The following is a 72,089-nucleotide window of genomic DNA, read 5'->3' as shown; positions in this document are numbered from 1 at the left end:
AATTAAATAAGAAGAAAAAATAATTTAAGTATTGATTATTTATTGAGGAAGACCAAAAATTTTTAGCAACATTATGTTTCTGAATACAGGTATCTTGCTAATATTTGGAAAAGTCTGTTTGATAGACTATATAAACCTTCAAATGGCACCAAATCAGTGTAAAATACCAAGTCATGAACATGCAATTTCACAACTTCAGAGTTGAAAACACTCATAAAATGATGGAAATCTAAATGGTTGAGGTAATTTCAAACAGAATAATGTACTTCCTCTTTTATCTACTTATAACATATGGTTTGGAGAACATAAAAACTACTAGCCTAGTATGTTTTCTTTCTCAGCATTTGGACTTGATACTAATATACACATATTCTATCTTTTAACTTTTTCTCTTTCATTGGAATGAACTGAATGTACATCATAAACTCATTTGTCTTTTTTATTTCAATAATGTTCTATCAGCACCTATTTCTCTTCCTCTCCTGACATATTTCCGCTGCCTTGCACCTTCCCAGAGAATATCAAGTCAATGCTCTGAAGATATCTCCTATTGTCCGCCTCAGAGCTGAGTCTCTCCTTTCATCTTAGAATTCCTTCATCTACCATAAAAAAGAACTGAAAAGACTGCACTCTCATTTTTAATACAAAACTATTACTATTCTTGAGGAACTCCTGCCTCCCTTATTTCTTGATCCTTTCAGGTATACTTAGGATAGTTTCCTTTACTTTTTTATTTCTTTTCTTTTATCAGCTTCCTTTATGATGGAAGATGGTGGTGAGCACTTTTGTATATTCCCTGTCTGCAGAACCCTTCTTATCTGATGGTAAAAATCGGTCTTTTTATTATGCTGCAGAAATTGCCTCTGCCACATTTAAAAGACCAGTGATGATAATTTTGGTTGGAGAGTACTGACAGTTTTATAATTTTACTGAAATTTTATAATATTCTCTTATTCTGCTTCTATTTCTGTAGGGGGGAAAAAAGTCTCCCATACTTTCATACCATTCTCAATTCTTTACTGTTTTAACATCCTCAGTTCATTTTCTCCCATTTCTTAAATTTTAGGAATCCAAAACCAAACATAATTAAGTGTACTTTTTGTATAGAATATTGAAAATAACATCACATTGACTATTCACTGTGTCACTACAGTGAAACTAAACAAAACAACATCACTGATTAAAAATATATTTGTATCTAGGTCTTTACCTCATTAAATATGTTTAAGTAGATATTTATGCATTTAATTTACACGGAAATGGAAAAAGTTAATTTTAAAACATTTAACAAAATTATTTTAATTATATATAATATGTGTATATATATTAAACAAAATTCTTACTTTTTACCCAAATAGCTGCACTATGGTTTTCAATTGATTCTGTAGTATCACTTTTTCTTTGGCTTGTATTTGAGATTATTGTTTAATTTGTATATAAGTGAGTTTAAATTAATTTACTATTTTATGTTATTTTAATTAATTATCCCTATATATATGTGTGCGTATTTCTACAAACCAAATTCTAAAACTTATAAATTACTTCCTTTTATCATACAATCTTTTACAGAATGTTTCCAACAAATTCCCCAAAAACTTCCAAACCAGAAATGGTTGATTCATTAATTTATTGAGCACTGTCTAACAATTATCATTGTGTAACCTTGGACAGTTACTTAAACACACTACTTTAATTCATAATCTTTGAAATGGGAAAAACAATGATAACTGCACATTCAGTTAAAATGCAGATTAACTCAGTTAATTACATTGTAGAAACTTAAAAAGTGACAATTATTATATTTTATTATTACTATAGTCAGAATAAATATTTAAAACTTAGAAAAGTTAATTATCTAAAATGCTTAGAGAAATGTCTGACTCATAATAAGCAGCCAATTTAATTTAGTTACCTATTAGAAGTAGTAATAGTATTTATTTCACAGCATTGGAGCTATTTTATGTTAAGTTTCCTGGATCATGTGTAAGTGATCTATCTTTCTTCTTCTTCCTTCTTCCTTCTTCCTTCTTCCTTCTTCCTTCTTCCTTCTTCCTTCTTCCTTCTTCCTTCTTCCTTCTTCCTTCTTCCTTCTTCCTTCTTCCTTCTTCCTTCTTCCTTCTTCCTTCTTCTCCTCCTCCTCCTCCTTCTTCTTCTTCTTCTTCTTCTTCTTCTTCTCTCTCTCTCTCTCTCTCTCTCTCTCTCTCTCTCTCTCTCTCCATTTTAGAAAGTCACAGAGGTGGAAGGAGTGAGCTGTGGTAGAAGTGAGCCAACTGGTCTATGTGGGCTCAGCAAACAAGATAAGGAGGCAAAAGAAGGACCCTTGGAACTTAGGAGAAATAAAGCAAGGATATATGAGCTTGGGGTAAGGAGAGGGGGAAAGACTCAGGTATGCTTGAGGGAGAAAAAGAAAGAGAGCCTCTGCAAGTGACTTATTGAAGAAATGCCTGCAGGAGAGAAACCTGTATGGGAGTAAGACCAGTAAGAAAGAGAAGGGTAAGAAGTTTAGGGATGGTGGGTTAAGGTAAGTTTTGGGCTCAACCTCACCCCCTGCCCACTGGCGGTCTGCTGACTTCTCGGCTGCCCATGGAGAGGCGGTCTGAGGCAATGTTCCTCTGACCCCTGTCAGGACCACAGGGCAGGCCCCACTCCTGCTGCTCATGTCTAACTTCCTATTAAACACTAAATATATTCTCAATATGTTAAGTGACCAGAGTAACAGCAAGACATATAAATAAATGCCATCACTAATTAATGAGGTAAGTAAAGGAAGATACGATATTTGTTCAAAGGCTTAGGGCAGAAATTCTTGATTTGTCATTCAAAAAGACATGGATGTCTTCAGAAAAACATATGTGACATCTGGAAATTATATAAGTGGGTGCTTCTAAACATGCATACATATTTTTCTAGAAATATAATTATATTATAACAGGGTTTTATGACATAAAAAGTTGAATAATCCCTGATGCAGAGTTTGAAAATGATTATGGTTATATTAATATGGCACCATCCAATATGAAGTTCTGGCCCCTCCACGTGGCCTAATTTTTATTAATATTTAGCTACAAAGTAAGGGAACATAATAGAAGTAATTGCAAAATAACTTGATTGGAAAATTTCCGGTGCCTCATTTTGACCCCTTATCCCTAATGTTATAATTAAGCAGTGCGACAATAGTTCAGTATGTAATGTATAATCTGTCCTGATTTACTATCACATCCTCATGAGTTCAGTTTATTATTTGTGCTGAGATTTTCTCTTTGACTATTCATAGAACTGTGATGCTCTGTATCTAGATAGTACAAATACTATCATGGAGGAAAACCATGAGCATTTAAATTTTCCCCTTTCTAATTGTAATTAAGTTATTTATAATATTAAAGATGTTTTTCCAGTTTAATGGACAGTGTAGTATAGAGGTGAAGAGTAAGTTATTTAACTTCTCTCTGTTTCTTCATCTCTAAAATGGTAATAACAATAGTAATTTTTCTCATAGGCCTTATAAAATTTCTAGGAGTTAATATCTTTAAAGTGCTTTAAGTAGAGCCTAGCACACAGGAGTACTCAATAATGATCAGCTATTATCCTATATAATAAAAAGCTAATAAAATCGACCAACGGCGGAATGACCGGTCACTATGACACGTACTGACCACCAGGGAAAAGATGCTCAATGCAGGAGCTGCCCCTTGGTGATCAATGTGCTCCCACAGGGGGAGCGCCGCTCACCCAGAAGCTGGGATCACGGCTGATGAGTGAAGTGGCAGTGGCAGGAACCTCTCCTGCTTCTGCGGCTGCACTAAGAACATCCCCTGAGTGCTCCTGGACTGCGAGAGGTTGCAGGCCGGCTGAGGGACCCCTGAGTGCATGAATTTCATGCACCAGGCCTCTAGTATATCATAAAATATTCTCAATAAAAGCTACTATGCTGATAATAAAGAAAAGTAATTTCATGAAAATAACAGGTTGAAGATGGATGATTATCTAAAACACAACCTTTAATTTGTGGAATGGATTACAAAAACCATAGAGCATGAGGAGGCCATTATCAGTGTGGTATTCTTCACTTACCTAGTAAGAGTAAAGCATGCCTTCCTGAAAGATGTTCATTAGCATTATTATCCCCAGTTTATTACCAGCAAAAGGAACTAACAATAGCCTAAAAAGGGGCATGAAACACTGGAGCTGTCCATCATTGCTAATGGTGATATACTTGTATTGTAAATAATGATCTTAGATTTGAATACTAATTATAGAGGTGTTTGGTCATCTTCCAATCTTAGAGTTAAATATTCTGAAAACTAAACAATTGTACTCATCAAATAATATCTGAATTATTTGATTATAATTCCATTTATTATTTATTAAAATAATCAACTGCTTTTCTGGTTTAATTTAGACATAACCTATGTCAGTTTAGAATAATTAGAATATTGCCAAAAATAAAATAGGAAAGAAAGAAAACATAAAACTCAGCAAGAAAAATGATTTAATAATTTAAAAAACTATATGTTTTAAGCTTAATAAGAATTAAAAAGAATATAAGCCTTTTCTTTTCACGGAAGATATATTTTCTAAGATGGTGCATACAAATTTATTCTAGCAATGCATTTATTTAACGGGAGTAAATAATAAAGACTTTAGGAATATAGACATTAAATATGACCTGAGAGTTGCTTTTGGAGAAGATTGTACTCTGTGACCTCTGACCTGAACTCTGTAGGATGTCTTGGAGTTAATTAGCATGGTTTGATGGGAGAAAGATCTACTCTTTGCTCTCTCACCCTAGTAGAAAATTCAGAAAATCCAAGAGAGTGGAAAAGTTTCCAAATTTCTTGTTTATACCTGTTGTGTATTAAAACTCTCTGCTTTGCTCCTTTAATATCTCTTTCTTGAGAAATACATGTTTATAAACTAGTTTAAATTAGGGAAATAAAGGGTGAAAAAATATTAAAACTTTCACCCTTTAAAATACATGCTTAAGAAAAAAAAAGGTGCCCAGCTGGGTGTGGCTCAGTGGCTGAGAATTGACCTATGAGCCAGGAGGTCACTGGTTTGACTCCAGGTGAGGGCACACGCCTGGGTTGCAGGCTCCATCCCTAGTAGGGGGTATGTGGGAAGCAGCTCATCAAGGATTCTCTCTCATCATTGATGTTTCTATCTCTTTCTCCCTCTCCTTTCCTCTCTTCCTCTCAAAAAGTTTCCAAATTTCTTGTTTATACCTGTTGTGTATTAAAACTCTCTGCTTTGCTCCTTTAATATCTCTTTCTTGAGAAATACATGTTTATAAACTAGTTTAAATTAGGGAAATAAAGGGTGAAAAAATATTAAAACTTTCACCCTTTAAAATACATGCTTAAGAAAATAAAAGGTGCCCAGCCGGGTGTGGCTCAGTGGCTGAGAGTTGACTTATGAGCCAGGAGGTCACTGGTTTGACTCCAGGTGAGGACACATGCCTGGGTTGCAGGCTCCATCCCTAGTAGGGTATATGTGGGAAGCAGCTCATCAATGATTCTCTCTCATCATTGATGTTTCTATCTCTTTCTCCCTCTCCTTTCCTCTCTTCCTCTCAAAAATCAATAAAAATATATTTGAAAAAAATAAAAGGTTAAGAAACAAACTAGGAAAAAATATTGGGTATAAATCTCATAAAAGGCTTGCATGCAAAATCAATTTTTTTTTACAATTTAATTCAAAAGGACTCAATTTAAAAATTGGTAAAATTTTAGAATACAGTATTCACCAAAACATTTACTAATACCAATAACTATTTTTAAAAATACTCAAAATTATTAGTTATTAAGGAAATGAAAATTAAAATCACAATCAGATACCATGACACACCTATTAGAATGGCCAAAGTTGAAGACTGATGGTGCCAAATGAGAATATGGAGCAACTTAAAATTTCATATATTGCTATTAGTTATATAAAATAGTACAGGCACTTTTGAAATGTTTCAATTCTTTTAATCTTTTACAAAGATAAACATTTACTTACCATACAACCCAGAAATTCAACATCCCACTCATGAAAATTTATGTGAATGTAAATAAATAAATTTATAAGATTTTGCAATAATATATTGCAAAATAAGTTGCCCTTTGCCTCAGAGAGCAAAGAGAGGTCTTGCCACCAAGGAAATGGCATATGGTCCAGGGTACAGTGACAATTATTGATATGAATCCATGTTGTGTTTGCTTGTCTTCAAGTGATCTCCCTAAGGTTCCACTAGCCTATCCTGCTCTGATATGTTCTAGACAAGCCCAAAGCACATTTGCTTCTTAGGCATATTTTCCTTCACGCCGATGCTCTATCCACTGAGCCAAACCGGTTTCGGCAGCACATTTGCTTCTTAGGCATATTTTCCTTCACTTCTGTTATCTTTTTGCTACCCACATGGAAAATTGTGCTACCCTCCATGTGCCTCCCACCTGTGGGAGAAGGGCTCTCTCTGACTTAGAATGTTCTACAGTGATTTATCCAAGACAAAGAACATTTAATCTTCTAACTAATAATATGCTTTTCCATGATTAAAAAAGGGTATTTTTAGATATCTTTGTTCTTTTTAATAGATGCAGATGTGTCAGAAACTGGAAGGGAGTTTTAAACATCTGACAGCTTAGCTTGAGCTCGTAGAGAAACCTGTGCTGTAATATGTAGAGACCCCTCATAAGATGGCACATGGCTTGCAGGATACATGGCTAGGCAGTAAAGAAGACACGGGCCATGTGAAGAATCACAGAGTCAGTCTCCATGGGAGCCTGGACAGAAAACCCTGCAGAGCCACTTTTTGCCTGTATATTTCAAAGGATGTGAACTGTGCTAAGGGACATAGTCCGGAGCATGTCAGGAGGCCCCGGGAGACGCAATAACCAAATACTACACTGAATCCATTCTGCTTTCTCAACTCTGCTGCTCCACAGCTACCAAGCAGGTCTGTACAAAAGACTGCAGCAATTTTCCTATCAAAGGCATCTCCCGTGGAAGCCATCACTCGGAGAAACAGAAGCTGCTGGGTGCATGGAGTTGGTAGAGTTCAGAGACCCTCTCATACAGGTAAATGTCATTTAAAACCCAGCGAGAGTGAAGTTCATTCTTCAGAAATGCATTCTGAGTGGCCCCCATGAAAATACAAAAGAGATAACAGCTGTCCATTGCTCTCCTAAGTTCAATATTTTTATTTGCTCCATTCTGCACATTATGTCAAAATCTTCAAACGTTTTTTATATTTTTATGAAATCTCCTTTCAATTGGATTTTCTTCTTAGTCTGCAGAGTGTGTTTACTTTATATAACGTTTTGTTGTAAATTAATATTTTTATGAACAATGCAGTTATGATTTATAATTTTGACCCAGTGATGAAGACTCCTGAGGACAAACAAAACCAACGCTACAACCATTTGGTTACTGGATGAAGGTCAGATATGAGATGTTGAAATATCATTGCAGGAAGAAGCACCTAGTTAAATCCAAATATATTTTCCATCATATCCCTCATGGAGATTAAGTGAATTTTACCTTCAGTAAGACTCAAGTATATTGAAAGCTGAGTGTTTTGTTTTTAGGAAAGTCTTCATATAAAACACGGAATTGTAATAGCACAAGAAATGAAAAATAAGATTTCTTTGTAAAGTACTTTTTAAAATACTAAATGATTACAAATGGTTTTAAAAAGTAACTGACTTAAGTACTAATACATCTGGAAAAAGTGAACAAGAAAAATTTCACTGTTTGTATCACATTCATAACAAATGATAAGAGAATAACAAGAATGAGGTGAAGAATTGGAAGAATATTTATGGCAATTTTAAGTGCCTTGAAAAGTCAATCCGAATTGCTTGCATCAAAGAGAAAATAGACTCTTTAATGATCACTTCCCTGACAACTAACAGTAACATCACTTTTAGCTGTGACTGCTAAAATTAGATACCTTTGTCTTGGAATACTCAGTTCCTGAGAACACCACGGGATGACAGCCTTCATCTCCCGATAAGAGGGAAAGGAATGATTCATCTTCAAATGAGCAATTTCTGTGATGAAGGGGGAAAAATGCTCCTTAAGAAAGATGGCAGAATAACAAAAAATAGTGCCACACTAATTACTTTAGCTATACTTAGTGAAATGACTGCTTTGATTTTAACCCAAGTAGTACAGTTTCTAAGGTAGTCACTTATTAGGACTGTTTATCCCAGGAAAAGAGACTTTTATTGGTGACAAAAGAGCTTTTAACAACTTGTTATAAAATTATGCTTACTTGAATGAATGACACAATAGAATGTACTTGTTGGAAGTGCAAACAAATGCCTTTGAAACTGCTGCCTTGCGGCTGTTAGCTGTTGATAACTAACCGGGCAGGCCATGCCATCATCATTTCCCGGGCAGTGCAGAGCTAGACGATGGGACCTTGTCAGGCCCTCCATCACAGCTCGTCACCTGAAGACATAAATAACAATTCAGCATATCCCAAGATCTATTAGAAGGCTGGTAAGTCTATTTAGAATCCCCACTGAAAAAGTATGGCTTAAATTCGGCCTTTAAAAAATGTATACATTAGTTCCAGTGCAGACATAGAGTCAACATTCATTTGACACACTTAAAACAGAATGTGCCGGGAAAGCCAAAGTGCAAGAAATAGCTACAAAAATATTAAGTTAAAAGCCTCTAATTGTATAAATCACTGTAATATGGCAGATCAGTGTGTTAATGGGAAGGGATTGTGTCTATTTCGGCTATGTAAAATCGCCAAAATGTCACAGGAGAAGGTAGAAAATCTCTTTCCTGTTCTCTTGAAATATTTTGGTAAAACATACTCCAAGTACAAGTGTGGGTTACAGAATTACTTTGGAACCGGGTCTACACATTTTTTCTCTACAGGGCAACATAGAAATATTTTAGCCTCGCCTAGCTGGTGTGGCTCTGTTTGCCCTATGAACCAGGAGGTCACTGGTTCAATTCCTGGTCAGGGGACATGCCTGGGCGTGCAGGAGGCAGCCGATCAATGATTCTCCTTCATCATTGATGATTCTATTTCTCTTTCCTTTCCTCTCTGAAATCAATAAAAAAATATATTTTAAAAAATATTTTAGGCCTTGAAGATCACATATTGTCTCTGTCACAAAATCTTCTTTGGTTTTATTTCACAATTCTGAAATACATGAAAACCTTCCTTAGTTCAGCAACAGTACACACACACACACACAAAAGTAGAGTCTACTGGCCAGATTAGACCCATGGGTCATAATTTGCAGACCGCTGCTCAAAAAATAACAAATATGTGCATACTTAATGGAAAGAGACAATTTTATAATTCAAAGGACTTCATTCTTCTTTTTGCAGTAGTTATTTTTCAAGTAATAAAGAATTCCATAAAATATGCCATATTTCATGACATGAGAAAGTAATTATTAGATATAATTCTTGGCATGTGAGTGCATTTTAAACCATATCAGCATTTCTGGCTCTGCTTATGCATTTTGAAAAGGAGATTTTAATGCAAGTTGAGTGGTACTCCAGGTGTATATTGTCACTTAAAATGCTGTGGAGAATAGTCTGGAGACAAACAATTAAATTTAGCTCGAAGCCAAAAGCAGCTGTCTGAGATGGTCCTGGTGGCACTTCAGACAGGTATGTTTTATGGTGTGATACCACAAGTCACCTCTTTTCAACATGTGTCCATTTTACAGACAACATAAAAGCAACACAGAAATAAAATGAATTTTTAATTCCTCTTGAAAAAGTATGTGTGTGAGTGTATGTGTATGTTTGTATTCATCATAGTTGCCTGAGAAGTAAAGAATGACCAGCTTTGTTAGATATTTAGGGGGGCGAGGCCAAGAGTAGTTTTTAGGGCAGTGGTTCTCAACCTTCCTGATGCCGCGACCCTTTAATACAGTTCCTCATGTTGTGGTGACCCCCAATTTCATTGTTACAAATTGAACATAATTAAAGCATAGTGATTAATCACAAAAACAATATGTAATTATATATGTGTTTTCCGATGGTCTTAGGCGACCCCTGTGAAAGGGTCGTTCGACCCCCAAAGGGTCGAGACCCACAGGTTGAGAACTGCTGTTTTAGGGAAACTTAAATGAATAAAACTAAAAGAATGCATCTTACTTTTATAGTTGATTTATTGAATTTTAGAGAGAGGAAGGGAGAAAGGGAGAGAGAGAAAAAGAGAGAGGGAGAGAGTCCTAAATAACATTACAGAAGGGAGGAGGACAGAGGAAGAAGAGTGAGAAAGAGAGATTATATCATTGGCCACACCTTCACCAACCAGTGAAACACATACAGACAAAGGAGAAATGAGGAGAAATATCATGGGCAGGTAATGCTGCTTAATTAGGAGGAAAATCTTTTATACGCAGCACAGTCCATCTCATCTTGACAATATGCCCTCATTGGGCACATCTTCACCTTGGAATGTTATTCCCAGAGGCTTTACTCTCTTTAGTGCTCCCTGGAAGAACTGCTTCCACAAGGGGCTTCAGTTTCTGCAGGCGCAACAATGATCTCTGACTACTTCTAAGAGGCCTCATGAAGTTATTCTCATGAAGTTTCATGCTACTCAACAGGACTTAAGGAGGTGGCACCACTTTCATAGAGGGCCCACAAATATTTTAACTTTATTTCTATTCCCTGCAGATTGTCTAACAAATTGGGATTCTACCTGAGGCAGATCTAAATTACTTTTGTTAAATCTTTTGATGCTTGTCGTGTAAAGTATACCAAACTCCCCTGAGATTCCACTTAGTGAGCCAGGTTACTTCCGGCCACACCACATGGTTTCTAGCCTTTTGTAAGACACCAGTATCATTCAATCATTAATGTATTTGCTTATTAACTTATCTATTCAAAAACATTTGTGGAGCAATGTTTTGATATCAGGAGTTTAGGGACACAGCGACAAGCAAGACAAACTCTCTGTCCTAATGGTGCTAACATCCTAGCAGAAAATAAACAATGCGATTTCAAATGGGGTGAACTCTATAGTAGGCCAGGGTGTGGGACAGCAAGGGATACAATTTTAAACAGTTCTGTTATGAAACCTCCTCTGGAGAAGGGACTTTGAGGAAGCACGAGATGGCGGTAAGTAAATAGGATGTGGCTTAATTACAGAAAATGATTACCCAGGAGAATATCTCAGAATAAGAGCTTGGCATATGGAAGAACAACTATAAGGTCAGTGTGGCTAGAGTCCAGAGTGTGGAGGAGAGAGGCGGGAGCTGAGTAAGGAGGGGTTTCGTTAAGTAGCCTTTGGGGCTTTGGGTGTATTTGGGTTTTAATTTAAGTTTGATAAAAGCTATCAAAAATTGGGGCAGGTGACGGGGACATATTCTTATTTATGTATTAAATTAAGTTGAACATTTATGTTGACATTTTTTATAAGACAATTGTATGACCCAGCTCTGGACAGCTGTGCTGGCACAGGGCGATGATATGTTCCACTGAAACAACGTGAGAAAAACTGGTGGCTTGAATTGGGGAAGGGGGAGACAGTGTGAAGTGATGAAGAATGGCCAGATTGGAGAAGTTGAAGATAAATTTGATGTGGCATAGGAGGGAAGAAGATGAATGAATGATGTGTGTTCCCTTGAGCAACAGAGAGGATGTTGGCAATATTACTGAGAAGGTAAATGTTGTGGGTTGGTAAATACAGTTTGGAAATGGAAGTCATGCATTTTGGGTTTTTATATTTTCTGGAAATACTAATTTTGAGATACCTATCACTTATCCACACATATCTGTTGAATAGATAGTTGTATGTTAGAATTAAGAACTTAGTGACAGTATCTGGAAGGGAGATTCCCAAGTTATCAATAGTATAATAATGACTTTCAAAAGGACATGAGAGAATAAGGATGTATGTATATAGAGGATAGATGCCCTCATATTGAGTCCTAGATTATCCCAACTTCAAGTCTTAAGAAATAAGAAGAGGAGTCAGCAACAACAAATACAATAGGAAGAAAATCAAAGTGTATGGTGTCTCTATCACCAATTGAATAAATATTTAAAGAAGGAATGGTCTTCTGATTCTAGGAGATGGCACAGTAGATGTACATAGAACATCCTCCCAGCATAGCTTCTTATAAATGATGAGCATACAATTTTTTTTTGGAAAGCTGTTTTCAAGGCAAAACAGAGCAGGTGGTAATGTTAGGAAACAACCAGAAGCCAGACATGACAAGAAAGCTGCATTCCACAAACATAAGCTAACACTGGAGCTGCTGTTTTCCTCCCAAATAGACTGCTGATCCTCAGTGGCCTGGAGCCTGGTCCTGAGGAGCCAGCTGCCTATAACTAGAGAAGGCAAACAAGACCAGAAGTGTCTACATACAGTCAGGGCTCCAATGTTTAAACTCAGGGGGAAAAACCCTCAGAAGGTGACTTTCCTGTCTCAATCTTGTCCTACACAAAGCAGGGGTAAAAAAAAAAAGCCTCTTTTGAGAAATGCTAACCCATCCCAGTCCATTGAATGGGTATCTGAGTTCTTAACTTTGTGACCTGCAAAGTCTCCAGTTGACAATTGTTGTTAACTTTTTTCCATGGGCTGTTATGTTGTCAGGCTCTGGGAAAGACTTTGGTAGGAAAAACAACAACAACACTCCTTCTTTCTCAAAGAACAAGTTTAGAAACAGACCTAAACTATTTTTACACAGAATAAAGAGTCCCAGAACATGAGATGACAATCAGAAAATAGGAAATATCCGGAAACCAATCCTGATGCCAAAGACTACTGAAAGGTTGGCCGCAGTGATGCCAATTACCTGGAGATGAGGAGACCTGGACAGACTAGATTCAAAATAGAATGGAGGCCTGTTTTGTAACCAATTACTACAGACTTATAAACACATACTTATTCAAACAGCATGAACTTATTATCTTACAGTTCTGAGGTCAGTAATCCAAAATGGGTTTCAAAGAATTAAAATCAAGGCACGACAGGGCTGCATTCCTTCTGGAGGTTCCAGGGGAGAATCTGTTTCCTTGCTGTTTCCAGGTGCTGTAGGCTGCCCGCCTTCCTCCTCTCCTAGCCTCCCCCCGCTCCTCCTCCTAACGTCTTCAGTGTCTGCTTCCATACCTACACCTTCTTCTCTGACCCTTCTGCCTCCCTCCTGCATCCTTTAAGGACTCCCTTGACTACACTGGGTTCACCCAGATGTCACAGAATAACCTCCCAATCTTAAAACCCTTAACTTCATCATATCTACAAAATCCCCCTTTGCCATGTCAGGTCATATGTCCACAGCTTCCAGGGATTAGGACATGGACATGTTTGGGGGCCATTATTCTGTCTTCCATAGAGGGGACAGGCAGAAGCTGGAGGATCAAAGGAATGTTTTGTTGGATATTTTAAAGAAGAGTAGTCTTCTATTTTCTTTCTTAATGTATTTTTAATGTATAATTTTAATGGCTGATCATTTTAAGTCAGGTTTGTATACAGGCTGGGATTACTAGTATAGAGAAGGGAAATGAAGATTCTGGGGAGGGGACGGGTATCTGACAAAACAAAACAAAACCCTTAGTAGATGAAAAGAGATGGACCAAAGAGTGCAGGAGTTGGAGATGACATGAATCGGACAGGGATAGTTTATCAAATGTAACTCTCAAAGGGAAAGTTTGATTGGCTTGGCCTATTCGGGTGGTGGGAAGATAAAGATATGATCTGTTTGCTTCTGCTGCTTCAATGAAATAAGAAGGAAGGTTATTAATAGAATTTGATATATTATTAGAGTTAGAATAAAATGGAAAGAGCTAACAGCACTGCTCCATCTAAAGTTACTGTCACGAAGCCAAGTACAAGGGGAAAATTAAGACATTCTAAATTCCAGGTACTCTATTACAAATGAAATATGGAGCCAGTAGTCAGGGACTAGAGGGGATTATATTGAGAGAGAGAGAGAGAGAGAGAGAGAGAGAGAGAGAGAGAGAGAATGGAAGCCAGTTAAGGAATTCTGGCATGACTGGCAGTGTATTGCCTGAACTAAAAGTAAAAGGTAGAAGACACCACAAGAAATAGGCTGCAACCACAGAACAAGAGAGCAAGAAAAGCAGTTGGCCTATTAAAGACCACAATCTGCAGTCCCATTTACCTTACTTCTGTCTTCCATAGGGACCTCAAGTCCTGCTGTTCACACCTTCTAAAATATTTTGGCTAAACTTTTTATGTTCTATCTCATTCTTATTGCAATATATTTTAGCAAGTAAGAATTGTATTTTTGGTGAAATATATTTAGAATTAATATCCTAGCTCATTTGTTTGCTAATATTGATATTAGGCACTTTGAATGTACAAGGTGGGGCAAAAGTAGGTTTACAGTTGTTAGTACACAAAACATGGTTTACATTGTTTACACTTGTATAATTATTTATTTATTGTTGTATTATTTTCCACACAAACAACTGTAAACCTATTTGTGCCCCACCCTGTATAAGTTATCATTATAAAGTGAAGTAGTAGTAATCAATAATGCAACAGTCTTCATAGTAGTAATAATTAGACCCTTTCTTTTATTGTCTGCAATAGAGCAATTACTTCCCAACTGGTTTTCTAGAGTTTTCTTCCTATGCTGAACAGTGGAGCCTGAAAATTTTTTTCTAACAACAAAAGAGTAATAATTATAAAAATATTAAGCCCTAAATATTACTAAGACCTTTCTATTACAGACATTTATCTAAATACTTTAGCTATAGTAATTCACTTAATCACCTACAAAACATTAATAGTGTTGGGTTAATATTATTACTATGTCAATTTTCTGAGGTGCCTGTGGCTTCAAGATATTAAGGAACTCTGCAAGGTTCTATAGCTAATAAGTGGCACAACCCTCATAGTCGCACTTAATCCTTCATGAAGTGTTTGAAGAAATAGTCACTAAGAAGACAAGCCAAGGTTGGGATAGAGGTAATGCTTTTGCCCTGACTCTCAGAAAGGGGTATAACTTGGGCTTTATTTATTTTATTGGCCTGCAAGGTAAGAACGACTAATACCAAAAACTTGCATGGAATTTCTGTTTCTGAATCACATGCAGAAAGAAAAGACATTTCCTTGTCCCAGTCCCCAGCCCTCGCCCCCTACCCCCCCCCCCCAAAAAAAAAATCAGCAGCCTTGAGGAAATAGAGCAAGGATTTTTCCTATATTTAGAAGTGTATAGAAAATTGAGTGGCACCTTGATTCCTGGATTCCATTGCTTGGTGAATTGTATTTCAGGTAATCAGCTTCAGTGTTACCTTAAAAGTAGTATTCACAAAACAGGGCAGGATAGTGATCTCCAGGCTAATTTTACTTGTAACAATTTGTATCAGTGAATGTTCCCACAGTCCTTAGAATTATGCCAATCATATGCATAAGGCTTTCTAATGTCTTTTAGATATGATTATTTATTTCCATCTGTACTGCCAACATTCCTATCCAAGCCACAATCTTCTTTTATTTGGAGTATAACAATTCCTTCTATCCAAGAACACGATATATGCCTTTACTTATTTTAAGCCTTTATTTTATTTAACAAACACTTATCTAGCACTTTCTATGCACCAGGCTCTATTCCAAGGATTTAAAAGATATCAATTTAATCTTTAGAATGACTCTCTAAGATGTTTACAATGATTGTCCGTACTATCTATTAGATGATGAAAATGAGGCACACAGAGGCTACGTAACTTGCCAAAGGCCACCAAGCTAGTTAGGGTAAGCAATACATAAACCATACATAACTAACTCTATATATTGTCTCTTGTACTATTTATTAAGGCAAAAATTTTAGTAACATTTTTAAAGTTCACAATTAAAAGGTTTTTATTTAAAAAGTTATTTTTTAAATTTCCAAATATGTAATTCCCTCATCATGCTGGCCCACCTAGGGGGTTTATGGGCTCCCACTAGAAATAATAATTGTAATTGATTCTTCAAGTTTGTACGATAGAAATGAACTCTAACAGAGTCTACGTATCTTTATTTTAGCCATTTCATTTAGTGGCTAACAAAACAATGGTGCTGAGTCATGTCTAGAATACCTTTTGTAAAAAATAGACTGTATAATATCTATAAGAGCTTTTGAATATGTTAGTATCATATTGAGGTGAAATAATTTCATAAATAACCGAAAATAATTGCAAACCTTTTTTCTTGGTTTCTGCCCATGTCCTTAAAATTAGTCAGCTAAAGTAAGGTATATAAACACTTGAACTATTAACTTATTGTAGCTTTCATCTTTGGGAAAAATAGAATTGTTGGTTCCCATTAGGAATATTCCAATAGAATAGAACTTTTGCTTCCCATTTTATCACAACTTCTAAATAATTACTTAATTTCTCTATGTCCTTCATTCTCCAGGATGCAATATTATGATTGAAACATTGATCTCAGACACAAGAAACTCGAAACCCTGATCAAACCATTACAAAATCTAATCTTCCTTTTAATTAAAATGTTTCCTTAAGTAAGAAGACAGTACCAGCATGTTTAAAACCAGATAAATATTTTTCTGAGTCCAGAATCATGCAAAACAATGTGTTTCAGAAATGCTGTATTAAATATTGTTTGGGATAATGAGTTGACACACACACACAGCTCAGTGCAGGGTAATCAGAGATGAGTAGCTCTGAGAGTATTACAAAGACTTGGAAACATCCATGGGAAAATAATAAAAGACTTGAAACAGGAATAGATTCAACAGGCTCTTTGCAGTTAACCTTTAAAAATGCCATTTGAAGTTATTGGGGAAAAAACAATACAGTAGTTTAACAAAAACGTGTCATTATGAAATGTTATTCTAAAAAATAGTCCTGATTGAACTAGTTTTTCTATCTGGTATGCATACACATTCATATCTTGAACAAGGTGGAAAAGTATTACTTTTCTCAAAATGAAAACTATGAGAAAAAAGATTGTTTCTTCTAATATGTTTTACAAAAACATATAGCAGCAATTACCTCCATCACTATTTCTTTATATGAATTTTATTTCAAAGCTTTTCTCAGTGCTGTGTTGACTTACTTGAAGTGTCCAAAATGTCCACACAATCAAGAATGCTATAAAAGAATAACGCCATATTGACCTGCTATCTTAACTGGTCTTTGAGGAATTGGATCTGTTAGTCCTGCTATTTTTGAAATTATCTATTTAAAAAATAACATAAACCTACTAAATAAAGAAAACAATTTTGCACCAAAGAAATATAGTAAATACATCTCATATACAAAGTATGTGAATGACAGGTATTTTCAACAGGAAGATTAATTTAGAAGTTCTCAGTTACCTTTATCTTGATGTCATTTGCCTCACACCATGGGAAAGATCTAAGAAAAAAAAACAAAATATAAAGAATAAGAACAGACGTAGTTTTGAAGGCTTAAAACTGTTTGTATTTGTTAAATATTTGTATTTAAAGAAAGCATGTGCTGTTTTTTCTCTCTGTATTATACCTTATTATCTATATGAAGAACAAGCTTCAAGGGGCTGGCTATCCATGATATAGCCCTGCTGTCACTGTTTGATTCTGTGTAAATCCTCCTGTACCCACAGGTACAGCCTTATCATTGGAAACACTAACACTAGTACTATAGAAAACGTGAAAAGAACAGAGAGATTCCTTATCAACTCCTGAGGTCCTTCTACAGCAAGTCAGTTAAAACCATATAGTACGTGCAATGAGTGTAAATTAGAGCACCAAGCTCAGTGGCGGGTTTTTGGATACCCTGGAAAACACAGGGACCTATAATAGGAGCCAAATTGCTCAAGAAAAACATCACATCAGAGCCTTGACAGCTTAACCATCATTTAAGGCATCCTGCTTAATTTCCACTGAAAATGTGTCAGTCCAAGTACCAGAACCAAAGTGAGAGAATAAAAAATCAGAGTTAATAATGTTTATGTTCTTTATCTGAGTGTAGACTTTGGAAAGTATTTCTCTTTGCTTACTTCTACCTTCTACACACACACACACACACACACACACACACACACACAGTATCCTCACCTGAACAATTACAAGTGGAATATAAGCATGTTCATATCTGATTATTACATTTCTGCTTTAACAGTATATAAGTTGCTTCATGAAATCAAAATAAAGTTAAAAGCATGTGAAGTGAAACATTACATTGCTGGAGAAACTCTTCGTTTCCTTAACCCGTTAAAGTTTAATATTTATAAGTAGCATGTGTATGGCAGTGGCATTTGAAATAGTAGTTTTGCTTAAGTTTTCATCTTATAGTTACACAGCCCCTCTAAAATAGAGGTTATTTCACAACCCCATTTCACAGACAAGAGAGCCAAGTTTAAGAGAGAGATTAAATGGTTTACTAAAGGCCAAGTAGCTAATAAATGGTTGAAACAGAATCTCAGATGAGATGTTCTCACTATAAAGACCTTCTGCTTGTCTTCACATCACTATCTCACCAATTATCATGGAAATAGTTTAAATGAGGCTTTTAAAAAGGCATATCTGTCTTTCTGACTCATGATCAATGAGTATTGAAAGTCGCAAGAGGAATTTTAATTAAATAAGGGCTGTGAAAAAAATTTGCTCTCAAGGCATTAAAGAGAGATTCTTAACAAGTAACTACAGGTACATATCTTCTTGTGTATTTATTAATTTATCCTCATCTATTTAAAAAAAACAAAAAAACATTAAGAAGTCTTACTAAAGGCAGTAGGGCCAAGGTAGAGGTAATAGTGCACAATTAGGTTAAGGAAAATTGCTGAAAATAAGTGGAGTGCTACTTAACTTTAATTTTCATTAGCAACCCAAGCAAAAAAGAGTGAAAAAAGTAAAAATTCATTTTGCATCTGACAATTGGATGCAATGTATGGCATACTCTTACTTTCTAATACAAAAAACCTATTAATCAGAAGAATCTGATACTAACTTGAAATATCAATTTAGGTTTACTAATCTTTTCTTCCTTTCTCTACCTTATCCCTACTGCCAGCAATGATGAGAGAGAATCATTGATTGACTGCCTCCTGCACGCCCCACACTGGGATCAAGCCCTGAACCGGGCATATGCCCTGCTCGGGAATCGAACCGTGACCTCCTGGTTCATAGGTTGATGCTGAACCACTCATCCATGCCAGCCAGGCAAAATGAGCATTTTAAATAGTTCATTCTTCCATTTTTATAAGTGTTTTACATCCCAAGGTCAAGGTGTTAATGCTAAATGAAGGTATGTGAGTAAAGATATAGATAAAGCAAAAAGTGTTGGAGAGGGCTAGTAGTTATAGTGACTCATGCTAGCTTTGGGGTTAGTTTTGTACAATAAATGTTAGAAATGACCAAATTCTGTTGTCTGTCTACCTACCTACCTACCTATCTCTTTATCCATTCATTCATTTTAAAATAATAAATAATAAGTTTTAATAATGTCATATTTCTTCTGAACTATGTCAATAAAAGAAAAACAAATTAGATTTTAGGTCGAGCCTTTATCTGAAAGGGTTGTTGCAAGAAAAGTAAAAGGGTCTATTGTAATAGGAAGAACACAACAACCATGATGTCTGCAAGAGTCTCAGAAGTTAAGCAGGAAGCAGCTTCTCTTCCACAGGGAAGAGCAAACAAGAACAGAACAAATCAAATTTCAAAGAGAAAACAACCCTGAAGCAACCCGGTGTGGAGAGGTGGGGTGAGAGAATGACTGGGTGAAGGTGGCAGTAATGAATCAGTAGGTCGGAGACTGTTTACTGAGGCCAGCCAACCCTTGGAGGGGCTGTTGAAGAGGCCTTGTATGGTACATGGCTCAGGTAAGGGTGGGTGAGAAGTCAGGGGCTCGGGGGAACAGAGAAGCATAACCAAAGCTTGGTTAAAATGCATTCTTTTCCCATTAATAAGTGGGCACCAAAGGTTAAGCTAATTCTTTCTGAGACAAAGAATGAGAACCTGGAGGGGCTGCATCTGCTCTTGTCATAGGGAGTGTCCCTAGGTCTTAACTAATTCACATGGGAAAGGATGTTTCTTTACAGTAAACAGTTTCCTGGAACTTAACAGAGTGGGACGAGTTTCCTGTTTACAGGCTCCCTGGGGTCAAGCAAAGTTCAAAAGTACCAATTACTTTCTCTGAAGTAGCTTAACCCTTGTTTTTTGTTTTGTTTTGTTTTGTTTTTTTACCAGTCACTCTTTATGTGTCCTTTGACATTAAATACATATTATGAATAGCCAGCTTTAATATTCATAATCCTTTGAAACACTCTTTATTTTAATAGGACTTTAAAAAATAATTCCCTAGGTGCTATGACTTGTGGCTTAATAGGAGTATTTATTTATTTATTTATTTATTTATTTATTTATTTATTTATTTATTTATTTATTTATTTATTTATTTATTTATTTATTTATTTATTTATTTATTTATTGCTGGGGGGAAGTAAAGCAAATGTGTTTGATAAAATTCAATAATTCAAATAAAATACCACAAACACTCTGGACTTTTTAAAATTGAGATAATGATAATATTTTGGTCTTAAAACCCTATTCCCTAGAAATTTTTATACCTTTAAAGTTATGCATTAACATCTCTAATTTCAGCTACTTTTTCTCTATCTGATGAGTTAATGGTAATTTGCTCTGTTTACATTCTCTGCATTTGTCTACCACCTTCAGCTCAGAACACTTTCTCTGGCTCATAATTTCTTTCTACCTGTTAAGTAGCCCAATGAAAAATAGACCAACCAGAATAAAACCAGTTATTTTATGAGTTTGGTTTCTTCATTTCTTTCTCTAGAGTGACAGCCTAAATCATAATGTGCTTCATGAAAACTAATGTAAATAATTCAGTGGAGCTTTGGGTACCTAGTAAGGTCAATAAATGGAGATGCTGATATTTATATCACCACAAACCTGTGATGTAATACTTTTGTCTGAATTTTACATATGGAGAAATCGTAGCAGGTGATATGGCTCAGGTACCACTGGTGGTTAATGGCAGGAACAAGACCTGCATCAGTGCCTGTCTGTTCTCGCAGACTAACATCAAATCCACTCTAACACACTGTGGGAACACTGACCAGATGGCTCTTCCTAGCCCAGAGGGATTAGCGGCCAAAATATGTCTGTTACAGGTAGCAGACATCTGTTTATCTGAGTTACTGTCATTGTTTAGTAATGATGTATATAATTCACATAATGGGAATTTGATTAGCAAAAATAAGTCATTTGTTTTAAAAACTGCAATAAAGGAAGCATACCCAGAATAGAAACACTGGTGCCAATGAATCACGGATTATCTTCATTCATTTTCCAGTGCTTTTCCAACCAGACATTATGTTACAAAAGGGAATCACAAGTGTAAGGTAGAGATAGCTATCTTCATAAGAGCTATCTCTGTTGGAACAACAGAAGATTAAAAATATTAAATGGTCTCTATACTTCACAATCAAACAGGGACTCTAAGAAAATGTATTACTTTCTCAACTTTCTCCAATTGACACAGCAGATTTTCTTTCAAGAATTCTCAGAAACAATCTCTCACACCAGCATCTCCATAATCTCCCTGTAACATCCACCAATCAAGATCACTCCCGCCCTTTATGTTTCTGTATTGCTCGCCCAGGTTAACTCTGAACTCCTTTGCAGATATTCTAACAAGTTGACTGTAATATCCCTGTTCTATGAGCAGACATGTTGAAAATGTTTTTAATTGTGATGATTATAAAGGGTTATTTGCCTAATAATAATATACAAACTCTACATTTGTCTTACTCATTTTTTCTATTTGGGTTATATTTGACAATAAAAAGTTATATTAAACCATTGTCAAAAGGACATTACTGTATAAGTAATCATTTCAATAAATTCAACATTTTAGATGAAACAGAAAAATCTTCTAGAAAATGCAATTTATCAAAATTATGCCAGAAAGAAATAGAACACTATGCTAATTCTATATCTTTAAAAAAAATAGAATCTTTGAAAACCTCATTGAAAACAAACAGGCAGACAAATATTTCAAGACAACTTTATTTTCTGGTAAATTTAAAGATTGTGCCACTTTTTCACAAACTTCACCAGAGTATAGAAAAAGGAGGAAACTTCCTCTACTGGCTGTTTCAGAGACTGAAATGTATGAATTACATTTGACAAAAGACAGATTAATAGGAGAAAAGATTATTTTGCATGCTTTACAGAAAAGAAGTGAAACCCCCAAATTGGTCAGGACTAGGGGCTTACATGCCATTTTAACAAAGGGTAATAAATTGTGGAGAATGACTAGACATAGCAAAAGGGTTTGGCTCTGTAGGGGCAGTAAGTTGTGGGAAGATAAATATATGGGGGAAACTAATGGAGGATAAGAATTATTTAGGAAGGTTTCTGTGCAGACTTAAGTCAGTGACATTTCCAATGATGAATCATTTCTATTGATTATTCATTTCCATTAGGAGTTACTCTCTTTCTGGTGTAGGAGAGAATGACATGTTTACAAATATAAATTTAGTCAGGAAGGGAGAGAACAGAGAGTTCCTCTTCAGTCTGCTGTTTCTTAATTGCCTTAAGCTCAAAATTATCGTCGTGCCAAAGTGGCATATTGTGTGGTGGCATATGCTGACCCCCTTCACCTGTTTTTAGTTTGCTGCAACAAAGTACTACAAATTCAGTGGCTTACACAACATATATTTATCTCACCATTCTGTAGCAAGAAATCCAAGATCATGGTGTGGGTGGGATTGGTTCCTTCCTAGAACTATGACAGATAATCAGTTCTATGCCCCTCAGCTAGCCTCTGGTGGTGCGTGGGCAGTCTTTGGTGTCCCTTGGCTCATAAAAGCATCACCCCAATTACGGTCTTCTTCGCATTGTATTCTTCGTGTGTGTGTGACTCCATGTCCAATTTTCCCCTTGTTATAAGGATACAGTCGTATCAGAATAGGGTCCGCCCTCATGGCCTCAGCCAATTAAATCTGAAATGATTCTATTTCCAAATAGTATCACATTCTAAAGTACTGGATGTTAGGACTTCAACATATGTATTTTTGGAGGACACAATTCAACTTCTAACACTGACCTCAGTTTTTTTATTTTTTATTTTCTTTTTTACACCCAGTGCATTGTGCTATGCTGGATTGAAATGTTGGGATTTAATAAAACAGCAAAGATTATGGGGTAGGTTTTAGTTAGACAATAACAAAATGAAAGTGATGATTTGAAAAGATGGATTGAAGGGAAACGTAAAAGACAAGAAAGGCTACTGTCAGTGTGTTAATGAGAACGAACCAATATACACTGCGTGTAAGTTTACCACTCTGACAGAAAATTGAAACAGAAGAGAATTTCATTCGTAACGAACAGAGCTGTTTACAAAGAACACGCACACCAGGATAAAATGAACGTGACTTCTCATTTAACAAGCAGGCAGGAATTGCTTGATTCATTCTTCTCCCTGTGAGACTCTAAACAGGAGGGAGAGTAGAAAGACGGTCTGGGCCCTGTAGACTGGCACAAGCTTTGGAGACTTAATGGGCGAATCTTAGAGAGGTTGCATCCTCACAGCCAGTTATGACAGGATACCCAGAATGCTTTTCTCTCTGCCATCATCACTGTTTATTCCCTCAAATTTTCTGACCTCTGCCCAAATGCCACCTTTTATCGGCATGCCTTTTCATATCTATTAGAAATTATAGGCCCTTTAGAATGGAAAAGAAATTACATTAGACTATTTAGTCCACTCTTATATCTCAAACACCAGGGAGAGTCTCTAGAAACCAGAACATGCTCCAGTATTTGTTGAAGGGGTGGCCTCTGAGACACAGTGCTGACTGGGTTGTAAGGGAATGGGCAGAGGTTAAGTTTTACTAGCTTTTCTCATCATTAGCTACATGCTCTCATTTCATATATTCTCAACTTGCATTCTATTTTTATTTTATCCATTACTTATGTCCTTAACTGTCCCCTTTTCCTATCATTCTGCATTTTTATTCTCTCTGTGATACTTTATTCCTCTTTCTGTCTCTCTCTCTCCTCTCTCATTGTCACTTTATGTAGGTTTACATTTTTTTCTTTGTGCATCTCATAATTGTTTTAATATAGATCCCAGATTTGTAAGTAAACTTGACTTTGGAGGGTCAGTCCATGAAGTATAAACAAGCCAGTTTGGCCCTGCAAGAGCCAGGGTACATAGCAGTTAAAAGCAGAATATCTCATTTTGTATTCTGGCTTGTGGAAGCTGTGGAGCCTTAAGTAATGACTACTACATCGAGTATCAATTACTCAAATGCAGAGTGAAGAGAACATTACCATCGGGTAGAGCTGTCCTGCACATTGTGAGCTAATGAAGTTATTCTAGGTTGGTGTAACATTTCCTGGTACCATAGCAAGCTTTCAAATGATGTGACATTGTTATTTTATTAAGACCTAGAGAATAGACTGAAGCTCTAACCAAATTCATAGCCCCTAATTAATTTGGTGATCAAGGGGCCATTCTTTCAATAAACAAAGAGAGAGCAGGTGACCCTGGATCATATTGGTGTCATGAGAGCAATACCTATAAAACAACAGTGTTCAGTTCTGACCTTTTCAATATTTCCTGGTTTATTGCTGGATGTAAATTATCAAGTGGCTACACTTTCTTTTGCCCATTACTTGTTAATTCCAGGAGTATTTCCAAATCAGTCACTAAACTACTTAAGCAATACCAATTTGATCAAATGTTGCATGCTTAATAGGCATTTATTTTTTGTTAAATATATGAAATGTACCCTGAAATATTTTATACAAAAGAGCAATATATATAAATAAAATATAGTTTATGAATATAATTTTTTAATTATTAAACTAAAACACATGAAATAAATACTCCAATATGAAATGTTAATAGAATAAAACTATATAGATGAAAGGGAAGATATTACAGTATTGTCCAACAAAAATTTTTGCAATGATGGAAAGGTTTTACATCTGCTCTATCCAGTTTGGTAGTCATTGATCATGTGTGACTATTGAGAACTTCAAATGTGAGTAGTTTGACTGGGAATCAAATCTTTAATTTAATTTCATTAACTTACATTTGAAATTTTTTTTCAATCATAAAGTACTTTTATTTTGACTTTTAAGAGGTTCTAGCTTATTTTCCTAGAGCTATTTTTTAAAAAATTCTTCATTGTTGAAAGTATTACATGTCTCCTTTTTCCCTCATTAACCTCTCCCTGCCCCCTCTCACTCCCCAACACAAGCCCTCATCCTCCCACTGTCTGTGTCCTTTGGTTAAGCTTATATGCATGCATTTGAGTCCTTTGATTGATCTCTTACCTCCCCCTCCCATCCTCAATGCCATCCCTCTGAGGTTTGACGGTCTGTTCTACGCTTCTATGTCTCTGGATCTATTTTTCCATCATTTTATGTTGTTCATTATATTCCACAAATGAGTGAGAGCAGTCTGAGAAAGATAAGTATTACATTTGAATTTTTAAAGTCACAGATGGCTAGTGCCTTCTGTATTAAGCAGTGCAAGTTTATAATATCAAATTTGTGTGAGATTTTTTTAGTACTATTAGTACTTACAATTTGTCGACAAAATTGCTTTACAATATGCAGATTTTTGAATAATTACAATATTGTTTTATAGTGATCAATATAGGTCTTAATATATGTAGATAACCTTAGAAATATTTAGTTTGAGAGTCAGTTTAACTAAGTAAGCTACATAACTTATTGTCTTCATCATAGTGAATCCAAATTTGCTTTATAAGTAATAATTGTGATATTGTTTTTACCAAAAATATAGTAAAATATCTTATGAAAATCTTATGTTGTTTCTGCACAACCAACTATAATTTTTTAAGTTCTAACAATCAGTGTTGTCCATGTTTCATACTGAAAGTCCATGGGATCAAGGAAAATTGATAGTGGGAAAAATATTTTCTTCAAATCTATTCTTGATCAATTCATTATTGAAGGAAGAAATGACTACATCTTAATCATTAATATCTTTTTTTTCAACAGCATCTGTATCACCAGGGAACTTTTAGATAGATAATTTTTTAAATATATTTTTATTTATTTCAGAGAGGAAGGGAAAAGGAAAGAGAGATAGAAACATCAATGATGACAGAGAATCATTGACCAGCATGCCTCACACTGGAGATCAACCTGGCATATGCCCTGAATGAAATCCAACCCAGAATCCTTCAGTCCATAGGTAGACGCTCTATCCGCTGAACCAAACCAACTCGGGCTAGATAGATAAATTTTAAAACCCAACAAAATCTACTGAATCAGACGTATAGGATTGGGCTCAATTATCCATATTTAACACATTCCCTGCTAATTCCAATGAATGCTAATATCTGAACATAACCACAATAACCCATTCTCTTAAGCACAGTACTACACTACATTGAATATTTGCTATTTTTTAGCAAACAGATATTTATGATAGATGTCTGTACTTGAGTTAAGTGAAATTATTAGATTACTCTCTTAGTTTGGGCTGCAGTAAAAACACAAACAAACAAATAAAAAAACACTGTCAGGTTGGCTGAAACAGCAGACATTTATTTCTCACAGTTATAAAGGTTGATAAGTTCAAGACCAAGGTGCTAGCTAATTCAGTTCCTGGTGAGGCCCTTATTCTGGCATGCAGAGGGTCACCATCTGGCTGTGTTCTCACATGACCTCTTTCTGTGCATGTCAAGAGAGTGCACTCATGCCTCTTCCTTTTCTTATACAGGAATCAAATCCATCATGAAGATGACTTCATTTAAACCCAATTTCTTCTCAAAGCCCAACTTCCAAATACTCACTTTGGGGGGCATGGTGTCAACATATAAATTTTGGGGAAACACAAACATTCATTCTGTAAGAAGAACCTAATATTATAATGGATTCCAACAATGTGATCCTCAATTATGAGGCTTAAACACATCCTACTTCAAGACTTAAGTAGCTCTTCCTTTAATGAGATATCAAAAAAGTATCTGTGACCCTTGAAATTATTGTACAGATGCCACATTTAAATAGGTTGAGATTTAAAAAAAACACACCATGAAATAATAAAGAAATAAATCTGATTTTACTATAGCTGAACGAACAAAAATTTTAGTTGTATCTGAAATTTATCTAATTTTCTGGGTATGGAAATAGAATATGGTTGTTTGAAATCTGTATATTCTTTTCTCATGACGCTATTTATTTAGTGAAGGTAAACATTAAAGTTGCCCATTGTTTTAAAAACATAGTTGATCATTGTATTGGAAAATGATAGAATCATTTGAACCCTGAAACCTTCAAAAGCATAGAATGCTTTTCAATAAAAAGAATCAAAATTATGGGAAAATGAAGGTAGACAAAAACATATCCTCAGAGGATTATGTGTTAAATATGTGTATGAGTGTCCTAGGGCTGATGAAACAAATTACCACTTTCTAGTTGGTTGCAAGGGACAGAAATTTATTCTCTTATAGTTCTGGAAGCCAGAAGTACAAAATCAAGGTGTTAGCAGTCACACCCCTTCCAAAAATTTAGGGGAGAATTTCCTTGACTCTTCTAGCTCCTGGTAGCTCCTAGAATTCCTTAGCTTTATGAATCTCTGCCCCCACCTTCCCATGGCTTTTTTTCCTCTGTCTCTCTGTGTCTGTCTTCTTAGTGTAAGGACATCACTCATTGGACTTAGGGTCCTCCTTAAATTTAGGACAACTTTGTCTTGAAATCCTTAAAACATTACATCTTTAAAGATGCTGTTTCCAAATAAAGACACATTCTAAGATATCAGGTGGACATGAGTTTTTGCAGAACACTATTCAATCCGATAGAGTGGACAAAAAGCTGGAGGTTATATTTTTAAAGGTTATACTTATTAATCACATATATTTTGTAAGAAACTGCTTAAAGCATATAAAATGCATTGTTCATGCTATTTTAGTTTAATTTATGTAAATCATTGAAATTCCAACCTTTAATAGAGAATACTCTTCTGAAAAGTAAACATCATTTTTAATTTAAGCTAATTTGATCCAGTGTCATTGCAGCTCATTTTTATAACCAGAAATATGGTTGGCCACAAACTATATTTTAAGAAATATTATTTATTTTTTTAGTATAAAGAATATGGAAATTGGTAAGCCAATTTCAGGGGGAAAATGTTTTTATTACTCTATATTTTCAAACTCCACACAAGCATATTTATAAACTTTGAGATTCCCATTAATATTTTACCCATAATAACATAAAGCCTGTCATTGTTGTGGACAGTAATGTAACTTCTAATTAATGGTTAAGAAATTCACTTTATATTCCCAATAAAAATTTAAACAGTTCTACATAGGTTTATTTAGGTGGCAATAAACTACAGATAATACTAATAAGTTATGTATAATTTACACTGATGATAGAATTCATTTACTTAGTAAATGTTTCTGAGCCACACTCAGGCATAATGCATATTATAGGTAAACAGCTCTAAAGAGTGGAAGGTATCATAGAATCAATATGAGAAGATAGGAGTCACAAAATTAACTTTTCAAGAAGAGATGCAAGATTTCTTAGAAGCAGGTACAGAAGAATGGCATTGATGAAAACTTGAAAATGGAGGATTACATGCCCCCATCTAATGACATTGAAATGCAGAGTATTTTAAACAGATTAGGGATTGTACAAGATAAGTCGTTTCAAGGTCTTCTGAGACACCAGAGTGCCTACACATAAAAATAGGTTTGTAAAACCATCAATCCCAGTACAGAATAGTGAATGTTACCTTAGGGACATATATAGGAACAGATTCAGGAGGGTGAGGAAAAACTTTCCTGAAGCAATGGCATCTGAGTTGAGGGTTAAAAAGAGCAGATGAGGCTTAATAGAGAGAAAGCAGAGAGCATTCCATTCGGAGGGAACAACAGCATGTAACTACCTGGAGACCAGTTCAGTTCACAGTATCATTGGCTTTGGAAAGAGTAGAGCTGGGAAGGTAAATAGGGCCCACATCAGGAAAAGCTTAGTAAGCCTGTAGAATTTCATTCTGGGAACACTGGGGAGCTAATAATATAGTTTACCAGAAATGTGACATGATCAGATTTATACTTGAAAAAGGACATTTTGGCTACAGTGTGGAAAATGGATTCAATTTGCAAATACCACTGGAGGCAGAGACACTAGATGGAGACTATTAGTACGGTTCCAGCCAGAACGGCTGGTGCCACAGACTAAAGGATACCAGTGGAAATGCAACAGAAATGGAGCGACGTGAATCATATCTAGGAGACAGACCTGACACAATCTGGTGATGGATTCGATGTGGGAGATAAGAAATAGGAGGGAGCAGAAGTTTGATGATACCTCGTTTCCTGGCTTGAATAGATGGGTAGATAGCAGCGCCACTTTCCCTGAAGGAGCGAGAAGAGTTGAATATGCTAATCAAGATTACAATTTACCTCTTATTCTTCCTCATTCAATTTTTTTATGGCATAATTCCACAGCTTGAAATTCATTTTGAGGATATAATGTGCAAGTTGTGACTATATAATATGTTGCCAATATCTCAGTAGCATATTTCTCACTTTTTATTTTTTTGAAACCAGGATATCTTATAATTGGTGCCAAATAAATTTGCCCAGCACTTGGCAGAGGAGCACTGTGAGAAAATTACCAGAGGGAATATTCTGGCAGAGATTACACTTGTGTGTGTTAGCACTTCCTTTTCCTTAACGAGGGTAGTTAATAAGGATGGGTACATAAACTGAAAGTCAGCTTGGAATGATCAAGAATGCCTTCACCAGACAAGCCAGTAGCAGAGGTTCTATTCAAGTTACTGAATGAAGGTTACCATACATAGGAGCCCAAGTTCACGGCCACAGAAATAACTACATGTTTTCCCCTGCAGGAGATGAGTCTTTGGAGAAAGGAAGTAAAATATACAGCTCTTAATGGGAGAATTGAAAAAGACAAGCAGATTGACTCCTTGTTGGGAGAAATTGGGAGAGTGCTCCTGGGTCTCTCAGATAGAAGTTGCTAACATTAACCCTAATTGCTAGCAGCCATAAAAGACAAAGATATGTGAATCTTATGGCAAAATATAATGGCTACAAAGTTAAATTCCTATGTCAGACATTAGCTCTGAGAGAAGCAGCCTTTCATGTCCTTCCTAAGAACACATGCGCACACAGCCTTCCCCACTTAAGCCACACCCTCACATATTACCTTAATTTATCCAGCTTTATAAGAATTACTAGTGGCCCGGTGCATGGGGGGGGGGGGGGGGGGGGGGTTGTCCCCCAGCCCTGCCTACACTCTCTCCAATCTGGGACATCCCTATCACAATCCAGGACCGCTGGCTCCTAACCGCTCACCTGCCTGCCTGTTTAATCACCCCTAACCACTTTGCCTGCTGGCCTGCTCACCCCCAACTGCCCCCCACCCCCAATTGCACCCCCTGCCGGCCTGATCGCCCCTAACCCCCTCTGCCTTGGTCCCACCACCATGGCTTTGTCCAGAAGGACATCCCAGAAGGTCTCCTGGTCTAATTAGCATATTACCCTTTTATTAGTATAGCTTACTACATAAGGTCATTTTAAAAGCTATGCATTAACTTGTTTATTTTCTGTCCATTACATTAGGATATTAACAAATGAAGGACAGCAGTGACTTAACAATGTATGCACAGTGTGTAGAATAGCACCAGACACAGATTAGGTGTTCAATGCAAATATTGTTGCATATGTGTTTTTCCAGCATGTTCTATCAAAAATGTCCTCCAAGATAATTAGTGATTAATATGCTCCAAAATAAAAAAGGAGTCATTGCTAAGAAATATGCTCCTAAAAAAATACTTATCTCTTTGGACAAGTAAATATTGGAAAATGTTGGCCAATTTTGCAAAGAATCAGCAATAACTATATGTATTCTCCTAATGATAATATTAATCTCTGTTATTTTTGAGAAGGCATTTTAATATTTAGTTTATCCATTTTGGTGCTAGCTTTGCAATTGTCTCTTCATCCCACTGATGCTCTAACTTATTTATTAGTTTTTATATCTTTTCTTAGCAGGAAACTAAAACTTTTCCTAATGCTTAAAAATTCCATTGGCTAATTTAGAGGATGGATTATACAGAAAACTATCATTTCTATTTTATAAGTTCCTCAGATTTAAAGATTTCTTTAACTTTGGTTTCTTAGAAAGATTCCTCTTATCCTTTCACTTGAAAATGAGTGATTGTAAGGTTGAGTGCAGCATTCATATACAAGTCAATGTTATGATTATAAACTTAGAAAAGAACAAGTGTGATAGATAATAAAAAAATGAAACAATGGGAAGAAATAGAGAATTCTAAAATAATATCTGGTTTTATAAATTAGTCTGAGTTAGAAAGGCTCCATAAATTCATTTGTTGAAGATGGATATGGAGGTAATACTGACTAAATTACTAGTATTGTGTAATTAGATTTAACTGTAAAAATATTGTACATTTTGTCAATTTGGCCAAAGATTAAACATAACTCTATTATTCTTGACTTATGCCACATGAACCCATGATAAATATTAACTAAATATGGTCAGTGTAATGTTAGGTACTGAGAGGATTTTAAAAGCGCTAAGATGTGTATCCAGCTTTTGATAATCTTAAATTTGAGAATAAGATAAAGAATGGTGGGTAAAAGAGGAAACCCTCAACTGTCAGGAGTTCAAAGAAAAAAAGAGATTACGTTTAAATAAAAAGATTAGGAGAGGTTTTATCAGTAAACATTTGTTCTTGTCTGGAAAGGATGAGGATGAATTAGACATTTGGCTGTGGGCAATCAAATATCTTTGATGGGGGGGACAATATAAAAAGGGTACATTAATAAGAAAACATGGTGTATACAAAGAAATTTTATTTTCTTAAATTTGAAAACTGGGAAAGAGAATGTAGGCAGGTAAGACAGTACTACAAATTCTGTATACAACCTTGAATGGGATTAGAATTTTATTTGGTTTTTAATGAAAAAGCAGTGATTATTTTTCCATGATGGTTTGGTATGATTATTATTATATTTTAGGAATATATGTCTGATATCAGTTGGTATGTAACATATAAACAGGAAATTAGTTGGGAAATAATTTTCAAGGTCCAAACAAAAAGTAATAGAATCTTTTAAAACAGAAATTTAGTAGCTTATGATAATATGCTTAGAACTAAAGCATAGATGTCAGAATACTTCATAATGGATAATGAAACTTGGCAAAAAAAGGGAATTAAAGCAAATTATAAGTAATTTGAGTTATGACAGTGCTAAAAACTTTTCATAAAATTACTACATATGTATTAGATTACCTCTCTTGGGATTTGTCAGATTTCTTTTTTATGATTGGAATGGGATTATGTACAGTAAGTACAACTAGGAAAATCTAAATGAAATATAGACTTTAGTTAAGATAATGTATCAATACTAGTTCATTAATTATAACAAATGTACCATAATTAATATAAGATATTAATAGTCTGATTAACTGAGTGCTAGACAAATGAGAATTCTCTAGTTTTGAATTTGTTTTCTGTAAATCCAAAATCGTTCTTTTATAAAAAGTTTATTTTGAAATCTATTTGCTATTCTGATTAAAAAATGAGACAAATGTAAAATGTTTTGCACATGCATTGCATCTAACAGATGCTACATAGTAGCTATTGTTTATGTGAGCTTTATTATATTTACAAATATTAAAATAAATATTGAATAATGATTATTAACAACAAGGGAAATAATCCGCCACATTTGCAGCATCAGCCTCCGCCTCCCTGTTTTTAATACCACATGCCAAATGTGAATCTCCTGCTGGGATCTGCAATGAGCGAACATGCTTTAGCAAATTTACAATTTGTACTAGCTTTTAGATTGTTATTGTCAAAGTTAATAGTTTTAATAAAAGTCCTATCTCGACTCTAGTAAATGAAAATGAGTTGTAATTGTATAAATACATTACATTGGATAATGCTTAATATGTCTAGATTGTGAGACAAGCCCAATTTCTATATGCTGATGAGTGGTTTGGCTCAAGAGACTTAGAGTAATTATCGATACTGATAATCTTCGGGGATGTCCATGATGATATGATCATGGTTGCTTGGTTCAGGCAGTTCAGTGGAGAGACCTGAGTCTTCCTGAAGAATATTCTGCCTCACTGACAGAGACTTCACGCCCCTATGTCGGAAATGCAGAGGACGATCTTGTGGCTTTAAGGACTGCTGCTAAAGTACTAACGGAGGGTCCAGTTCAGGCCATGCCTTGCAGTGGTCTACAGAATCCTATACAATCTGTCATTCTTTCTTCAAAGTCCTCCCCCTCTCCCTAGATGACTGCTCCAAAGTCACACACTGCATTGTGGTCCTCAGACACCAGATCATTACATGCCCCACCTCAAGGCTTTCAACTCTCTTCCCTTTGAAACATTCTTCCCCATCACTCGCTCCTCCCCTCTGCTAGGGTTTTCCTCAATATTCACTCTCAATGAAGGATACCTTCCCCATTCTATTTAAAACTGTGGCCCAAGTTCATATCCTATATAATAAAAGCCTAATATGCAAATTGTCTGACCAGGAGTTCAACCAAGAGTTAGACCACCCGCTATGATGTGCACTGACCATCAGCGGGCAGTGTAAAACATGGTGAGCATTGGCGACGTGGTGCTGGCGGCAGCGGGTGGCAGTAGAGGTGCTGCCAGCCCTGATAGGCCCCAATTGACCGTCCTGCGGGTGGGATGGTGGAGCAGGTGAGGGGGCAGTGCCATACCAAGGCAGGGTTACTATGGTAATTATAGATAATTACCTGCAGGGCTGCAAGGTTGGGGGCAGAGGCTGGGGCCTGATCCCCGCAGGCCACCTTAAAGGACCCACCCATGCACGAATTCGTGTACTGGGCCTCTAGTAATGTCATAAAAATTCCAAATATTCATGGAATCATTATGGATTTTACAAAGGTGCCATTGTGGTTTTAAATATATAATAAACTAAATCTCAAAAATACACTCAATACTAAGATTTTATGAATACACATAATATCAGAATATTCCTGTTAGTGACTGAAAAAGATGGGTAAATATCTTTCTGTGGTCTATTATTAGTTTAAGCTGGGCTATAGTTCATTATTTTATATCCTTGAGCTATTAACATAATAGACTATAAAGATTTATCTGGCAACATGTAGGTTAGAGATTACCCATTTAAATAATAAACTAGAATATGATGATTTTTATTAACATATCATCATTCAAGTAATGCACTAAAACCCTCATAAAAACATGAATGTTGATGTACGGCATAGATGAGAACTAAATAATAAACATGGAGAGAAACAGTGTAAATGATTTAGATCCATGGATGGATTCTAAATTAGTCAACAACTAAGGGCGGGGGGTGGGAGTATAAAGACATCAGAGTGATTAAATGGACAGGCAGCAGATGTCTGTCGAATGAACTAAAGCACATAAAAGTCTTTAAGCATGAATGTCTCATGAAAAGGAAGACAGTCTTACTATCTACTTTTATAAATGTGTGCCATTTACTTTCAAGTAATGTATTTCATTTTGACTCCTACACATTACATAAACAATTGTGTAAATAAAAATAAGTAGAAATGTTAAGAAGATGCTATTCCTTTAGTTTTCTTTTTCTTCTTTTTTTTTTTTTGTACATTGCTTGCTATATTTATTCTTTTCACTACAGCTTTGGAACTAGTTAAAACCCAATTATTTGTGCATTTTGCCTGCAGGTAAGGAAAAGGATACATGGACTTTATCCCTGTATTCTATGCTTTGTTGATAGTATTTATCTCTATAATTAACATTTATTGTATTTCTATGTTAATAAAAATAGCATAAATTACTTTAAATTGTCTTAATAAGAGAAGATCGTATAATAAAACCCAGCCATACATACACCGCAGATTTAGCTTTTATGGGCATTTTATATTTTCTTCAAGTATATTTTAGTAACTACATACTTAATAATGGCAGACCACAATTTTTAGCTATTCCCGCACTGTTTTAAATGCTGGCTCTGTTTTTGCCTTTGAAAACAGGTTACAACTGAAGTCCTTAGACATTGTCTAATTTGGTTGCTTCACAAAATCAGGGCCAGGAGGGAAGACTGGGTGCAGATACTTTCTATCAGAGAGCAGGGAGAAAGGGAGCCAGGGATGGAGAAGCCGGGTACTGAGGGGTTATGACTGAACTGCTCTGGACTGGCTGGGTTCATTCTCCCCGGCAACTGAAGTCCTTAGACATTGTCTAATTTGGTTGCTTCACAAAATCAGGGCCAGGAGGGAGGACTGGGTGCAAATACTATCAGAGAGCAGGGAGAAAGGGAGCCAGGGATGGAGAAGCCGGGTACTGAGGGGTTATGACTGAACTGCTCTGAACTGGCTGGGTTCATTCTCCCCGGGGACAGCAGAGGAACTGTGTGAAATACAACCCAGAATCGTCATTCCTAGAATAAGAGGAGGATTCATCCATTTTATCCCTCTGTCTCACTCACTTCCAAGTCCTGGCTCCCAGCTGAGCTAGCTGACCTGAGGAGGCTTAGGAAGAGGCCTGTGGCAACAAAGCATAGGCCACTCACGGTGCTAGTGTAGGGCAGGTGGCCACGCCACTGAGACACCTGTTGTTCAAGCTGGGCCAGAAGCAGAAGGTCCCCTGCCAGGAAGCTGTGGACCTTATGAACTTAACAAAGATTCCCTCCACTCAGACTTAACCGTTAGCATGCAAACATGGCCTCATTTCCGCACCTTAAAACAAGCATCTCTTGCCCTAGCCGGTTTGGCTCAGTGGATAGAGCGTCAGCCTGCGGACTGAAGGATCCCGGGTTCGATTCTGGTCAAGGGCATGTACCTTGGTTGCGGGCACATCCCCAGTAGGGGGCGTGCAGGAGGCAGCTGATGGATGTTTCTCTCTCATTGATGTTTCTAACTCTCTATCCCTCTCCCTTCTTCTCTGTAAAACATCAATAAAATATATATCTTTTTAAAACAAACAAACAAGCATCTCTTGATCCTCTTTACCTATCTGCTATCAGTGCATTTCTCTCCTTTCCTTTACAGCTAAACTGTTTGAAAGCTTCCCCCCAACCCCCGCCCCACCCCACCCCTCACTGTCTCAAATTTCTCTCCTATTTTCTTTTGAAAGTATTTCAGCTGGGCTCTTGCCACAAATCCTCTAATACCTCCATTGTCAAGTTTGCCAATTACCTCCCTGCTACTAGTAAATCCAATCTCAGATCTCATCTTCCTTGACCTGTTAGCAGCATTTGACACAATGGTGTCTCTTTTCTTTCCTTGAAAATTTCTTCACTTCACTTAAAAAATGTTTCTAGTGCATCATTGGCTGCTGTATCTCAGGGTCTTAGGACATTTTTCTCCCCAGCTCCCACATTTTAGCATTAGTATGACTAAGACCTCAGATCTTGGACCACATACACGCCTTTCCAATATATAGTCTCTGTCTTGATCATCATTTCCAGTGTCCTGGATACAAATACCATCTGCAGGCTGTTGATCCCTAAATTTACATATTTAGCTGAACCTCTTACTTGGTTCTCTAATAGGTATATGAAAACTTGTCAAAAACCAAAACCCCTGATTTCTCCCTTTTCAAACAAACAAAACAATCTCCTCCTTTCATCATCTTAGTCAATGTTTCCTTTATTTTGCCAATTGTCATTTCTTTCACCTTTCATCTTTTCCCTGCATCCAAAAATTTTGCAATCTTATCTCAAGACTTACCATCTCTAGACACATTGTCCAAGCCATTTCTTTCACTGAGATTGTTGCAAATCTCAGAAGTTGTCTTCCTTAATTTCTTAATTCATGTTTGATCTATTCAATGCAATCAGTCACAGGGATGCTGACATTATTCAGAGTATGTCATTCTTCTCAATGCTCTCCAATGGTACTCCGTAAGTAATACAAATAAAAAGATGTATATACATTTAAAAAAATCTCTACCTTCAATTTAAATGTAGAAATGAAAAAAAATCTGACTCTATGTTCTTTAAAATTTCACTATGAAATCATTATTGGGTGTCAAATATATTCATATTAGGTCCCCCCCCTTTTATTTCTTTACCAAATTTCCTGGAAAGGGGCAATTATGGGAACTGGAAGGTGAGAGGCCTGAATGTTTATTCATCCAATAAGGAGACAAACACATAATATTAAGCAAATATTGTCCTTACAAATTAATTTTTAAATATAATAATGGTGTACTATTTATTAATTTTTTCCATCTCAATAAAATGTACAAAGAATTGTTGATTCATTATTCTAGGTGTTTTGTATTTTCAAATATTTTCTTTAGTGATTTACAGCAAGATGATGTGAACATACAGGCTACCCAAAAACAAACTTTAACCACAATTTCATCAAATCCTAAATTATCTCTACAGTGGCATGAAAGCTGTTATCTCCAGTAAGACTTTTCATTTGAAGAATGGATCTTTATGGAGTTCTTATTAAATATTTAACCTCAAAGCCAAATTTGTCAGTACACTCAGCAAGTTGGCTGCTTAAGTCAAATCTGTCTTTGAACTCAGAAACTAATCAATGACAAGTTAAAATTAAAACATTCTAAATGATTTAGCATTTCATTTATGAGTGAAAAATAATAGAAATCCCAATACTAGAATTGTGACTTCATTATGCTGAAGGTCCATTTATTTTCTTTAGGAAGAATTAGTGTCTTCCACATAAATCATCAAATTTTAGATAGTTATAATACAAAAATATAACCCAAAGCTTATTGAGGTTTGAATTATAATTTGAAGGAAAGTATTTCAAGATGTCTAGAAAGTAAAATGTTAAAACAATGAATACCAGAACATTATCATTCCCCAATCTTATAATTAAATGAAAAAAAATCTTTGTCTCATATATGCATTTAGTTTGCATAAATGAATTATTCATAAACTTAGAAAATAAATTTTGTAAAATTGAAATTAATAAAGTCCCTTTCAAAACATGTCCTTTCTATAATTATTAATTTATTAAAGTTAATAATGCTTAATGCCATCATATTCTAATGTTTAAATTAAATTTCAGTTCTATTCTACTTCAAAATACCAGACTACTAAAAGATTGCCAAATATTTTAATGTATTTCATTTCTTTTGTTAATTAAAACAAAAAAATACTTTGCCCTACCAGGGTTGCTCAGTAGGTTAGAACACTGTCCTAATACTCCAAGGTTTGGGGTTCAATATCTGGTCAGGGTACATACAATAGTCAATCCTTGAATACATAAAGTGGATCGACAAATTGATGTCTCTCTCTCAAATCAAAAAATAAAAATAAATACACACATAAAATACTCAATATTTTAAATGCTGAACATCCAACTCTTTGGAGATACACTATAATAAGTTCTTATTTAAAATGAAATTTATTATAATCCTTTAAATGTTTGCTTACAATTCTTTCAAATGGAGTTAACTCCATTTAAAAGAGGCTTACATTTAAAACATAGCCTATATAGACTAATAAGAAATTTGAGTAAATTAGCAATCAGCAATTTTCTTCCTTCAAGTCCAAGCATTTAAAAATAATCTTTTTCTGGAATCTTACTATTACTCCTCAGATTGATCATATAAATTGGTTAAAAGAGTCACTAGTTATATATTATTACATTTACAAGTAATCTTACTTTTTTAAAAATAATCCTCACCCAATGGATATTTTTCCATTGATTTTTAGAGAAAGTAGAAGGGAGAGGGAGAGACAGAGAGAAACACTGATCTGAGAGACACACATTGATTGGTTGCCTCCTGTAGGCACCCCAACCAGGGCTGGGGACCCTGCAACCAAGGTACATGCCCTTGACCAGAATCGAACCCAGGACCCTTTAGTCCTCGGACCTCTACTCTATCCACTAAGCCAAACTGGCTAGGGCACAAGTAATCTTCTTATACATCATTCTATTTTCTCCTTTCACCTTGCACCTGAAATAAGCAAACAGACTTTGATTTATTACCTCTGTTTATATGAGGAAGAACTAGATGCCAAGATAGAATTTCCCAAATTCAGCATTAAAACCCATAGGTGCCTTAAACTAGTAATTAATTCTTATGCTGTCTTCTGAGTTTGAGTGCATAAAATATTATTAAAATAGTTAATCAAATACTAAAAAATTGATCACAGTTTACACATGTTCTCATTTTTACTACTTATAAAAATGTAACATAATATTTTGTTGGGGTCCAGGGGTTCCCAAAGGTGTGGACCGAGTGGGAAAAAAAGGAATGACACGGAGACAGCGTTCAGTTGATCAGCATAGCGAGGTTCTTTTTTTATTGTCCTGTTACATCTGTATTTATACCAGTTGATTTTAATCCTATCCATTCTATTCCAAAGGTTAGGGCGTCTGTTATCTCCATTCCAAGGTCAATACTCTATTGTTCTGTTAAACTACAAGGAAGTAACTGAAGGAGATTATCCTAAGTAAAGATTATGTAGTTTAAGCATGATTGTTCGTAGATAAAGTGATTAACTACCCGCCTGGCACTTAGTTAAGGGGTTTTACTGATTTATTCCCTTTCTTAGTCCTGTTAATCCCTAACTCCAGGGAAAAATCCCCACCTGGGGAAACAACCTTTCTCGGAGAGGTGACCTTGGTTAAAACACATAGCACATAGCGCTAAGAAGGGGAGCAAACATATTAAGAACAGTATGCCATATATGCCAGGTCCCTTGAAACATATGCTGTGGAGATGTTTCTTCCCTGCAGCGACTGTGTCAAGCAGCAAGGATGGACCGGCTTCCAGCAATATTTTCTCTTTTAACATTATTTAGTTTGAAAGTGAATATCTGCACCTAGGTCTTATTCTAAATGGAAAAAATAAAAAGGTCAAACTTGAAATTACTTGGAATAAATAATCACGTGAGTTTTTATTTTTCTTTTTAAATTTTATTTTATTATTTAATGAGACAGCTTTGTTAATTTTAAATATGTTTTTAAAAAGTAACACCACACCCTTTTTACTGAGCATCTGTCTATATTAAGCTGTTGAGCACTTTTCAAAGCTTATCTTTAATTTATTTTTTGCAGGATTATATGACTAACATGTGGTATAATTGAAATTTAATCCAATTGTTCAAACTTCAAACCCTTTGTTAAGTCATCAATATAACCCATACTCTAAACAATGTGGTAATGTTAACTATATTAAAATTTTGAGGCAGAAAAAAATATTCAATATATATGAAACTGACTAAAATTGGGATCTTCTAATGGAAAATATTTTTTTCCAGTGAATTGAAAGTAGATATCTTTCCTGCCTGTTCAATGGGAAATCCTTTTGCATTTTACATATATTTGCTACCCATAAATCCAGATTACCTTCTTGAGTTGAAGGTTATGTTATACAAAATTTTGACTATGTTTGATTTGAATAGAATTTATTTGTATGGGCCAAAATCTTATTCAAAATTGCATTTCTGATGAAGGCCTAGCTCACAAAAGTTATAGGCCAATTCACAGAGTCTCCTTATTTTTTAAAATTAACTATTCTACACATGGATTTATCTATAAACAAATTTACATGAGGTCTGAGGTAATTCAAATAGTTGAATCTGAGAGGTGGTGGTGAGGTGAATGAAATTATTTTATAACAATTATCAAATAATAATTCTCTTCAAGACTAATTTGAATTTTAAATCAAACAAGCTTGAATTACTATGAGAATATGTTGCAGGAAAGTCCAACATTGGCTCATTTTATAAGATAGTAGGAGGTAATTTAAAAGATCTTATTTCTAAGAGAGTTGAAAACTATTTTATTTTTATCTATAAAGTTTCTCTTAAATTAAATACTAAGTGTGTACTTATTATGAGGAGTAGTGAAGACAACTCAGGTTGAGATTTTTTATGAGCGATGTGAGATGAAAATTCAATTCCATTTTTCATTATCTTCTAACTTTGGTAGTCAATCAAATATTTAATTATTAATATTAACCATGTTAAGCATATTAAATTAAAAACTATCTTCCAAAAGTGAAATTTTAATTTTGATAATGAATGATTTCTTTTTATCCTTCCAAATATTTTACCAAACCTAAGGTATTATAAATGCATAGTTAATTTTTAACAATGGTTTTTGTGATTTCTAAATAACAAATTCTGTGTACATTCTTACAAAGGATTGTGGGGTTACATATAGGAGCCCACTAAGTCAGAAAGAAGAAATAGTTCCTAAATATAGCTACATATCAGGGTTACATGAAGAGTTTTCAAAAGTATAGATTTAAAAATTTGGCCCCAAATTATGTTGAATCAAAATAAGGGTAGAGTCAAAGAATATAAATTTTAAAGTGTTCTACAGATGATTCTTATACAAAAACGCATGTTGTCCAAAATGAATAAAGCAAGATGGCAAAATTAATTTCCAGTAAGTTCAATAGTTTTATTGTGATAATAAATTCAAGTAGGTTAGTCTCTCTTATAATCAGTGAAAGTTGGTTTTAAAAAGTCAGTGACATGCTGTGTCTAATAGACATTCCCCCCAAACAGTGACTCAGTGATATTAAAAAAGTAAAATAAGTATATCATGTAAAATATAAATAGCATATAAAATATAAGTAGTTGTTGTAATGAAAGGGTAAAATGGGAACTGGTAGCCCAATGAAGTTAAATGTATTTATATCAGGACTTCTCAAAACCTTTGACAATATTACCTTGCTGATCCATAAGATATATTATGCTGGACTGCCAAACTGATCTTAGGTTTTTTTCCCAACAAAACTTTTTCAGAACAAATATTACTTGAACAGATTAAAACCCTATCTTGGACTCACAATACAAATCTATTATAATATACTAGAGGCTTGGGGCACGAAATTTGTGCACTGGGAATGGGGGTCCATCAGCCCAGCCTGCCCCCTCCCACAGTCCAGGAGCCCTCAGGGGATGTCCTACTGACGACAGCAGTCTGGACGAGGAGGCTTAGAGCAGGCGTCCTGTGTCCCGTGTGTGAGTGTGTGTGTGTGTGTGTGTGTGTGTGTGTTCGCTGGGGGCCTGCCCCTAGCCGTGCTGTGGAGGCTCAGAACAGGCTACCCGTTGTGTTGATCTCTCGGGCTCAGGGCCGCACCTGCATGTTGTTCTCTCAAGCTCGGGGCCATCCTGGCCCCTCCTACTGAGCTGGTTGTGTCCGTTATGGAGTCTGAACCTCATTTGCATAATATATATATATATACCTTTAGACTTTTAACCAAGTGTCCTTTTAAGTTGTTAGAAAACAAAATTCATCTAAAATTATTTAAAATACTAGTATATTTTTATTGATTTCAGAGAGGAATGAAGAGGGAGAGAGAGATAGAACTATCTGATGAGAGAGAGTCGTTGATTGGGTGCCTCCTGCATGCTCCCCACTGGTGGTCAAGCTTGCAACCCAGGCATGTGCCTTCACTGGGAATTGAACCATGACCTCCTGGTTCATAGGTTGATGCTCAACCACTGAGCAATACCGGCTGGACTCATCTAAAGTTGAATGGTCTTACTGGCTTTACTCAATGATTCAAGAATTAAGCAGCATCCTATCTAGCAAGTAGAAAGTTGCTCCAAAGAACTACACAAAAGGAAATACTTTCTTAGGCAGAAGGGGTGGGACAAGGAGCTTACTAGCAAAGAGTGAATTATTTGTGGCATAATTCTGGGATTTCTTTTTAGGGTAAAGGATAAAAGAATATGCTACCCCCAAACATGCTGCTTTGGTGAGTGTTTTGAGTTGTGGGCACTTGCAACCAGTAAACACAAAGGTGTTTCCTCTTGTTAAAATGATTGAACTAGGATGACATTACAGTGAGGTGGCTCTATTGTCCTGGCAGCCAACATGGTGAGCAAACAGAAACCTAAACCAGAATAAATTCCTGTAAATACCACAAGGTTAAGAAATAAATTCCTAAGAACAACCCATCACAGACAGACTTCTAGGCTTTACCAAATAAGGCAACCACCTCAGCTATAGCCAACCAGGCCATTTTGCTTTGCTTCTGTGTCTGCTCTGTCAAAGCCATTCCCTGAGCTCCTGTGGCAGAGAGATCCTAACCACTTTCACTTAGGCACTGCCCAACTGGAGTCCATAATACCTGCTCAAATAAACTCTTGAAAATTTGACTGTGTCTCTGTTTATCTGAACTCCCCTTCATGTGCCTAAAGACAAATCCTGCAAAAGGAACGCAGCTATCAAAGACTCCCTCTCTGGGAAAGCCATCAACCAGGGAAGATTCCCTCCTATCACAGGAGAGGAGATTGGAAGTCCCAGGTCACACACAGAAATATTCTGTCACCAGTTGTTATGCCTTCCGTCTACTCTTCTCAGGGCCCATTCATTTTTCCTAAAAATAATTTTCTCTCCCCTAAGAGGCCTACATACCCTTTTCCTATTAAGATGGTATTTGATTCAGAATTCTAAGTCAGCTTTGGGAGTTACTCATTTTTACTTAGGTATTTCCTATGTACACATGAGGTACACATGTTAAACTTCTGTTTTTCTTTCTCTCATTAATTTATCTTACAATGTCTCAGCTAAAAAATCAGAAGGCTAAAGGAAAAGTCATTTTTCTCTTCTACATAGGATTTACAAAGTGGTTTATATTAAGACTGGCATCACATTATATGAATTTTGTATTTCTGATTCTTTCTGTTGTACCTCGCTTAGTGACTCCACATCATCCCACTTTATATTATATACATTTGATGGCAGGTTTTAGGTGTCAGCTTGTCTAGACTGTCTGGCATTCCTTTAGACTGCCATTGATCCTCCTTTTCAATTACCACTCATGATAAATGGCTAACATATATAAGGTCTCCATTTCCTATTGACACACAGGGTGAGGCAAAAGCAGGTTTATAGTTGTGAGTACATAAAACACAGTTTATTCTTGTGTTACTATTAATTGTTATTGTATTATTTTTCATACAAACAACTGTTTTTCCCTCACCCTGTATTATCATTAATAGTTTTCTTCCAAGTTTTATAATTGTGAATTTTTTACACATCTAAACAATTCACATTTGTCTCAATACTATTTCAGCAACAGAATCATTAAATGCAGTATTTTTGGTTTGAGAAAAAATAACAATATCCATTTGTATGTGTCTGATAGAAATTTAAATATATTTTTCTACAGTTATCTGAACTTTTATATGGTTTCAAGTTTTGAAATGAGCCAATTTTATTGTCAATGTAACTTTTATGTCATGGTTTTATCTGATAATATATTTTGGCCACAAAAGACTTTAAAATCCCTTTCACAACATTTTTAATGGTTCAACTGTTTCATTCCTAAAAATATTTATTTTCCTTATGGTGCATAATAACATTTTATTATGTTCTTTTGTGCCTTTTTATTAGATATTCTGAAGCATAATCATTTTATTGTCATTCACTTTGTTGATGTCAATATTGAACAATAATAAGAATGTAACGACCTTTTTTAATAAGTCTATTATAAGCATTCATGTATTATAGTTTCTATTAGGATTTGATATTCATAAGAGTGAGTAGATGGTTTATGACGAGTAAATAACTGAGCAGCACTATGTTTGCAACCTTGGTGATAAAATAAATAAGTGTGTATGAGAAACAAGCAAGTGAACATGAAACACATTGGTGGGCGCAGCTTTTTAGCTCCTGAGAAATGTTTGCAAGTCCATTAGGTTCTATAAGGCACTGAATTTCATGAGCAGTTAGTGTTAATGACTTTGTACTGTGAGACATCCCTAGATATTTGCAGTTATGGCAATAAAGTTTAGATGATATTAAGGTTACACTTGATAAATCTGACTGACATCTGTGAAGAATAGAGTGAGAGTTATTGTACGATAATTATGGATAATTCTATTTAAGAAGTTATGCAAGAACCATACAATGTGTTTAGAATGAATATTAAAATGACAAATTTTAATGATTATTATGTAAGAGGTGGTGAGAATTTGAATGACATAGGCTATGCAAGTATATTATTTTAAAATACGTGATGTAACATCAGTATTTTTCCTTCGAGAAAAGTTCAAAATCCAGTAAAATCCCCGTAAAATAACCTATCCTCTTTCCCGTGTTATTCCTTTTAAATAGAAAATGACAGTAAGTGAACGTACGGTAGAACCAAATAGAGTTTCGCTCTCAAAGTGTTGGAATGTGTCATTGTGTACCACACTTTCAGCAGATGAGGAAGTAGTATACAGCTACTTTCTGTCCTGGGGATTGAGTGACTTTTAAGTATCATATGTCTTTATCAGAGCCTCATGTTTTTGTGAGAGGATCACTTAAAAGTTCCTGAACCGTATTCCATGGATAGGACATACAGAAGATTCAAAATCAAAATAGCTCCTTACAACACTGTGTGACTGTGTGTCTGTGTTTAGAAGTGATAGACAATGTTTTATGAAGAAGAGATCCAACTTTTATTTATTACAAATATTCTAAAATTAGGGTGCATGGCTAAACCTCGGGATAGGTAATCCACAGAAATATGCTTGGAATAGTGAAGGTCGAGTGTGGGGGGACCATTATTCTGAAAAGACCCAGCTTTCATTTGTCTCAAGTGGATTTATGAAATGACCTACACAAGTAAAAAAAAAAAATTATTGAATGATTTTTATAATTTCAGTTACTTGAGTTACATTACCCTAAAGTAAGTACTTTATCATTGTTTGGTGATAAAATTTAATGTAAACACTAGAGGCCCAGTGCACAAAAAATTGTGCACGGGGGGTGGGGGGGGGTTTTGCTCCTCAGCCCGGCCTGCCCCCTCTCTCAGTCCAGGAGCCCTCAGGGGATGTCTTCCTCTGCAGGAGGCAACCAAGCCAATCAGGGGGAGGTGCCGCCCCCATCACCCCGCTGCTGCTGCCACTGCTGGCCACTGCAGCTGCCCGCCCTTGGCCCTTGCAGCCACCACTAGGGCTACTGACCCTCGGCCCTCACTTCTTAGCCCTGGCCCTGCCCCCCAGCCCACTGGTGGGTGGGTGGCAATCTGAGGCTAGGCTGGCTGTGGGAGGGGCAGTGGAAGGTTGAGGCACAGCAGGCCGCACCCCTTCTAGCCTCTGTGGAGGTGTGGCGCTGGGACCAGCCTGCACCGCTGCCTCTGTGACTGCCTCTGCGGAAGGGGCAGCACTAGGACCAGGACCATACAGCTCCCTCTCCCACTGCCTCTATGGAAGGGGCCTTGGCACTGGCTGGCCCACACCAAGGCCTCTCCCTCACCGCCTCTGCAAAAGGGGCCACAGCGCTGCCTTCTCCTCCAGTGCCACCACCTCTCCCGCACCGCCAGCCCTTGGCCCTTGCAGCTGCCGCGGCTGCCGGCACTCAGCCCTTGCAGCCACTGTAGCTTTGTCTGGAAGAACGTCCGGAAGGATGTCCGAAAGATGTCCAGTCTTATTAGCATATTACCCTTTTATTAGTATAGATACATACATACATATGTACATATATGTAAAATAGGCACATTTGTTACTGACTGTTTACAGTTTAAAGTAGCAATAAACCAAGGCAATTACATACATAAGTAACTTGATCAGTGTCCTAAAAATGCCAGCATTTATTTCTATAGATTTCTAAAATTTTTTGTGGTAAACTATACATGCAATGAATGATATTTATAATTTTAACCATCAGAAAGTACTAGTATACAATTCAGTAGCATTAAATACATTTGAAAATTTGTATAGCCATGGCCATTGCTTAATCTCTAAAACATTTTCAGCATACTTAACAAAACTCTGCTCATTTAACAATACTTCCCATTCTCCTCACCCTGAGCCCCCAATAATCTCCATTTTGCTTTCTGTCTCTATGAAGTTGCTTATTATAAATACTTCTTATAAGTGAAATCATGCCATATTTGTCCTTTTATGTCTGACTTATTTCACTAAGAATAATGTTTTTAAGGTCCATCTATGTTGTAGCATTTCTCTAAATTTTGTTACTTTTCATAGCTAAATAATATTCTATTATAAATTTATACCACATGTTGTTTATCCATTTATGTGCTGATGTACATGAGTTGTTTCTAACTTTTGGTTATTGTGAATAACACTCCTATGAAATATGAACATGCCTTCTTGCTTTCAAAGTTCTGATTGCTAATTTATTTCTCACTGTGAAGTCTTCTCAGGATTTCTCTGAACCCGTGTTTTTCCCTGAGCAATAGTTTGCAATGACTTTCTAAACTCCACTATATATAAGATTGATCTTGACTGTTTAATACAAGAAAAGCAAACAAACCAGGTGCTGTCCCTTTGAATTACCTGGAAGATGCTTCAGTCTTTTTTTTTTTTTTTAACTATTTAGGATTATTTTTGTTCTCTTATAGGACACTATTCATCCGTAATTCAGTTTACTTTTTCTTTCCACATACCTGATGCACTGCATTTTAAGTTACCATAATTGTTCATTCAGAAGACTGCAATAAAAGTAATTTCTTAACATAGAAATATTTACACGTTTGCTTTAGTCTTAAAAATTCAAGGAATTTCACCTTTCAATACATTGTGTGAAATTTTTGTCAGTTTGTTTGTCAATCCTCACTGGAGATTATTTTTTAATTGAGTTTTAGAGAAAGTGGAAGGGAGGGGGAGAGAGAGAAACATCCATCTCTCCAGCATGAGCCTGACCAGTGACAGGGGTCAAGCCTGCAACCACGGAAAGTGCCCTTGACCAGAACTGAATCCTCAGCACTTCAGTAGTAGGCTGACACTCTATCCACTGAGCCAAACTGGCCAGGGCAATTGTGTGAAAAATTTTTATTCAAATTAAGAATAGAAATAGAGAAATTATGAGACTCTAGTTTTAGAAATAGTTGATAGAAGAGATTCCTAATAATAATATGCTAGTAGGCCAAAAACAGTGGAAATTAATATGTAACAATATAATATTTGTGTCTTTGCTCACATTTTATATCTTGAACATGATTATTAAAATATTTAGAATTATTTTAATATTCTAAATATTAAATATAACTACCTAGTATCTCAAACATTTTGTGTTAAGGCTGCATTTTTATTATATTGTCTATTAGAAAAAAGTGAAGACCTTTTTTCTTTTAATGTGCTACTCAAACTCTATTTCATAAGTGACTTTTGGTTTGGCCTTGTCATCACTAACAATGCTTCTGAAATCTTATCTAATGCATTTTCTTTCACTAGTGCTGATTCACATTCATTATTGATTCTGAGTTGCCGTGAAATATAAATTTTAAATAGTGCAAAGTTTAGTTTCATATAATTAGTGAAGATATTTCCCTTGTTCTAGACATTTCAAACATACCCATGTGGGAAACACTAAAATATTATTGACCTATAACAATGCATCATAATTTTCTCATTCACATTTTTCTTCCTTTTTCATCACATACATGACCAAATACATTGTAGAAAATCTTCCTGAAGTTACTTACATAGAATAATAACCATAGGTCATTGGACTGCAGCTCCCTTTCTGAAGGCTGCTAAAAGAGCTCTTTCTTTAATGGCCAACAGCTTTTCCTAACTTCCTGTGATTCCAGAAATGCTAATCAGCAGTTCTAGTCTGCAGCACATTTATTACACCCTGACATGCTGAAGACAGCCAGTTGCAAATAGAACTGCCTCTTGAAAAATGCTGCTCCAGTGTTTTATAATAAAGTGCACCAATTAGATGCATTCATTAGGACAAACTACTTGTCTTTTCCCATATTAGAGCTTTTTAAAAAGCACAATGTATTTCATAGCTCAACCTGCTCTGTATTATTATTAATTGAACATAGCACATTACAAAGTTTTAATCCAATAACTGTAAATACATAATGAGTAATATTTCTTTGGAGACTGTGTAGTCTGCAAGGGCCTACTTGGTTTCATAATAGTGTAGAACAGTGGTTCTCAACCTTGGCTGCACATTAGAATCACCTGGGAATCTTTTTAAAAATCCTGATTTCCAGGATCCCTCATCCAGGGGGCCTCTGGAATGAGGCCCAGAAATCAGGATTTTAAAAAGATTCCCAGGTGATTCTAATGTGCACCCAATGTTGAGAACCACTGGTGTAGAAGACAGTGTAGGAGAAGTCTTGTTCATTTCCAAAGAGTTCCTAGATATTTTGGGAATGCCATTGCAATAAACAATGACATCTATATATATAAAAGCCTAAGCGACCAAATGACCAAACGAATGACCAAATGACCAGTTGACCAGTCGCTATGAAGTGCACTGACCACCAGGGAGCAGACGCTCAATGCAGGAGCTGCTCCCTGGCGGTCAGTGCACTCCCACAGGCAACATCCCCCTGCCCTTCCCCTGGGCCTGCCCACCCCAATGGGCCCAGGGCCCCGATCGAGGTAGGAGACAGCCCCTACTGATCAAGCCCTGATCGCCGGCCAGGTCGAGGGACCCCACCCGTGTATGGTTTTGTGCACCAGGCCTCTAATTGACTTATAATTTAAAATTGTTGTTTCATTTAACAATTGATTTGGATCCTTTTCTAAAATACATTTTAATTTTATTAGGAATAAACATTTATAACATTACACATAATACTCTTAAATTTATATGTTCCTTCCACACATAAGGTAATATTTTGATATCAGTAAAGTTCTAAGGCTAAGAATTACAAAAAGGAAAATGGAATCATAAATGTTGAATATATACAGGAATCTCTCCCTTTCAGTGTGGGAGAGCATAGGATTATTATACAATATTGTGAGCAGAACAGAACAAGATAGATTGGGCTGCTTTTTCTTCTGGCAAGAACATTATTCAGTTTTGTTCTTATCCATCCACAAACATGTGCACTAGCTGGCAATACCCAATTCCTGTCCATAATGGATACACTTTGTATGAGGACCTGACTTGTATTATAACTATTTAGTTAAATCTTTGAATGCAGACACACTAGAGATAATAATACTTTTGTTCACTCATTTTTATCTATTCATAAGTTATATAGTTTATGTCCTCATAAATTACTAGAAAAATGGGAATGTTTGACTCTCATAAAGTTTTGAGGTTGACCTCAACTTGAAGAAAACGATAAAAAGCTATTATTTTTTTAAAAACCAGTATTATTACATATTCTCTGGAATATGCCATCTAGGTGATTAAAAAGGAAATCTTCCTTTTAAATTATTATAATTTTTGTTGATTTATCTTAATCAAAATAACTTTACTAGCTGGTGTTATTTGTTAGTACAGTATTTAACAAATCCTACTGGCACCTTCCATTATCATAAAAAATGTATTTGCAGTCACAGGTCTGCTCTAACATTTTGATTATGAATAACAGTAAGGAATTTATTTGGCATATAAATGTGAAAATGATATAAATCATATTCAAGGTTGGTAATGAAGACATTTACCGTCACCTATGGCATGGAATCCAGCATCAGAATTGAATGATCAATTCAAATGGGTGCCAAACATAAACAACTATTATGGCCATGCTGGCTTTTACTAGCCTAGCTAAATAGTAATAAATGCACATATAAAACGGAAGTTAAAATTCTATGAACTATACTAATACTTATTCTAAATATTTGAGATAACTTTGTTTCTTCCTACTTTCTCCTATTTTAATCTAGTTTATTTAGTGTTAACATATTATCCACAAACCACTACACTGAATTCATGATCCACTGAGTCTAGATCTTCGATTTGACAAACATAACATTAGATAATACCACCATAACATTTAAACAAACAAATAAACAATGTTTATAGTGCTTGCCTTTCCAAGGACAGAAGGAGACCTTTGGTCACACCTAACAGTTCTTCTATCATTACCTATGCACAAAGAGTTTTAAAATATTCCACAAATATTTTGGGGGCTCCATCTATACATGATACAAGTTGATTGGCTACTGTAGCTATTTTCATCAGTAAGTTAATTAATATATTTTTCTGTATTTGTTTTTCCTTCTGATCTGTATATGTATCATGTAGTTATACCAGTGAAAGTTATCCAACTCATAATACTTAAGGCTCTAGAGTAGTGATGGCGAACCTATGACACGCGTGTCAGAGGTGACACGCGAACTCATTTTTTTGGTTGATTTTTCTTTGTTAAATGGCATTTAAATATATAAAATAAATATCAAAAATATAAATCTTTGTTTTACTATGGTTGCAAATATCAAAAAATTTCTATATGTAACACGGCACCAGAGTTAAGTTAGGGTTTTTCAAAATGCTGACACACCGAGCTCAAAAGGTTCGCCATCACTGCTCTAGAGACTTATTTTTAAGTAACTTGAAATTTTAATGTGTGATTAACTATAATTGAGAGATATATGCTAACATGGGCCAGAATTTTAATCTTGGAAGATTCAAAGCCTTTTACTCTTTAAATATATCAAATATTACTTGTATTTTGTATTTGCTTAGACAAGTCTACAAATTTAAGAGCTATTAACAGTATTAAGTGAGAATATATTTGTTTTATTTTTATAGTATAAAATTCATTGTGATATTTTCAATTATATAGATCCAAGAACATTTCATTTTTAACATATATGCAAGTTTTTGACATAATGCAGGGATGATTTTTAAAAGTTTATTGATTTGGAAAATAAAGATTTCTTTTTTATAGTGTCAAATGGAGTTACATATGCAGATAATTAGGATGAAAAAATAACATAATAGTGACTAATGAGCCATTATATATCTTTATATTTGAACATCTTGGAGAAAAACATTGAAAGTAAAACCAAGACATAATTGCTGTCACTTTGAGTAATGTACCCCAAACAGAAAGCCAAACAGCATTTCAATGTCCTCTTATTTCCAGATATCATTAGCTTTGTTCCTAGTGATGTAAAGCCTTTGTCTGAATTCTCTGCAATAACCCCAGTTCAATTTTATACTATTCTTATATGGTTTCTTGATATTTCTGTTACATCGTTAATTGGACTTGTTTTGTCACTGTTCTTCAGATACATGTATTTCTTTACTATGGATATGCAAATATTCCCCAAAATACTGTATATGAACTGCCGAAACAGCAAAGCCACAGGAGGTGCAGTAGATCAAAACACTGGTTTCAGCCTTTCATGGGATTTTCAATGAATCTCATGTGTTAAAGTAATAGCAAAATCATTTAAACTGATACTCAATTGAAAGCCAGAGGATGAACTTAGGGTAGTCCTCACTTGTCTCAGAGAAGCTAGGATCCTGAGCACACCTAATAAATACCAGTTCCCCAATGGGTGTAACTAGAATCCATGTCTAGGGCCTCAGGGATAAAGAAGTGAGTGTAGTTCTTGACTAAGAAGAAAACACAGGGCAAAAAACAAGGAAGTCAAATCTTTGATAATGATTGGATCCCTAAATTTTATGAGGACAAAAACAGAACATGAGTATTTCCTATTAACAGCAAAGAAGGCTTTAATACCAGGAAGTGACAGCCCAGAGCAGAGAAACAGGCTAATTAATAGTACCAGGAACTGGCTATGGATAAATAAGGAAGAGAAACATGGAGAGGTGAGAATAGAAACTATTCACTTAGCTCTAGTGGTGCTGTAATGAAGAAATGCATATTGTAAGAATTGTATATCATGAATAATTTGTCTCCTAGAAATGTGCTGAACTTGTCTGGCAGTGAATTGGAAATAATCTTCATGCTTTGGTGAGGGTGAAGAAATGTGCTGCGCGTTCTGTTGACATCTTAATACCGTAAGGCCTCCTCGGTTCCTCTCCCTTCGGCATGTCAGACAGATGGAGATCCAGAGCAACCGTTTCCTTCCCACTTCTGATGCCCAGGGAAAGCAGACTCCGTGACAGGCAATGATGTCTGCGGAAGTTTTACTTTCATATAAAAGATTTACGTAAGATTAGGGCAAATAAAAATAACATATATAAATCATTTAAGCCAATGATGCAGCTGCCTCAATAACTGACATACTTAAAAGGGCATTTGATTTGAAAGGGCCTTTATTATTTATAATTTTGAAAATATATCTCATTCAAATTCATTGCTGTCTACAGTTGATAGGGGTTAAATGTAGCACTCAGAAAACATGAAGGGAAAATATCGATGACAAGAGAAATATAACTTTAATATTTGTTAAAATCCCTTCTATCCATCTCAAACTTCAGGTCTTAGTGAAAATCCTCAGGATTATTTGTCTTGCCCTTTCATAATTATTTACTTGCTTATATAGTATGCCCATCCAAATAATCTTTTTCATATTATTATTTCTCTAAAGTACAAACTAAAATAAAACCTGGATCATGTTTTCACTCTCCTGATTACTAAATGTACCCTGTCTTGTGATTTCCTATAGATGGAAGTTATACCACTGTCTTCATCAATTGTCTCAGATAACTATTTTACTGTTTTACCTACCAGAATGGCCACATCCTGCTTCTTGGCCACACTTAACTACTCAATACTTTACAAATATGTCATATTCAATCATGTTTATGTGCCTTTGGACATGTGCATGAATTTTTCTGAAATGCATTTTTCTCATTTTCTTCCTAAAGAAAGCACTTTCCCTCATTCAATCCAACTTTTTTGTAACTCTCACTAATTATTGTATAGTGATTACCAATAACATCTGTTTGCATTCATTAGATTATGCAAGTCAAGAATGTTTTAAATTCATTTTTATATCCCTGTGCATACCAAAATATTCAGTAATGCTTGATTGACTCTAACTTATGAACTGACTAAATTCTTATTGCCTGCTCTTCTAGATGTCTAACATTTAAATTTGGTTTAAAAATGAAAACTGTATGCCTGACAGTAATCTGTGTTATATCCCAAATATATAAAAGCAAACCAATAAACAAAAAACACCGGCCTCTGAATTGTCTACACACTACAGGTAAAATTAGTTTTCTGGGCCCTGTGTTATTTGTAAGTTTCTTTCTTACTACTTGTACTTTTAAAATATATGCAATTGCAAACATTTATTTCAAGGTCTTTTTTTTTTTTAAATAATGGATTGCTTTGCATTTGGAAATCACATTAATTGGCTTATCTCATCCAGAATTCAACAGCTGTTAGAAGTTGATGCTGTCAGTATTGACTATATTAAATTTGAGTTGATTTTTTAATTGATCACTTACTCAATTGCAAGCTAACCTCAGGTTTTAAAATTTTAGTCGATTCATTAAATTTATTTAGTGCATAAAAACAGGCACGTTGCTCCCCATACGCTGTCAAATCCTTTCAATATGCATACCAATCAATTTGTTAACGCATTTTCAATAGGTAATTACACCAGTGTCTTAACAATGGGAGAGCAATAATGGTAAGGGAAAATCATTTAAAGTGTACTGTTTAAAAAACAATCAGCTCCAAAGGAAAGTTATGCTTCTCCTTCATCAGCATATTATTTATACAAACATTCTGGCTCACATAGTACAAGGTAAATTTATAAAGCTTATTTTTTATATAGTGGCATCATTTGTACTTGGAATTTTTATAAATTTATGTATTTATTTTTGTTGCAACTTGCATTCTGACTTACTTTATTTTTTGTTAACTTTTTCTTGCATATTTTTATATACTACAATATTAAAAAATAATAACCAAATAAACATTCATATTTTAAGATTATATAGAAAATAGCATATATGATATTATGACAATTTAAAATATAATATAGAATATTTTTAAGTTACATATGCAAATAATTCTTAAAAGAGAAAAATTACTTGAGCATTTACATTTATGAATTGTTTAATCATAAAATACGCATGTGGAAGTATATATCTTTATCAATAGCATGGTAAATTAAAATTTTTTCTATTTTGATTATGAATTTTTAAGCTAAAATATCATTTTTTATTCCACAATCCATTACATTGTACTAATATATCATTTTATAATATACATACATATTACATACCCTACCACACCATACTTTATCTCTTAGTTATCTGGTAGGTGTTTGTGACTTTTATTAAGGGAGAAACTACAAGAGGAGAGGCAGACAGAGATACATGTCAAAATTATTATTATTTTTATTTTATAAACATAGATCTGACCTATGATACACATGAATGGAGAGTTCTCCAGAAAATTTTTACATATGTGTCAGCATTTCTCTACCTCAGGGGTTTTATTTCATTATTTTGTTTTAGATGATAGATTTGAGCATGCTTAAAAGCTTATGAGTCAAAGAGCCTGAGGCTGAAGATACAGGGAAAACAAGAAGTAATTAACAAAGTAAAGTTATAGGGAAAGAGGCAAAGACAGTAATCAGAACCTAGGTGGAAAGATTCAACCTGAGAAGAGAGTGATATATATTGTAATAAAAACATAAAAAGAGGAATAACTGTGCTGGTGCAAGTATGTTTCTTGGCTCAGAGGGTTTCTTTTTGGGTAAGAAAATGAAATTATTTCCTTAGAGTGGAGTTTTAGGTGCATATAGATGTTTTGAAATAATCATAGTAAAAGGAGAGAGAAAGGGAAGAAAGGAAAGATGAGAAAGAGAGAATAAGGAGAGAGGAAGAGGAAGGAGAGGAGGAAGGGAGATAAAGGAGAGAAGAAAAGAAGAAGGGAAGGAAGCAAGCAAAGAAGGAAGGGAGGGTGGAAAGAAGGGAAGGAAAAACAAAGATAGACCTGGGACATTGTTGAGGATCTAATGGAATTTGGAGATTGTGAGTTTAAAATGGAACCAATCTGCATAGTCAATTGTTGTCCACTAAGATAGACCTGACTTCCACAAATGAGTATTTTTATTCAAGGTTGAGATTTTTCTAGACAAAAATGTTGTATAAACAATGCGACAAGGTGTTTGGGTTCATCATATATTTGAAGTGACACCCTATGATCTTAGATACAGATTATAGAAAAATATAGAGAGATTTAGAAAGTAAAATGGAAGGATCAAGAGTGTAGACATGCCAAAGTAGTCAGAGATGCTAAATTTGTTTTTTGTGTTTAATGGTATGAAGATGCATAGACAGCCTGCATCCAAATGCTACAGCACATACATGTCCATTCATACTATTCAGTTATGTAAAACTCACCTGCAAATGTAAAGCATTGAGATAAGTTTTCCTCTTATGTTTGAGTAATATTAATTAACAGCAGTCTACCTTTGTGGTTGGATAGAAGTTGGGGCAAGAAAATCCCTTACATAGCTTGTCATAATGAGAAGAAAAAGTCAATACTTAAAAAATGTAGTTTCAGAATTTATAGCTGCATATATAGTATTTTCCTCATTTAATGTTTTGCTATGTTTAATTTTTACTTCATATAAAGGCTTTAGATACAATTTTTAGGCACCAAACACATCATAAATTGACTATAATTTTGTTAACAAGATATCCAGTAGCATTAAACTTTGTTTTGAATTTCCATCTTGAGAAAGACAGTGTAATAGTGTCACTGTGCACAATCACTCATAGCCTTGTTTCTTGTTGCACATGTGTGAATAAATTAAAGTTTTTTTCTCAATTATTTATTATAGGTTGCTCTCTACTATGAAGTTTGGGGGGAAAAACTTTTTCAAAGTTGGTGTTTGGAAATTCTGTAAAATATAGTTGCCTAAAGTAATTTTTACTTCATCTGTCTTCCTTGAAACCCACAAAAAGCTGCAAAAAACCCTCAACATCTAAAAGAAAAATGTCCCATAAAACAAACAGCTCAAGGAACTAAGCTCTAGAGCATTCTTGCCAAATTCTGTAATAGTTGCACTAAAATAGAAAAAGATGTGTAAAAAGAAAACGAGCAAAAAACCTGATGTAACCTAAAAGAAAATGAACAATCTTCTAGAAATCATTATTCCTCATAAAAAGACCATCGAAAATGCCATTAATTAAAATAGTGTCCTAGGATCTTGATGAAATCAGAAAATTAGACATTTTTCTATAGAGAAGAGAAAATGGTACAAAGGTAAACACCATACTTAAATGCAATTTCTATTTTCAATTTAGGAACACAGTCTAATGTTTTAAAAAATGGAAGGCAAGCAGAGACATGCAGCGAACACAAAGTGACCTTGTGATTTTAATGGCTTTACTTGTGTAGCACCAACCTTGGGAACACCAACCTCTGAAAGGCACTAATGCACTGCTAAGAAAACAACATATTTGATGGAAGAGTACTTAAAGCAAAAAACAGGAATGTGACAAGGACACTTCTCAGTTCTTTTTCTCTTCTTTATTTACCTTCAAGAAGCTGTAAATTTCTGACTATATTTGAACATAAGTAATATTCTCCAAAATATAATTATACATAACATCAGAAAGGTAAAGAACATATCAGAAAAGGATTATTCAAAGAAAAAATAATTCTAATCTATAACTCAATAAAATTATGGCAGAATGATATTATTGAGCAAAACAAAATAAAAAGTAACAGAGCAACAGCTCAATGATGAGACTTTCTTCTAAAAAAAAAATTAAAAGCCAGTGACATATTAAAGGAATAATAGAGAAGAGTAAAAAGAGTATAGAAATTAATATAACAATAAAAAATTTAAGAATATTTGAAATACCTATTGAAAGCCATGCCAAAAGTTAGGAAAAGGCCAGAAGAAATAAATTAATTGTAGAATTCAAAGTTCCAATTATATTGCAAAAAGAAGTTCCAATGTGCACAGAAAAGAATGCCCCTGCCTGAACAGAAACTTTTCTCCAAAAAGGACATACAAATGACCAACAGACAGATGAAATGATACTCAACATCATTAGCTATTAAGGAAATGCAATCAAAGCTACAATGAGATATTATCTCACACTTGCTAGAATGGCTATTATCAACTGGACAGTAATACCAAATGTTGGAGAAGTGGTGGAAAAGAAGGAAACCTCATTCACTGCTGGTGGAAATATAAACTGGTTATAGTCATTATGGAAGAGTTAATTATTAAGAACAGAGTTATCATATGACCCAGCAAACCCTCTTCTGGGTATCAACCCCCCCAAAAATTGAAAACATATATTTGCAAAGATATATGCACCCTTATGTTCACTGCAGTATTTTTCACAGTGACCAAGACATGAAAACAACCAAAGTGGCCTTCAACAGATGATTGGATAAAGAAAATGTGGTACATATATACAATGGAATACTACTGAGCCATAAGATAAGATGAAATGCTTCCATTTGCTCTAACATGGATGGACCTTAAGAATATCATGCTAGCCCTAACCAGTTTGGCTCAGTGAACAGAGCGTCAGCCTGCGGACTGAAGGGTCCCTGATTTGATTCCGATCAGGGGCATGTGCCTGGGTTGCAGGCTCTGTCCCCAGTGGGGAGCCTGTGGGAGGCAACCGATCAGTGATTCTCTCTCATCACTGATGATTCTATCTTTCTCTAACTCTCACTTCCTCTTTGAAATCAATACAAATATATTTAAAAAAGAAACTAAAAGCAAAGTTTAAAAAAGAAGAAGAATATCATGCTAAATGAAATAAATATGACAGAAAAGTCAATAGCTTTGTGATTTCACTCACAAGGATGGAGGATATAAAACTAAAAGCAACAAATGGACAAAGAAAAACAAACAAAAACTCAGTGACACAGACAACAGTATGGTGATTACCAGAGGGAAAGAGTGTCAGGGAGTAGTAAAGGATAAAGGGGGTCAAATATATGGTGATGGAAGATTATTTGACTTTGGATGGTGGACACACAATGCAATGATGTATCATAGAATTGTACACTTGAAACCTATATAATTTTATTAACCAATGCCACTCCAATAGATTTAATGAAGAAAAAAAAAGGTAATAATCCTATATAATAAAAGCCTAATATGCTAAGTGTTTGGTCCTCCAATCATCCGTTCAACCAATATGCTAATGATATGCTAAGGCCACTCAACTGCTTGCTATGACATGTACTGACCACTAGGGGGCAGAAAGTCGACCGGTCGACCAATTGCTATGACGTGCACTGACCAACGGGGGCAGATGTTTGGACCGGTAAGTTAGCTTGCTGCTGGGGTCCAGCTGATCAGGACTGAGTGAGAATGGCTGAACATGCCCTGGAGCCCTTCCGCAGTCCCTCCCCGGCTGGCCAACTTCCTGCATACCTCCCTGGCCCTGATCGTGCACTGGTGTGGTCCCTTGGCCTGGCCTGCACCCTCTCTCAATCTGGGACCCCTTGGGGGATATCAGAGAGCTGGTTTTGGCCTGATCCAACAGGTCAGGCTGAGGAACCCCACTGGTGCATGAATTTGTGCACCGGGCCTCTAGTAATAATAATAATAATTATTAATTATTATTATTATAATAAAAAATAATGGTCCTGAATAAGAGAACATAAAATATTTAAAAGAATAAGAGGAAAAAATCTTAAAGAAAATATGAGTATTAGAATAACTATCTTCTACTCAAGTTGATTTGGAGAAGACAATATTAAAATACATTTATTAACTGTTCAACTTCAATCAATTAAGCAAATAGGCAGAAAAATCAGATTTTCTATATAAATAGCAAAGGAATGTTATTAGCCGCCTACTAAATTATTAGTCATATTTCTCCATAGAAACATTGGGTACCAGAATTCAGATGAGTAACATCTATAATCTTATGAAGGAAGTAAACAATATCCCATGAATTTTACCTAGATCCAAATTTTACTTTAACATAAAGCAAGTATAGAAAAATCAAAGGGATTTAATTTATAAATATTTACCTACAGTGTTTGCATCTAGTTATAATTGAAATTGTTTACAAATTGTTTTTAATTTTGAAAAGTTTTTTGAGAAATAAAATTTATACTCTGAGAATGTAAATAGAGATAACATACTACTTTGGGTTTTTTCCCTCAATATTTAGAAATATGCATATAACCTAAACCATAAAATTTCTACTTTTGGGTGTAAATCATTGAGAAACCTTTATGCAAGTGAATAATTATACCTGCCAAAGAGCATTTATTAAGTGATTTCTGAAGAAGATTATTTAAGTGCTTAAATTATCAATCATGTTAAAATGTTTGACCTAAGATACCATTATCAGCATAAATAAATTTCCAAAGCATATGAGTAAAGAAAAATGTTGTAGACTATTAGCACAATACAAGAAGTAAGACTATTATTTTAAAAAGTTAACATAAAAGTCAAGTGAACAAGTAACTGAGATACTCTAACAGGTCAGAGCAGATAGTAACTTGCATTGTTTTGCATAATCACATAATTTTTCATATGCAGTACTCTAAGTATTATTTTAAATCTATTGTATCATGAAGATACATATATTGCTATAATCCCTTCCATACACATACATATGTTTTGAATAAAGAAATAATACTTAGAAATAAAAATATGATGTAATAGCATTTCAGACATTCATATGAAACAACCTATGGCTTATTACTATTTTATGTGACATCAATAAAACATAGCTATAATTTTGAAAGTTAAATGGTCAATGATAAAAGTTCAAGAAAACAACAACAACAAAATTAATCGCCAATGACCAGAAAATTGCTCATTGTTTTTATCTTACATGTAATCTAACTTATTCCAATTTGCATCTGTCCTAGGATACGAATAAATGCAAATTCTTATGCAAGCAAACATCAACTTAATTTTAAAAGTGTTGATTATGACATTAATTTAATGCATTTATTAATAAATATGGTGCTATGCTAAAAATAATATTAATGCATATAGGCTGAGATATGGTGTATAAACAAGTGACAAAAGGAAGTCTTAAATGTAGCTCAAATCATGTTACTATTTTTCTCAGATATTAAAAGTTTTCCAAAATTTTATTTGTTTCAGAGACTCACTAAAAATGTTTATGGTTATAAAAACAAGTCTTGTTGCTTTTTTTTTTCTCTAGTTTTCTCATTACTGGGAATTCTCCCATGAGAAAAAAATTGAGTGTTATATCTTTGTTCACAAAGTGTACCTAGCATTGTATCTTTTCCATAATAAATGTTGCTCTGTAACAAATAAAGCATCAATATTAGTGTGAAAATCTAGACTAGAATCTATAATGTGATAAATATTATACACACTCTGGGATATACAGATTTTAGCTTTTCAAAAGCTCTGAAATACCAACTAAGAGTAATGGAGATAGTGGATAATTCTTTCAGTACATGAAAATAGGCCACATTGACATATAAGCAATACTTTTAAAATGTACTGTGATGGGTTGTCAAAACAGGCTTTTCAGTCAGACTTATAGCTTTCTCATTCTCTCATTTTCTCTCTACATTCTCATCTATCAAACACAATCCTTGCTCTCATATTCTACCTAAAGACTTTTCTGACAACTTTGAATTCCATTATTTTTTTCTTTTCTCTGTTCATTATTTTATTTCCCTTTTTTTCTCTAAATGTTCACATACAAGAGACAGACAACATTTTCTAAAATCTGCCAGAAATAAATAATAATAAAGAGGGACATATAAGTCAGGATACTTTCAGCTACAAATGCCAAGAATTTACTGAAAATGTTTAGAAATAAGTAAACTGCATTAGCTCACTTGAGAGAAAGTCCTAAGGCCACATAATTCCAGGGATCTTTAATTCCAAGACATTATTAAGATCCAAATGTGTTTTGTATGCTCTGTTGGCCTATTAGGCTGGTCTCATGCATTCTAGCCTTCTAACCCTTGCTGGTTTGGCTGAGAAGATAGAGTGTAGGCCTGCTGACCAAAGAGTCCCTGGTTCAATTCCAGTCAAGGGCACATACCTTGGTTGCAGGGTCCTCCCTGGTTTAGGCCCTGGTCTGGATGCGTGCAGGAGGCAACCAATCAATGTGTTTCTCTTTGTCTTTCCCTTTCTCTTCCACTGTCCCTAAAAATCAATGGAAAATATCATTGGGTGAGGTTTTAAAAAAACAACAACAAACAAGCAAAAAGCAAAAAACAAATAGAGGCCACTTCATAATTTTGTCTAAGCACAAATGAAAACAAGATTATTATTAAATCTGTAAAATATAAAACTCCTCTCTCACTTTCAGAGAAAAATAAATATTTCTTAAATAATTACAGTTTAATCCTTGTTTTAGTCTCTGTTTTCTAGAAATAAATTTTATTGAGATAGACAATTACAGATTTACCTCCACTTTCTGACAGCATACAATCTAGAGGCACCCCTTGCTTTGTTACACCCTCCCCCGGTTTACCCAACATCTATTCATAGGTTATTTCTGACACCTTCATGCTGAGACACCTCAAGTTTCACTATAGTGTGTGTTCACTCTTCCTGCCTGCAAGAGTGATGAATCCACTTTCTTTAACCACAAGTGTTTCTGGTGGTCTTTGGCTCAAGTATGTTGAATGAAAGTGACAACTTTTAAGGAAAATGAAGCAAATAAAAAACAATTGTCTTTGAATATCTAAGTTATGCTTGTTATCTTATTTCAAATTCTCTTGTGATTGAAAACAAATACATGCATACACAACCCTAAAATATTCAAACACAGAGGAAAACAGAACAAAAATGCTGTGAGTTCACTATCATTATGAGAAGTAACACTGAGTCAGGCACAGATAATGAAACATGTGTGTTTGTATTTGTGTATGTGAATGCGCGTGTGTGAGCAGATTTTTTTTTTTAAAGGTAAAATGAATCAATTGTGTTTCCTTAGTGTCTTTCCCCCCTCCCCCCACCAGGAACTTGGTGGGTGATATAGCAGGCTGAATAATTGCCCCCAAAACATCGCAGTTCTAATCCTTGGAGCCTATGAATGTTACATCATAGTTAAAAGGAGGGGCGGGGAGGTTGCAGATATAATTAAGGTTATGGACCTTAAAATAAGGAACTTAACCTGGATTGTTTGAAGGACCCCATTCTAAGCACCAGAGCCTTTAAAAGAGCACTTCCTTTGGCTGGAGGTGTGAGGTGTAGCAAAAGGAGGAGGGGTCAGACGGCGGGAGAGACTGGACTTGCTGCTTCTGGTAGAGGCTCCATGGAAAGCATGAGAAAAAATGTGACAGCAACTCCAAGCAAAGACTGCACTCTGGCTGACAGCTGCCATGGAAATGGGGACCTCAGTCCTACAACCATAATGAGGAACTGAACTCAGCCAACAACCGGAATGATGTTGGAAGTGGGTCTAGAAGCTCATGAAAGGAATGCGGCATGGCTCACACCTTGATTTCAGTTTTATGAAACTCTAAGCAGAGGACACAGTTGTCCATGCTGCACTGGGGCCCTGACCTTCAGAACTGTGAGAGAATCAGTGGGTGTTATGTCCAACTGATAAATTTGTAGTAATTTGTTATTGCAGCAATAAGTAACTAAAAATTCTGTTTGAGGCCCAGTGTTAAACAAAAGAGTTAGCTCTGCACATTTTGGGAATAAACCTTTTACCAGGATAAAGATAATTTTCTAGCTCAACATTTATTTTTGCTTCATATGCCTTTTTCACTTTCTTTAAAATCTATATTCTCCTTTTATAAATAAAAAATGCATTCAATTTTTATGTAGAGAAGGAAAGATAGGTATATGAGCCCTGCCTGCAAAAAGAAAGTGTAGTGAAAATACAGAGCACGCAAGAAATGTATCGAAGTATAGGTTAATCTAAGGTATGGATGCAGGAATAAAAATCTCAGAATCGCTGTAAGAGGTCGATGAGGAGATGAGTGGATCTTGAGAAGAGTATGTGGCATTTGAACATGATGAAGGAAAGCAGGAATGAAATAGTATTGAATCTTGGTGTGTGTAGCTAGAAATTTATCACATTTTCAAAGGAAGACATTCATTTTGAAACAGATAACTCAAAAATGCATGTAATTATTTATGCGTATTCACATAACATTCTTATGGAATTATTTTTATTACTATTAACTAGTCTATATTTTTTCTTATTCCTATTAGGAGGATAGGTATCAATCACTTTTATTTTGTAAAACATACTCACAGTGTACCTTCTACAATTTCCATTTTTAGTTCTTTTAAGGGAAGTGAAAACTTAGAGACACTTGCAAAGATGTCTAAATGCAGTATCTCCTAGATAATTTTGTTTTTATTTGTTTCTGATCTTTCACAGTTGTCTCGCCTACACCTGTTTTTAGCAATTATTTTTAGTACCTCTACTAAAGGCTTTTTAAAAATCCTTAGTTTTTATAAATGTAGCACTTTTTTTCATGCATGTTTAGTATGGTTTTTTTTTAAAGACAGCATAGTGTGTATTTTTATTCATTTGTGTTCAATTAAATTTTGTTAAATAAACATCCAATCCAAAATTCACCATCTGACCTCATTTTCACCTTGGATCTTTCTGATTGTTTTCACTATGTACTTAAAAGCAATCTAAATGTAATGGCTCTCCCCTTATATCCATTAATTAGACTATTTGAAAAAAATATGATCCAATTGTCAAGTGCAGTAATGGAATATAAAAAGTGTAATGTCAGCATTTTTCTTTTAGCTCAGGCATTGTTAGATACAAAGAAAGTTAACTGCACACCACAATTAAACTCTATGAATTCCAGGAGCAAGAAGGGCAGCTCTATTTTGAAGCATCACACCTTATTGTGTTGCCTGGGGACATATAAACTCAGGCAAATGGAGATCACTATTGTAAGCATCCCAGTGCTATGCTGGTAAATGCTTAGCAGTCAGCTGGTTAGGGGAGGGGAGGGACCCTGATCTGTAGCATCTGCCAACTGATGTGCCATAAACAGCCCCAGTCACTGATGTGAAATGGAAAAGGGAGTTGAAAAGATGGAGGCACCATTGCCTTTCCAGGCAACCACTCCAGCACACAACTGCCTGGATTTATTTTTTAATCAGTTACAGGTGTTGTAGTAGATAACATAGGCTCTGTTAACTACTCCTACTTCAGATTTCACATTAAATGGCAGTCAGAAATGTGATGATATACTTTAAATGATATACTTAAAATCATTTTTCTGTGATTTTAAAGCTCATTTCAGAGGGATTAGTATACTAAATCATTTTAATTCTACCAACAATGTCAAGTATATTTGACAAAAGGGCAGGTGGCCTAAATTGAGGATAGACTTTCCTTATTACATAAGGATCTATGCAAAAAGGAAAATGGTATCAGAAAAAACTCTATTTCATTAGTTTAGTCTTTGCTTTCCACTACTCTTTTAATAGCTATAGCTTTGTCTCAGATATCTTTTATGAGTACCCCATGATAAGAATTACAATAGAATTTAAATGACAGAATACCATTTTAGTATGAATTGTGCATTGGTTTTCCATTTTTAATATTGTTCTTCATTGTCCATTATACATAAACATGTATTTTCACCTATTTATTTGACTGACTAACTTTAATAGAGATATAGAGTTTTTAAAGACTTATCTTTTAACTGGGAGTGTTAGCTATGGACATGTAAAATGTACTACAGTTATTAACAAATGGAACATTTCCATATCTTGCTCCAATTACATAGTTAGAGTGAATCCTCCAATTATCATATATTCTCCAATGGGATGACCTGATTTACTGGTAGCTTCCTGTGTGCCTTCCATTCTCCTATCTGTGTGCAACTCATTTGCACAGGGAAAAGATGAATTTTGAGGGAGATCTAAGTTTAGCTGCAAAGCAATAGATTTTATTCTTAAATATTTAAAAACTCCCATTGCACTAATGAAGTGATGTGACCCCATATTGAATAAAAATATATCATTAATTTGCATAAAATTAATTTTGTAGACGCTTTAAAAAATCTATTATTCTGATATAATTACGTAGACATTTCTGACTTTTGGTGGTCTTCATACATTTTATGGATGGATTTTTAAATTAATCAATAAAAATAACTTTGGAAAAGACTTTGTGCTGTCACTGGGCCTGGATTCTAGGAATGAGTTCCCATTGCAATAAGGGTGGTGACTAAGGCAGAGGAAACAATTTATCATTCAAAAAAAGGTACAAAACAGCATGATATGCCCAAGAAGAATTGGCACTGTGGCACAGATTTCAATACACCGACATTTAGAAAACTCTGTCTCTATCATATTCGTAACAGGTTTTAACCGAGGTAAATTGCACACATGAGAATTGAATGATCATCTAAAGACAACAGGCCAAATTGATAATTGAGGTGAATAATTTGTGTAATATGTAAATTTATTTAAGGGACTTGATTGCCCATATTCATTATCTGCATGATGTGAAGTGCTCTACTTTCAACTCTGCTTTAACTAATGAGAACATCTTTTTTAACATAATTGGTGCTAAAGTTATCTTCTTGATAGGTTTTAGTATTTTTGCATGAATTGCTGCTACACAACTTCATTTACGTCTTGGGACAAGCATTTTTAGGTTCCCTAAATATTAACATATATGATTCTATGCTATTTTGAGATATTATGTTTTCCTTGACTGTTATTTTTCCAAATTTTTTCTTTCTTTGCCCATTTTCAAGTGAAAGATATGAGGCAGAATAAAATCACAAATAGTCTTAAGTCTTGGCATTTGCTTCCAAACCCTACATTTCTAGTACTGATAGGAGTGAAGTAGGTAGTAAAGAAATTAAAAAGTAGAGGAGAAATTGCAGATAATACAATATGCACAGTCTCAAAAGAGAGAGTCATTATGGTTGGGAATGGGATTCCTTTGTGAAACTGGGAGAGTTGGGAAAAACAAAATAGTGGTGATTTCCTGTGTAGCAGTCTGGTAGGCAGAATAATGTCCTGCCTCTAGGTGTCTTCCTAAACCTCAGAATCTACATGGGCTCCATATAACCACCAGGGTTCTTATAAATGATAAAGGGATGCCAATGATTTAGAATGATGGGATGTGAGACTCAAGAGACCATTGCTGGTTTAAAGATGGAAGGGGACCATAAATGCAGGCAGAAAGGACAAACAGTCTCTCCCTCAGCTCCTCCAGAAAGGAGTGGCACCTTGCTGATGCTGATACCTTGACTTAAACTCCATGAGGTCAGTTTAAGACTTCTGGTCCCCAGAAGTGTAAGAAGATAAATGTATGTTGTTCTAAGTCATTAAGTTTATATACTTTGTTACAGCAGCAACAGAACATAAATACCAAGAGAAGGGCAAAAAAAGTGGCAAGAAAACAGATTAAATGGCTCTGATGTGGGTGTGTTTAGTAAAGGGAGGATTATAAATAGTCTCACAGAAAGATTCTCTTGTCCTAAAGATGGCACCGAATCAGAAGCAAGCCAATGGGCCTGCAAAGCCATCCTCTGAGAATGATGGAGAAGGAGCAGTGAAGAAATGAGTTTGGACACCAACATTAATTTCTGTGCAGAGTTCATGACCTTATGCCTGACTTTGATATCACACTCATTTTAGAAATACGTAACTCTCAGAGTCTTCACTTTACACATGTTTTGTTCACAAAAATTCAGAAAATATTATGTTTGTATATTTCTCGTTCATTTATTTTTTGACAAATCTCAAAATATTGACAATAATAAACAATACAGAAGTAAACATAGCTGTATCCCTCTTAATTTTACTGCAATTCCATTTTAGATAAGTAATCAAAAATATTATTTCTTTCTTTTTATCTCATTTGGCTCTCAATATAATAAGTACAAAGTTTTAACATGTATATAATCTCATTCATAATATCAGAGAGTTTAAGATATTTAGAAATTCATATGAAAAACAAAATACATATATTAGACAGAATCTACACTCAAATTCACCTGAGAGTATGTATAGGGGAATTTTATTAATATTTGTAAGATTCTTAAGTAAATCACTAATTTAAGATTTATGAAAATAAAGTAGAATTTTAAAAATATAAGCCTAGCTGGATTTAATTTTGCTTTTACTCGTTTTTAATTCTGAAGTCTGGATTTTAACAAAAATAAAGATAGAACAAGGCCATTGGCATTCAATTTGATGTGCCCTTAAAAATGGCAATTATATTAGAAGCATTAAAATGTTTCATATGAACTTAACAAGAGCTCTCACCTGGTTTCTGATGTTAAAACATTTGAAATTATTCTTAGCTGCATAAATTTATCTCCACTCTTTCTTTTCATTTTAATAGATACTTAAATTGATGGAGTATTTAATGAGTACTTTAATATTAAAAGAAAACTCAATCTTGCTAATTTCAAATGAATAACAAGACTAAGATTATTTGTAAGGGGGCAATTTGCTGTGTCAAGTCAATTTGGAGAGCCCAAAATATTCTTTTTACTATAATTGAAGTTTAGAATCCAGGTACTGGAACCAATTTATTGATAGCATTCATTTTTTCCTCTTGATATCTATGCACATAGTATTTTTAATTATCTAAACAAGAGAGAAAGGGAGAAAATAAACTCAAAACAACATTTAGTGTATATTTATTGCATGGTCATGTCTCCTAGCTATTCAAATTATGTTGGTTATTCAAGAGGTTCAGATTTCGTTTTTCATACTATTATAAAAATGAAGGATATATTTCCACTGTAAACATAAAGGTAATTTATGGCAGCAAAATGATATTTGTATATTGATCTAGTATAATCATCTGATCTAAAATTTTTCTTTCAATAAGAAAGAAAATTAAGAGTAAATTTTAAGGGCTTACCCAAGGCTTTTAATTTCCTAAGAGCATTCAAAGATAGGAAAGTTTATCTTCAATTTAGTGTGTATTCTTTTTCCCCCTTAAAATTACTGCAGTCAATGAAGCCATTTTTACATACAGTACTATAGAGGTGTTATTGCACACAATCTTTTCTTTAAGTACTGTACTATAGGTTATAACTGGGAAGCATACATTTTATTAAAGCTGGCTTAAAAGATTTTTCCAATATTTCATCTTATACTTGACTACAAAAATAAATCTGTGGATGTTTGCCATAGATTTCAAAAGAAGTACAGCAAATATCTCTATCTTTTTTCCAGTTCCTCCTCCCAAGCTTCAAACTGGAGAAGGCAAATAGATTCAGAAGAAACAGAGTGTGAAAGAAAAGAAAGAGCAACCAAAGAGGCCATGCTCTGCTTCGGCACTGTGGCTACCTGAGTGATGAGACCATGTGTAAACTGAGATGAACAATAACTTGATTAAACTTGATATTACAGTTTTAGAAGCATTAGTATAGAAGCATGGAGGTTTCCAGAGGAGAAAGCAAAACATAATCCTGGGGTTGCATTAAGGACATTGGTTTTAATGACTATGCTGGGATAAAAAGATGAGGCCTAGCATTCAACTCAAATGCAAGTGTAGGAAATGAAATGACTATTTAAAGCCAGGATCCTCAAAAATCTACCTTGCTCAGTGAAATGATGGGCTAGGACAAATAAAATAAAATTGAGATAAGGGTGACCAGAATGAGATTATACTAATTATCTTGATCTCTACTGAGCTGGATAACATGTAAGAAAGAAAGAAAGAAAAGAGAAACCAAGAAACTTCCACCCACATGTGAGTCCACTGTCTTGCTATCACAAAAGTTTAATGTTTAAATATGCACACATGTATGAGACAGTAATCCTAAAGGTTAGAGATTAAAACAAAGTGGACTCAAGCTGGTAGCCCAAGTGAACCTGGAAGATGTAAATAAAAATCCTTTCTCGAGGAACTCACTACCAAGGTATAATCCTCATGCTTTTAAGTATTTAGATCAGCTAAATATCAGCTTGCAATAAATAAATAGAAGAAAAATGTGGAAAAAATCAATAACAAGGCATGACTAAAGACAGTGGACAGCAAAATTTAACTTTGATGTTTTGAAATAGGATATTAAGATATGTGAGAACTATAAAAAACGCTATATATAAAAAAAGATGATTTAAACACATAGAAGCATGGAACAGATTGCAGATTCTCAGAGGGAAGGTAGAGTAGGGTGAGGGGTGGGAAGAGATTAACCAAAGAATTTACATGCATACTAGAGGCCTGGAGCATGGATTCGTGCACCAATGGGGTCCCCCAGCCTGGCCAGTGCCCTCTCACAATCTGGGACCCCTCCTCGAGATGTCGGACTGCCAGTTTTGGCCGGATCCCCGCAAGCCAGGCCGAAGGACCCCATCAGTACACAAATCTGTGCACTAGGCCTCTAGTATGCACATAAGATCTTTGGTTAATCTCTTCCTGCCCAGCCCTCTCCCCCGCTTCCCTGAGATTCATCAGTTTGTTCCATGTTTCCATGCATGTGCATTGAGCATCGGCCCCCTGGTGGTCAGTGAACGTCATAGCTACAGATCAAAAGGTTGAATGATTGAATGGTCCAATAGTTGCTTAGGCTTTTATAGATAGATATAGATGATAGATAGATAGATAGATAGATAGATAGATAGATAGATAGATAGATAGATATGCATGTCCCAGGGAAACAGACAATAGTGTGGTGGAGGCTTGGGTAGGAGGTTGCCAGTGTGGGGTAGAGGAGGTCAATGGGGAATAAAAGGGGACATCTGTAATGCTTTCAACAATAAAGATAAATTAGAAAATATAAAAAATAATAGATACCCTTTGTGACTATATTACAGTCTTAAAATAGACTTTAAAGCAAAAATAACATTAGCAGGTTTAAAAAGGGCCATTATATAATGGCAATTTCAATTTACCATGAAAAAATATGTATTTCTAAATTCATGTGAAAAACTTGTCTCATTTCTTTATTTTTAATGACAAGAAGACATGTTTGCTTTCATAGCAAGAGGAGAGAGATTTTATGTTCTCTAGTTTTCCTTCCAGATACAAAATTTTATGAAATGTATATTCTTTTTGGAATGACTGTCCATTTTGGACAAAGGCACATTCATGCCAGTCTAAAGTTATTGGAGAGCTTCCAATACAGGAAATGGGCTCTGAAATATGTGGATATTGCTTTTTCCTCCTTCTGATAAAGAATCAGCTTGTTAGGCACATTCTCCCTATTAACTCTCCTTGACATAATACAATATATAATCTATTATTTCCAAACTATTTTTGCAGCTGCAAGAAACTCAATTTCAGAATAAAAATATACTAAAATGAAGGGTAATACATGAACATGCCTGATTTCACATAACAAAAAGAGCAGAGGCGTTGAGATCTCCAGGTATAGGGCATTCAGGTCTATGCACTCATTTCTGCATGGTTCTCTTGATTCTGCCTGCTTCTACATGAATTTCAGACCCAGGATGGTTGCCCCCTTCGTTCAAGAAGGCAGTAGAAGCTACTGAAGCAAGATAGGTATTTGTTTATATCTATAGGGAGGGAGGACACAACCTATGCCTAACAATGAAATGCATTTTTTTTCTTGAATTTTATTTGAGTATTTCAGATTATTTACTAACCTAACCTATAAACCTATCAGTTTGATGTCAGGCACTAATGGGATTATGCCCATATTCCTGAATGAAACACAAAGTCCTGAAATTACCAGGGCTCACCAAGACTGACTCTCACTAATGAGAACCCAGAAATGCAGCGGGGGTTGGCTTCAGTCTCCCCTGAGTCACCTGAAATGTGTGTGTAGAGTGAACACAAGAAGAAAAGTGTGGTTCCTCAAGTAAACTTGACAGTGGGGATTGGTTACTTACATGTATGCTACTTAGAGTTTAGTGTGTGTTATAGAAGAACATTTTCTCTCTGTTGAATCTTACTAAAAGTGATAAAGTTAAATTTTTAGTTTGAAAAGATAGAAATCTCTATAATATGAATATAACCGTCATGTCTATATTATTTTTACAATTTATTTTTTAATGTAAATCAAACCACAATTATTGCTTTATCTTCAATGGAGCAGAGATAATTTACTTTATCAAAAATTAAACCAGGGACTGTCATTATCTTTGGTAGTTTGAATATTTTGAAATTTGGTTATATCATATGATGACTTTAGTAAGTGTATGTTCTCTCCTCTGAGAGGTCTGTAATATGGGGCTTGTATTAGTCTGGGTTCTCCAAAGAAGCAAAACGAATAGGAGAATATATATAAAACTTACATACTGCATAATTATATGCCTATATATTTAAAGAAAGAAAGAGAAAGAGAGAGATTTACTCTTAGCTATGATCCTGTCTGAAAGCCTGAGATTCAGGAGATTGGATGATGTAAATTCCAATCCAAAGTTCAGACCCAAGCAGGAGAAGATTAGAATTTCGGATCAAAGACAATCAGGCAGAGAGAGATAATTCTCCCTTACTCACTGAATGAAGCCCATCCACATTGGAGAAAGCAATCTGCTTTACCAGTCTACCACTTCAAATGTTAATCCCTCCAGACTCACTCAGAAATAATGTTTATCCAAATATTTGGGCATGCCATTGCCCAATCAGGTTAACACATAAAATTAACCATCACAAGACAAGGAAACAATGAGAAAGTGTTTCTGAGAAAGCTGGTTTTTCAAAAGTATATGTTATCCTTTAC

The sequence above is a fragment of the Myotis brandtii genome, unplaced genomic scaffold, assembly GCF_000412655.1.
Source record: "Myotis brandtii unplaced genomic scaffold, ASM41265v1 scaffold53, whole genome shotgun sequence".
Classification (NCBI taxonomy): Eukaryota; Metazoa; Chordata; class Mammalia; order Chiroptera; family Vespertilionidae; genus Myotis; species Myotis brandtii.
Note: the sequence above shows the minus strand (reverse complement) of the source record.